The 72,089-nt window shown below is 42.6% G+C and overlaps 4 protein-coding genes and 2 long non-coding RNA genes across 7 annotated transcripts; 5 read left to right on the forward strand and 1 right to left on the reverse strand.

Moving 5' to 3' along the window:
* Nucleotides 1-6,562: 6,562 nt before the first annotated feature.
* On the forward strand, nt 6,563-9,197 carry LOC134189250 (uncharacterized). The gene is made up of 5 exons (XM_062657489.1): nt 6,563-7,720; nt 7,781-7,857; nt 8,211-8,361; nt 8,414-8,593; nt 8,908-9,197. Exons 1-5 carry the CDS (start codon nt 6,715-6,717, stop codon nt 9,195-9,197), a joined length of 1,704 nt encoding a protein of 567 aa, XP_062513473.1. The 5' UTR covers nt 6,563-6,714.
* A 20,010-nt stretch (nt 9,198-29,207) lies between these two features.
* LOC134189251 (uncharacterized) lies at nt 29,208-30,378 on the forward strand. Its single transcript, XM_062657490.1, has 3 exons — nt 29,208-29,225; nt 29,321-30,104; nt 30,302-30,378. The coding sequence occupies exons 1-3, from the start codon at nt 29,208-29,210 to the stop codon at nt 30,376-30,378; spliced, it is 879 nt and encodes a 292-aa protein (XP_062513474.1).
* A 232-nt stretch (nt 30,379-30,610) lies between these two features.
* On the forward strand, nt 30,611-30,987 carry LOC134188669 (uncharacterized). The gene is made up of 3 exons (XR_009971371.1): nt 30,611-30,671; nt 30,745-30,837; nt 30,896-30,987. It is a non-coding gene; the product is annotated as an uncharacterized LOC134188669 (long non-coding RNA).
* A 22-nt stretch (nt 30,988-31,009) lies between these two features.
* On the forward strand, nt 31,010-41,371 carry LOC134189253 (uncharacterized). The gene is made up of 9 exons (XM_062657491.1): nt 31,010-31,015; nt 31,073-31,156; nt 31,234-31,299; nt 31,361-31,550; nt 31,618-31,677; nt 39,868-40,049; nt 40,120-40,260; nt 40,327-41,320; nt 41,367-41,371. Exons 1-9 carry the CDS (start codon nt 31,010-31,012, stop codon nt 41,369-41,371), a joined length of 1,728 nt encoding a protein of 575 aa, XP_062513475.1.
* Nucleotides 41,372-41,465: 94 nt separating this feature from the next.
* LOC134189263 (nephrocystin-3-like) lies at nt 41,466-49,157 on the forward strand. Its single transcript, XM_062657500.1, has 11 exons — nt 41,466-41,596; nt 41,664-41,792; nt 46,778-46,900; nt 47,050-47,175; nt 47,258-47,383; nt 47,839-47,964; nt 48,027-48,152; nt 48,231-48,356; nt 48,431-48,553; nt 48,628-48,753; nt 48,821-49,157. The coding sequence occupies exons 1-11, from the start codon at nt 41,485-41,487 to the stop codon at nt 48,859-48,861; spliced, it is 1,284 nt and encodes a 427-aa protein (XP_062513484.1). The 5' UTR covers nt 41,466-41,484; the 3' UTR covers nt 48,862-49,157.
* An 8,503-nt stretch (nt 49,158-57,660) lies between these two features.
* On the reverse strand, nt 57,661-60,278 carry LOC134188959 (uncharacterized). Of its 2 annotated transcripts, XR_009971415.1 has the most exons (7): nt 60,097-60,278; nt 59,051-59,513; nt 58,861-58,975; nt 58,666-58,771; nt 58,330-58,599; nt 58,190-58,275; nt 57,661-58,125 (listed from the first exon to the last, which is right to left on the reverse strand). It is a non-coding gene; the product is annotated as an uncharacterized LOC134188959 (long non-coding RNA). The 2 variants fall into 2 exon arrangements; XR_009971414.1 differs by having other exon boundaries at nt 58,861-59,513.
* Between the last annotated feature and the right edge of the window lie 11,811 nt (nt 60,279-72,089).

Below are 72,089 nucleotides of genomic sequence, written 5' to 3' on the forward strand. Positions count from 1 at the left end.
TTTTTAGCAATCTGCGACTTGGAGAGTTTCAAGTCAATGTTCTGTCGCTGGGCCTTTACCTTTGTGATCTTGTTGTATTGAGTCTGGGTTATATTCAAGACATCGCCTCCCGATAACTGGGAGTGAGATAATCGTAGGGTGTAGCCCGTGTGTATGTGAAGGACATTTCATAATGCTTCCTTCTGACTAGTCGTCAGAGTGTGCCCAAACTTGACGTAATTCTTGTCGATATCTATGTTACATTAAACAATCAACGTCATATTACCACTCACCCCTCCAATGTCATATATCGATCACTCAATACCATGCAGTAGACGTGATACGGCGAATCATCGTTTGTCAGGTTTCTAAAAGTGCTCGCCACCTGCCATCGTATTTCGAGGTAAGCCCTACGTGCTTGGACGCGTCAACGTGTATGATTGGGTAGAGTTTTACAAAGTCTTCTGCAGACACTTGGCTTTCCGAATCCGTGCCCTAATATTTTTTGACCGCTTCCTGGAAGAACGTGTACGCCCTCGAGTAATTTCTAGAGGCTTTGGTGAAGTTTGATCTCGGTGTCTGGGTACTGCCTGCTATTGACGCGGACGCTCAACCATGTCAGCTTGGCGTTGCTCTGTTGTTGCTGATTACCATCCCGCTCAACAGACGAAAACACAACAAAGACATGTCGAGGAAGTTGCTCGCTGGCAACGCTGGTGACTCTCCAGATGGGGCTCAATTCAGCGTCTCAAAACTTATTTCTTTACACTCTAACTTGCTCAAAGTAGAGAGTACGCTGCGCACCTGCCACCAGCTGAGCCTCCAAATGCGTGTGCACAGAGAGCGACGGTCGAACCTCAGCATCCATACGGACAGATGCTCAATGTTGAGTTTATCCGCGGCAGCTCTATGGATATAGTTGTCGGGCCAACTTTTGTCTATGATGTAGGCGTGCTTCACTTCTAACATAACCGTGTCGATATCGTGATGGGAGCCCAACATTCAAAGGTAGGAGCATGGCGTCCGATTTTGCACCGCTCGTAGTCTCTTGTCTACTGCGGAATCCCATGTTGTACTTGGGATTTCTGAGTGTATTGGCAAAGTCTAACGCTTGAATTTCTCTAGTGGGCCTCCCAATCATATATAAATTGAACATGCTCTATTCTAGTGAACCTATTTATTAGTTACCAGGTCTATTAGAAGACATCTGTAAAGATATGTATAATATACATGTAATAAAGATATACACTGCACATTTAGCGCCAGAGTCTTGGTATCTAAATCTGCGCCTCGAACGTGGGACCCAGGCCATCACTTCAGCAGCTACACCTTTGTGTATACAGTTCGTGCAAATATTGCATGTAGATTCACTCAGCACACGCGGGTCCAGAATGGCGACTGGAGGCATGCACGGCCCAGCAGTAGAGATTACATTGCCAAACGTAAACCTCGGAAATTGCTGCTGCCAGACATTCCATTGCAAAACGACTCCGGATATTCAAGTGTAGTCAGTGATGAATAGAGCAAAGTGTAGGTGGTTGGGTATAGGAGTAATGTATGTAATTGTTGTATAGCTAATACAAGGAGACAGTTAGGTAGAGCTTTAGTAACGAACCATATAGTTTCTAAACATTTCAATTTATATTATACATAGAAAACAAGAGGACCTCTTATTGACATGGGTCAGTTCGTTGTCATTTCCCCCACCCCATAAGTACGCGCCTGAGTTTGACTGGCGCGTGGTTATTCGTTGTGCCATCTCTATGTTTTTGGCTTCGGGGATGCTTTGAGCAAGCTCAGCTTTGGGATGGCGAGAGAATCTGTCGAGCCCGATGTTCTCAGCTGCTTTCGCATGTCTTTGATCGTTCTTAAACCAACGGGTTTGAAACTACCTCGCTGAATCATAGTACACTTTTGCGGCTATCTACTAGAGATTATATGTCTCTAACAGGGCGCAACTTTCCAACACGTGGCACACAATTTTGTGGCTATAGAGACGATATTTGTCTAATAGGGCGCAACTGTTCCCTGAAGAGTACACCACACAATTTCTGTGGCTACATATAATACAGATTTTATTTTTTTGATATGGACAGCACACGATTCTGTGGCTATATACTGTAGATCACATTTATAAGAAAGGCGCATGATCCTGTGCCGGTGAGAGTGCTTCCATGCTGAGGGGAGCACACCTCGACATAGAGGCCAACGTTTACATTGTACGGTTAAAAGAGAGGGATGGTGTTTTAGGGTCGCTGCAATACAAAGATATTGTTCACAGGTGGTACCATTCTAATCCCAGGCCCACTACTATTACACATTGTGTTTCCATGGAATTTAGCTGTGCTGTTGCCTTCCCAATCCCAAAACTGTGACGTTAACTTAATGATGTACTTGTGTGTTATATTGACGTGAAGGTGGCCAACGAACGACACAATACTGTGTTTTTCCATAACTGTCATGCCCAATAGTTGTACATGGAGACCCTTGAGAACGTATATTCGATCAGTGCGTGTGATCAGTGCAGTGCTATCAGGGAATCACCATCCCGTTGTGACTCTGTTAGCTCTGATCTGATGACTACACATCCTAGTTTAGCTTATCGGCTAGAAACCTACATCTCAACTCATTCCAGAATGCTGCCAAACGGAGAATGGTCTTTCGCTTGATAGTGATGCTGCTGTAAACCTTGTACTTCGTCGAGAGTTTCTTGAGGAGTTGCAGAAAGTCAGGCAAATTCCTGTCTGTGAGAGACAACGCCTTCCAAGGATCTTTGTGAACAGTGGAACCCTGAAACTTATTGGTGATGTTAACACGATCATCAGTTCGTTGAAGGATGAACCAGATATGAGTGAAATCATTTACCTGGTATACTCTGCTGCTTTGCTAGTGCCCAAAAGGCGGGGCTTAAAGACGACGAAGTCAACCAATTCTCAAACACCGACATGGAGACGAAGGCTGGATATGGAGATTTTCACACTTTGACGTGCGATCTCACTGTTGCTGGAGGTTAGAAAGGGTACATCGGGCATTCGTATGTTACATGAACTCCGACCTCTCCGGTATCGGTTCGGCATTTCCTGTTTGGAGAGTTGTGAGGTCTCCATCAATCGATTGAAAATGGAAGTTAAGTCCAAGGTCGAGCGGACCAGGAGGCTGGAGAAGAATCATAAGAGACTTCACCAGAACGGTTTGTTTCAACGAGATGCTGGACGGGTTTACAGAGAGCTGGGTAAGACTATCCAGGTCACTTCCCCGCCATCCGAGTCTGAGGTCGAGCAATATTGGGGTGGTATCTGATTGGATGCGGCCATAATCTTTAGAGGCGAAAACGTCATGACGCTTTGATAGATGTCGTTGATAACAAAAATGTGAGAGATCTGAGATGCTGTTTGGGAGTGTTTCAGTAGGCGGAGAGACGTTATTCACCCGGATTTCCTATCTGGTCCGGTAGTGGCGGATTTAGAGGGGGCGTTGGGGGCACGCGACCTCCTTCAGAAGCGTCTTCACTAACTCTAGCTATTAAAGTACAATATTTTTGTCTGCAATCTCAGGGTATATATATATATATATATATATATATATATATATATACATAGCATTTGCAGCGATACTAAAATAGCAGAACGTCGAGTCGTAGTTTTCTTATTGAAGTCCAGGGAATAACCACATCCTGGATAAATATGTTGCTAGTAAGTACAGTAACTGTAACTGTAGTAGCTGGACACACACACACACACACACACACACACACACACACACACACACACACACACACACACACACACACATTATTTTTTTTCGACATATATTTACGGACAGGTGATTAATTAAGGTGGCTCAGTACAGTCTGTCACCTTATTCTAGAACAACGTAATTGAAATATGATATGTAAAATAGGCTCTTGCAGGATCCCTGTTTACGCAGGACCCTAACTCGTTATTTTACGTATACAAGGGACCAAAAATTATGTGAGGTAAGAATCTAGACTTTTGTTGTAGGTATCACATCCTTTCAGTATTGCCTTGCTAAGTTTCTCTGATTTCGAGATTTGAAATTTTGATTTCGTATACATCCATTCTTTCAAACCAGTATGAGAGGCACCAGTGCGTACCAAAACATCTGAACAGTGCTCTTTTAATGCCCTTCTCATAACTGCTCCCTATATACAGCAGTGCAGGTTTTCCAGTAATTTTAATTAATTGGATGGCATGCTGTGGAGAAACAGCAAATGAGCATCACATCACGTCTGGGATTTTCACTCTTAATCGTGCATTTCTTTAAGAAGAAGAAAGGTCATTTTCTTGTCTCAGACAAGTGCATACCTGACTTCATACCAGTATGATTTGTCATAGAGTAGGCAACTTAAGGTTGTGGTACTTCATGGATTTGGTATTCCGTGGGGAACTCCAACGGAAATACAACCTGATTTCAAAATGTTGGTTTTATCATGACACTTCGTGCTGCGCTACTTTCAGGCTAGCCGTCGATTTGGTAGCGGAGAAAACGCGTTTTATGTACAGAGCATGTGCCAGATTGTTACGTCATTGACGCTAAGCTCCGCCTACACCAAATGAATTTCCTCCGTAGCTCAGTCATCTTGCCAGTAAACTAGACGAAAACTTAAGCCCGTTTCACAGTACGACGCTAGCACGAGCGTCCTGCGAGCGTCCTGGACGCTGACGATGAGCGAGCGTCAGCGTCACACTGTGAACATGTCAGCGTCTTTGACGCTCGCAAGACGCTAGGTGAGCGTCCCCGACGCTGGAATAGAGAAAAGTTCTAATCGAGCGCCCCAGCCGGAAGTGATCCAGCGTCCGATAACATCACGTGCTCATTTTCAACCAATCGAAAGTCAGTCAGAGCAACTGAATGCATCCCAGATATTCTATTCGTTTCAAATGGCATCGATCATTGATTCTTCGCTGGAAGTTTTCATTTAGTGTGTGCATCACAGTGTGGTATTTCCCATGCGTTTGGCAAGTTCAGTCAACAAACTGCAAGAACCTAAGGATGAAATAGTATGCTTAGAACTACGACGCAGCAGCAACAAAAGCAAATGTCGTCGTCCGTGTTTGTCGCGAGTACTTTGTACACGCTTGGTTACTTTGCAGCGCCAGATCACTGTCGCAGTGTGTTTTTTGTGCGGTGGACGCTCGTCAGACGCAATACTGTGAATGGTACAGCGCCAGCGTCTTCGCTGACGCTCGTGTGAGCGTCCTTATCAGCGTCCAGGACGCTCGCAGAAGAGGTCTATGTAACGAAATTAGAATGCTAGAGGCCGCTTTCTCCCAGCAGACTTGACCCTCTCCTCTCACAGAAGATGAGGCTGGCGCATTAAAACTCAACGGTAATTAGCGTTAGCCTTTGCTCTATTGATCTACGAGGAGAAACACGCAGTAGGTTCAAGTATGTCAAGGAAGCGTAGACATTCTCTTCGACAAACCTGCGTAGGTGGACACGCTCCTTCCTTTTGTTCTCTAGTAAGTCCTACGTCTACTTCAAATTTAGGTAGCAGTCCAGTGTGCTCAGTTATGGCGATCAGCATGGCTTCTAGATCATGCCTCATGAGCCGCGATAGAGGATTTAGTATCCAGGAATGACGAAGGGTCGGTATATTGCCAAGGTCACGAGTCTACACTGTGCAGGGTGTAAACAACTTACGTACTACAGTACTAGCTACACCGTGTACATCATTGCGCTCGGGTGAAAGTGTAAGGCTCAATCAAAGCCATTCTGCACTTGTAACACTTCGGGTTATAATAAGTGCAGCCAATTAGCAGACCTTTGGCACACCAACAATGGGTGACGTAACAATCCCGCGCATTATGACAGAAAAGCCGAGATGTCGTAAACCTCCATTTTACGGTCAAACTGTCGTCAAACTGAGAATCGCAGAGTAAAGTTCAGGTAATAGTTGTATGCGTTTGTTACTTTTTACAAAAGAATTGCAAAACAAACGAATTCATCGTTCTTCAAGAAGCCAAGCGAAGGTTCCATGGGACCATGCATGTGTGTACTGTACCGTTGCGCACGACCAACATGTCATCCGCGATCTTCAAGAGAGCAATACGTTTTAGCTGTAAGTAGGACTGATGATGAACGATTGGCGTCGTCTTACAAGAAAGATTCGTAGAAACGCTAGCGCTGCTTTCTTCTGGATCTGGTCACTGCATGTTTTGAATTGGAATTCATTCGATTTACTGAACTTATAAATTATGTTGCAGTATCTGCTGGAAGCAGAAAGGCATGAATGACAAGCCTTTCTTTAACAAGAGACTACTAGACAAACATTGCCACGCTTATCCTAGCATAGGATAGATTTGTATTTGTAGTTACGTTGCTTTTGATGTACAAAAGTTTTCAGAGTTTGGATGTGTGCATAGCATTTCTTGATAGAATAAAATATCCCGGCTGAAATTGGCGGTGTTCTTACCTCTGCAGCTTTGCCTGCTGAATGCATACGTGGTGCATGTAATGTAGAGATCTCATCTTGCTTCTAGCTGTCTTGCCCTACGTACATGACGTCTATCTAGTATAGCAAGAGGCTAATATTAAAAGCTGCAGTACTCATCACATGTTTGTGTTACAGAAAAACTTCACATTTCTGATCTTCCACATCCAGTGTGGGTCGGTGGCACATTGGAATTGCTACACATTGGTAGCGGTGATGGCTTGTCATTTTGCCAGACTATTGGCAGTGAAGGGGGACAACTGACTGCTGGCAGTGTCAACATGACTGTTCCACCGGGTGCTGTTCAATCACCGACACTATTCTCAATTCATTCGTTTATTCATAATAAGTATATGCCACCTGTGTCTGCTAGTGGTGACCAAGTAGTCAGTCCAGTTGTTTTTCTTGGTCCTCATGATGTGTCATTTAGTAAACCAATCAATGTGCGTATCAACAGCATAGCTGATGTGACTTCACCAGGCTGGTTGTTAACATTGATGAGAAGTGAATCGTCTCTTGATGAGACAAAGCAAAGATGGCACAGTGTGGTAGAGTATTCTACTGATACTCAGGAATTGAAGTCACATATCCCATTTGATGCTAACAGTTGGTCATTTGAAGTGAGCAAGTTAAGTTGGTGGATGTGGATCGCTCGTTTCATCAAGAACCCAACTATTCCATTCAGAAGAAAGATGGGATGTGTAGTTCTGGGTCGAAGTCTTAGTCATTCTTCTTGCAAATGGGCACTGTCAGTCCATATGTTCAATTCCTATGAAGAAATCGGGCAAGAAATTATTAAGAGCCATCGAGCACATGAAACACTGCCTGCTGTTAAGCTCTGTCCTGTAACAGAATTCATAGTTCGCAAGGAAGGGCATGTGGTCATCACACCTCAACATGGTTCAGAGTGGTCGTTGTGTCGTAGGGATGTACAACTGCAGTGTCCTACCGAATATCTGTGGAGAAAAGCATTTAATCATGATCACTGCTTCACATTTGTGATCGAAGCAAATGATTCTCGTCCTGATAGTCTAGAAGTTCCTGTTCGAGTTGAATACATCAGACAAGGGCAAGTGGAGTCTGATGAAACACTACAAGCAGTTTACAAACTACTCCACACAACTAGAGCTATTGATCTCTCAAGAACTAGTGTGCCTTCCAACTTTCCCTCTCTATCGCTTTCTGATGAGGAACGAGAGTCTTTCTATTTTTGTGGTACAAACGGTTTACATTCTTCTCGATTGGTATCTTCGCCAATGGCAGCAAGGGATGGTGCTTTATCACAAAGTTTGTTCTTGCAGACTTCGTTGTTGGTAGTTGTCACAGCAGTGTTTGTGTCACATTTAGGATCAATAGTCAAACAACCTGCTGATGTGCATACTGTCCGACAATGTGTTGTCAGTCCCAGCTATAGCAGAGCTCGAGTGAGTCTGTTCATTCAATTAATACATTACTTATTGTTAATGCAGTGTTGGGAGGTCATTTTATTATCTCAGTATTAATTACATTAGTAGCGGTGTGCTAATTTTAATGTCTTATTGTGGGAATTTGCCACATGGTTGGACCCAGCCTGCATCATTGACAATGAAATATTTTCAGCAGCAAGATCATCCAACGTATTGCTGAGATTCTACGTTCAGCGATCAGTTTGACAGTCAAAATAATTGCACAGCTTTTTGCTTTGTGTGTTGATCCTAGCACCACTTTACTCATATGATACACTTGAGCATGGAATTAATTCCTTGGTTGATGTCATAGATTGTATTGTTATTTTTAGGAGCACGCGCCTTTGGTGGTTCGTCTTCCTGTTGGAAGTGAGGTTCCTTCAACTGTTTGTACGTTCCGGTATATACGTCCTACAGGTCAGACAGTGACAGAAACTCCTGGAGAAAGGGTCGATAGTCAGACAGTACAAACCATCACTCCTGGTCAGTTACGGAGGTTTTCAGCAATGTCGTATGTTGATGGTTGTGTGTATAGCTTGGCCACATGCCGATAGAGTAGAGATGGCTATGCTGTCATCTGATGGTCAAAGTCGCCTGGCATATCTTGTACATGACTTTGTTGACATGCCTGCAGCGGATCCAGAATCGCCACACACTTCTATGAAACGTGACGACGATAGTACTGTGGCAGTAGCAAGTCAAGGACCAAACAAGGGTATGAATGATTTATAACAAGAACTTGGTTCAACTCATGTGGGCATTCACTGTCACACCAAATCCTTTATCTTCTGCTTACATGTACACGTGGTCCACTACATGGCATAGTTACATGGCGAAACACGTGCAAGCAAAAGTGGGCCTGGCCTGGGGAAGAGGCTAGTGTTCTAGTACCTGAAATGTAATTGTAATGTGCACTTGTGCATCACTCGAATTAAGCATCATAACCTTAGGGTTGTTCGGTGTATGCATGTGGATGACTGTAACTGTGATGTCATCGGTTGGTCTCGGTTATGATTTGTTTACTTGCAGAACGTGGCGAATTGGATATGCAGTCAATTGTATCAGACGTGCAGCTACTTGAGGTAAATGCAGTCAGAATTTCAGATGTCAGATTCTCACAGATCAATGACAATGTAGTAAACGAATCATGGATTGTGTGTTGCAGGTTGGTAAGGCTGTCGGAAGACATTGGCACGAGATTAGCATTCTCCTGGGAGTGGACATGGAAGAATTGTCTGACTGTCAAGATCCCGGACAGCGTTACTCTCGAAACAAGAATTGTATTGTACACATCTTCTCACTCTGGAAGAAACGAGTGAGCAAACCAACAACTGGAATCCTCTTGGAAGCGTGCAGACAAGCAGGCGTTGGTGGAGCGGCAGAGAGAGCGTTGAAGGGCGCACAAAGTAAAAGTCAACTTGGATATAAATAGTAATAGAAATCTAATTTCTTGTTATGTAACATTTTCTACACGCTCGATATTGTATACAAATATTTAAGCTACGAGCGTAAAAGAAGAACATCACAATAAGTGGTGGACTGCTTCGCGAGAAGCTCACTCTAAACGGGTTGAATTGACTTCCGGTGTGTCTGTCGGTATGTTTGTACCTCTCTTTTTTTTTTTTGAGACACGGGTTGAGTGCACCAGCACGTCAAAATCACCCGGGGACCGAACCCGGCCATTCCGTCAGCCACAAGAATTTCTTCTTGTGACTCCTGTCTGAGTCGTATTTGGACAGGTCTCATGTATGATAATCATTAGTGTTGCATGAGAAGTAAAAACTGACTAAGTGAATGCGATCTATGGTGCCCCGGCCCGACTCACGCCGAGGTGCGAGGTGTACATGTTAAGTCCATCACGACCGTTTTTATGAAATGTGGACATACACACAGATTGACTACACGGTTATAAATGACTGACTGAGTGACTGACTAGATCAAATGTTTTTTTTCTGTTTTATATTGGTATACCCAACAGAGGAGACAGGCGGATGTCAAGGCCGCCGTCGCCATCCTCAAAACACAAAGCGCACGGCCTATCCGGTGGTCTCCATTGGCGAGAAAAGAAATCAATTCTCGGCGGACGGTGAAGGCGGGCTTCGTGCCACTCCTCCACGATCCGACGCCTGATGGCCGACGCCGTTACACTCAATATGCTATTAGAATTTAAAGAATTACGATGTTGCCAATAGGATGCGATGAAGGTCCAGACGATAAACGATGCGGGTGATGATAGCGATAGACCACACAAAAACGGAGCAGTCAAAAGAGTCACATCGGACGGAACGTCCGACAGGAAGCAAGTGAGAATACGTCGTAAAGAAGGCTGGAGAGACCTCGCCGACGGACAACGAGCGAAAATATGCTCGAGATCAGCCCGTCCGTCGCCACACGAGTTACAAGAGGTGTCGTGAGAAGGTCGGAAGAGTGTCAGACGGTCTGGAGTCGGAAGGACGCGATGGAGAAATTTGAAAGCAATATCGTTGGAATATGAGTTGTCCAGTCTTGCATCCTGAAGAGCGGAGCAAGCTGTCGACCAGCCCTCCGACCAAGAAGGGAGCGTCCACTTATCCTCGGCCAGTGGTGTGACATCTCTGCATTTTGCCATCTAAACGTATATTCTCTTAGAGGAAAGAGGAATCGGCGTCTTAGGTGGAAAGGAAATCGATAACAATGACGGAGTGGCTTCGGTGTCGGGCAATGTAAACCAGACGGCTGGTATGGCAGTGTGCAGTTTACGCACAAAGCCTTTAAGAAAGTATGGTCCGACTTGATATCGTTGCTGTAATCGTGCGATCTCTTTCTACCTATTGTTCTCTCGTAGATCACCGACAATGCACAGTCCCGCTGTCGCCATGGAACGCGAATAGAACGGTCTGCCGCTCGGATCGGTGATGTTTGGGTTGCCGAACAGAGACTGTGAAGTCACTTCCGACAACGTAGACGGGCTCGTTCTGTCGGCACCGTTGAAGCGTCGATAGGTTTTAAGCAAGGACAAGTAGAAAAGTGGTATGGCCGAGGAAACGGGAGATCGGTTTTCTGACAAGAGGCCACGATGGTCGGTAATAGGACTGGCTGCTCGATCTAGCCAAAATCGCGCGAAGTACTTCCAACTGTCGTCGCCGGTACTCGTCAATCTAGAGATCCACTGTAATTGTATAGCAGCGACTTTGTCGTGGATTACGATTCCGGCCAACCCTCCGTTGCGCCTTGTCCGACAACAGACTCGTCGGCTTACGAGTTCGGCGTGATCTTTCCAGATAAATTTCCACATAGCCGTGTTGATCTCGTCGATCATTCGTGGTGGTGCCGGGACTACCTGAGCCACGTACCACAATTTGGACGCCGCCAGAGTACGTGCCACATACGAACGTCCGGCGAGGGAAAGATCGCGTGGTTTCCAAAAGTGTAGTACAGCCCGCATCTTGTCGATTGCTCCTTGCCAGTTCGTTTCGTTTAGGGAACGAGCGGCACCGACGTGTATGCCTAAAAGTTTGAGGCTGTCTGTCGTCCACGACAGAGACATGGGCCGGTCTGTGCGCTCCCTCCAAGGACCCACAAACAGACCGCGGGACTTGGAGATATTTAGTCGTGCCCCACTGCCGTCTTGATACAAAGATAAACACTCTTGAAGGATACGGAAGTCGCGGTCAGAAGTCGTGACTACGGTAGTGTCGTCTGCGTACTGTGCCACTTTCAATACTCTGTGGCTCTGCGGCAATTGCAAGCCTGTGATGGCAGTACTTCTGATAGTAGAAGATAGCGTCTCCGCGACTAACACATACAGAATGGGTGATAAGGGGCAGCCCTGACGCACTCCTCGTGTCGGGTGGATCTTTCGTGAAATCCAGCCATTGACAATGACACGACTCGACACGTCTCGATACAGTGTCGAAATGTATGAACGAAAGATCTCGCCAATATTCATGGCTGCCATCACTTTGTCGAGAAAGGACCATTCGACTCTGTCGAAGGCCTTCTCCTGATCGAGGCTGACGAGTCCGGCTCCCCTGTCTGTCGCCTCGCAGTAGTCGACCGTGTCTTGTAAGACGCGACAGCTGTCTCTGATCGATCTCTCCGGTACGCAACACGTCTGGTCTTCGTGGACGATTGTCTGTAGAACGCTCGTCAGGCGAGACGCTAATAGTTTCGTTAAGATTTTATAATCGACCGATAGCTGTGATATCGGGCGCCAGTTCTTGAGGTCCCGCCTTTCTCCTTTTTTGTGTAACAGTCTGATCACGCCTGTCCGCTGACTCGTGCCGAGTCTACCGTTACTTAGAGCGGCATGATACACATCGAGAAGATCTGACTCGATCAGACTCCAGAAGCGACGGTAGAATTCCACAGGGATGCCGTCGACGCCAGGAGATTTATTGCTCGCCATTGAAGCCAGCGCCACACGCATCTCTTGCACAGTAATAGGTCTATCTAAGTATGCGCTGTCTTCCTGGGTCAGTCTTCGATCGAGGCTTGCGGTCAGTCGATCGGCTGATTGTTGGCAGATAGAGGAGGCAGAATACAAACGTTCATAAAAGGAAGCCGCTGCTTCTAACATGCCCTCCGTCTCGCTGTAAGTGTTTCCTTCGTGATGCAGCTCTGTCATGCTATTTTTCGTCTGTCGTTGCCGTTCTAAACGGGCATAGAAACGTGTCGACTGTTCTCCTCGTTCGGTCCATTGTAGACGAGAGCGCACCTTGGCACCAGCGGCATCCAAGCGGTCCAGAGCGCGCAACTCGTTTTCGGTTCGACGCAGACGATCACGTGTGTCTATATTACGATCCTCTCGTTCGGCCGACAGGCGGTTGTGACACTCGAAGAGTGTAGCTTGGAGATGTCTCCTTCGGCTTTGCCTACTTCTCGCACGTTCTTCACAGTGAGCGCGAGTAAGGTCACGCAAGTAACACTTACCCACCTCCCACCAATCGACGATCGAAGGAAACCGTTCTTTTTCAAATTGCCACTCAGTCCAAAAGCTCTCGACTTTGTCTACAAATTCGCCGTCTGTTAATACGTCTACGTTCATGTGGAAGTAGCCAGGACCTCGGTTCGTATTGGTTTCCAGAGGTATGGAAGCGCACACCGCTAAGTGGTCCGACCACTGCCATGGGTCCATGCGGACCTCGCTGACGTTGACACAATCGTCGCTGCAAAATATTAAGTCCAATCGACACATCTGTGTAAACCGATCGTTATGTCGTTTCCACGTGAAATCTCTACCGTTTGGATACCTAGAACGATAGACATCTTTATAGTTAAAGCTCTTGATCAACGAGCTTAAACGACGGGCACCGGGATTGGGTCTGTCACGCGAGGCATTGAATTTGTCTAAGCGTGGATCAATGACAGCGTTGAAATCTCCCAGGATCCAATGGTTCGACTGTCCCACGAGAGGTTCTACTCGAGACCTAAGAAATTGTACTATGTCGACACTCGCACAGGGGCTGTATACACACGTAATGTGGTAGACACTTCCCTCTATTCTGACCGATGCCGATATCAGTCGTCCGTCTTTATCTCTGCCAGTACAGGAAAGTTCGGTGTGAGCGCGCTTGGAGAATAGGATAGCAACACCATTTTGCTGCGATGTTCTCAGATTGCATAAGATATCATAAGAAGGAAAATCTTTACTATATTCTTGAGCTTCCTCATCTGTAGCCCAATGAGTCTCTTGAACACCAACAATATCAACGTGGAGAAAACAGAGAAAGCGATTTAGAGCAAAACGCTTGGACGGGTTACGAAGACCATTGACATTTAAGGTAGCAATAGTTAAGACCGACATGAGGACACATAAGACGAGGGGAAGGAGGAAAAGATGACTAGACGGAAAGAGTGGGACAGAAGGGAACAATTATTGGGTGTCGGGAAGTGTAGCGATCGACTCGGGAGCATCGCTACTCTTTCTGAAGTACGGGGAATCACTTCGCAGCTTTCTCATAACCATCGTACCGTCGCGCATGCGATAAGGCATCATCGGTTCTCCCTCGTGAATGATTACATTCGGTTCTTTCGATCGTGATTTGCTCCGCATCGACCTGCCTGGCGACGAAGAAAGGCTTCTCGCATATCTCTGTGTCTGTTTCCTGCGTTTACTTCTTTTGGGAGGTGGTTCGACAAAGACAGGGTTGTCCTTATCGCCTGTGTCGAAGTAACTGTGATCTCGGTTAGCCGATAAGGTTGCCTCCGCCCTGTCGGCTGTTCCGGAGGTCTGAAGACTAGTCGTAGCGACGGAGTGGGAAGAGTCAGCGGAAGGGTTTGTAACTTTGTCATTTACGTGAGGATCGGGCGCACAGTGCGAAGTTTCGTCGGGAGTGCTATCGTCAGCCAGACTTGGTGCTTGTGCAGGGAGCCTGCCTTCTTCATCGTTCTGGGAAGTCAACTCTTCCCCTACCACTTCCTCGGACCCCAGAAGAAGGTCCGAGTTGTCCACTGTAACAGAAGACGAGGGCGCGCCTAGAGAAGCGTCGCGTTGTCCGTCGCCGTCTAGGATGGAGTTGTCTACTTCTAGATATGGCAGTTCGGGTATGCCAGCACACGATCTACCGTCGTACGTCCAGGGCGAGTCGGCTCTCTCGCGCAAGGGATAGGGTTCCGAGGCATTTGTGTCGGCATCCATCTCTGCCTGGTGGTCGTGTGAACGAGTGTCCGGTTCGAGACAGTCTCTGACTAAATGTGATGCACTCTTGCAGCGATAGCAGTGCCTCACCATTTTTCCGCACACTCTCACTACCAGATGGTAGTGACCGATCGTGATTAGACTAGGAAAGTCGTCGGCTGAACAATCCTTAAACTTAAATAATCGGACACCCGTTTCGATGGTCGGGTGTTTCTTACTGGTTAGCCTTCTCGTCGATATAACTGTGCCCTTCCTGCACAGTATGGAAGTCACGTGACTATCATCCATTTCAAATGGCATCAACAACGTTACTGCTGTGTACTGAGTCTTTGGTTTCTGTACGCATTCGCAGGCGAAATGCCTTGCTTTGACGTCTACACCGTGTGTCAGGAGGGTCTCTTTTGCTGTTTGGTTCTTCAGTGTGACTTGGTAGTGATGCCGTTGCACTCTGGCAATGCAGCTTACTTCGTCGACGCGTACGTGTTGCAACACCGCCTCTTCTACTTTGTCATATGACACTGCGAGGCTTTCGTCTATTCGAATCCTCAGTGACATGTCGCGTACAATGTGCGCCGCTATGTTGACTTTGACGAACACGAGCGCAGTCACTCGTACGGCAGAGAAACTCTGCGCACAAGATACAAAACGACGAACAGACACGCAACAGACCTGAAACGGTTGGTTGGCTGTCTGTCTGCACGACGTTTCCTCGTAGACTGAGACTTCTTGATCACGTGTCACTCGGTCAGACAAAGACAATGAATGAAAATTGGCGTCAAATGACGCGTTATTTCTATCAAACAGTAGCTAAAGACGTCAGCTACTGAAATGTGAACGACAGCTGGAGCGAAAAACTCTCCAAAGCAAGAAAAGACAACAAAATAGGGAGCTCACAGAATACGTGCACACCCTATCTATCTATCTATCTATCTATCTATCTATCTATGTTTGTTTGTAAGCGTGTGTTACGGGGGAGTTTGTCAGCCAATCAGCAGTCGTTTTGGGACGCTAAACGTAGGTGACGTAATACTAGCTTGTCAGCCTGAATCACTCTCGGGAATTTGTTAAGCCAATCAGCAGTCTTTTGAGACACCAACAATGGATGACGTAACAATCCCGCGCATTATGACAGAAAAGCCGAGATGTCGTAAACCTCCATTGTACGGTCAAACTGTCGTCAAACCGAGAAGCGCAGAGTAAAGATCAGGTAATAGTTGTATTCGTTTGTTACTTTTTACAAGAGAATCGCAAAACAAACGAATTCATCGTTCTACAAGAAGCCAAGCGAAGGTCCCATGAGACGATGCATGTGTCCGTTGCGCACGACCAACATGTCATCCGCGATCTTCAAGAGAGCAATATGTTTTACTGTAAGTAGGTCTGATGATGAACGATCGACGGCGTCTTGCAAGAAAGATTCGTAGGAAACGCTAACGCTGCTTTCTTCTGGATCTGGTCACTGCATTTCGCTTCACAATATTTTCTAGGCAGCTAGGAGACGTACATCGAGCTCTAGCTACAACGAAATAGCGGAACGAAAGATGGCGACGATTCAATAAAAGTATGACAATGATGTCCATCTCAATAGTTAATTAATTTATTAGCGTCAAGTGACGCAAGATCGCTATACATGCAGAATTGAGACATAATGTGGATAACAAGCCCGCTCTGTGCAAGAGTTGCGCAGGTGTTATGCATGTGCTGAATTCGAAGTAGTGTGGGACGTTGATGGTATTTAGTTAATTATCTTTAATTACATTGATGAGCCTATGTGTTTCAAAGAATTACCGTATATCTTCTATCAACAATTAAGTTGATGATTAATTAATGATAATGACAATAAATAAACAAAAATTAATAAAATTTACATTGATATTTACAATAAATATACACACACACGCACACACACACACACGCACACACACATTAACACACACACACACACACACACACACACACACACATTAACACACACACACGCACACACACACACACACACGCATACACACACATTAACACACACACACACACACACACACACACACACACACACACACATTAACACACACACACACACACACACACACACACACACACACACACACACACACACACACACACACACACACACACACATGGACGGACACACACACACACACACACACACACACACACACACACACATGGACGGACACACACACACACACACACACACACACACACACACACACACACACACGGCCACACATGGACACACACACACACACACACACACACACACACACACATTAACACACACACACACACACACACACACACACACACACACACACACACACACACACACACACACATTAACACACACACACACACACACACACACACACACACACACACACACACACACACACACACACACACACACACACACACACAAACGCTCGTAGCTGTGAAGCGACGGTGTAAACACAGCTTTATTTACTAGTTAAGCTACGAGCGTAAAAGAAGGACACCACATGAATGTGGTGGACTGCTTCGCGAGAAGCTCACTCTAAACGGGCTGAATTGACTTCCGGTCTGTCTGTCGGTATGTCGCTATCTATCTATCTATCTATGTTTGTTTGTAAGCGTGTGTCACGCTCGGGGAGTTTGTCGAGCCAATCAGCAATCGTTTTGGGACGCGAAACGTAGACGACGTAATACTAGCTTGTCAGTGTGAATCACTCTCGGGAATTTGTTGAGCCAATCAGCAGACGTTTGGCACATCAACAATGGGTGACGTAACAATCCCGCGCATTATGACAGAAAAGCCGAGATGTCGTAAACCTCCATTTTTCGGTCAAACTGTCGTCAAACCGAGAAGCGCAGAGTAAAGTTTAGGTAATAGTTGTATGCGTTTGTTACTTTTCACAAAAGAATCGAAAAACAAACGAATTTATCGTTTTACAAGAAGCCAAGCGAAGGTCCCATGGGATCATGCATCTAGCTAGGCACTGTTGCATACGCACCACCAACATGTCATCCGCGATCTTCAAGAGAGCAATATGTTCTAAGTAGGACTGATGATGAACGGTCGACGTCGTCTTGCAAGAAAGATTCGTGAGAAACGTTGTGTACGCTGCTTTCTTCTGGATCCGGTCGCTAGATGCTAGACATGCATGTCGCTTCACAGTATTTTCTATGCAGCTAGGCGACGTATACCGATCTCTAGCTACAACGAAACAGCGGAATGAAAGATGGCGACGATTCAATAAAAGTATGATAATGATGTCCATCTCAATAGTTAATTAATTTATTAACTTCCAGTGATGCAAGAGCGCTATGCATGCAGAATTGAGACATAACGTGGATAACAAGCCCGCGCCGTGCAAGAGTTGCGTAGCTGTGTGAATTCGAAGTAGTGTGGGACATTGATGGTATTTAGTTAATTATCTTTAATCACATTGGTAAACCCATGTGTTTTCAAAGAACTACCGTTTGCATTCTACCAACAATTAAAGCGACACTGTCAAGATTTGAGCGCACAAGTGCGCATGCTTGTGCGCTCTAGGCGTGTCACACTTCGCGCGCAAACCTACATCGGGACTCCTAGGACAGCGTAATGGCGTTTCGTGACGATAGAACGCGTATTAGTGCATCAGACACGTCTGCTGACGAAGGAGCAGTGGTTATTCCGGTACGCAGACAATGGGACTTTTCGCATCTAGTATAGATGTCTTGCGACAGTTTAATGGTCTTCATAACACATGTTGTGCACTTGCGGCGACGTCCTGCCCCTTGACGTGCACCTCCATGGCTTCTCTTCTGAGATACCGAAGTCATATCGGTGACAACTTCCGGGAATCTTGTCCATCACGTGCGGCTTGCAAAGGGCCTGTTTTCGCCGTAGAAGTAACCGTTCGAAGTCGAAAACAAACGCTATACTTGCTCTATATTTACAAAACTTATACGACGTATCAAATCCATGCGCAATGACCTAGTCAAGTACGACGATATCGGCTGTCAGGCACTCAAAGCACGACAAAAGTCGATCTATTGCCAAAACGTGGCAGATAACGCAATATAACTACAGGTAAAATCGCACTTGCCAACGATTCCTCGTTTTGAAGAACTTGAAAAATTTCTACCTAAATTCAAGTTTGCGGGGGCGTTTAGACGCTAGGTATCCGAGGATAAAATCTTGACAGTGTCGCTTTAAGCTAATGATTAATTAATGATAATGACAATAAATAATAAAATTTAATAAAATTTACATTGATATTTACAATAAATACACACATACGGACAGACACACACACACACACACACACACACACACACACACACACACACACACACACACACACAACGTCACTTCTGTCACTTGTGATGACTTTGAAGTATCTATAATGTGAGACATTGATTTAGCTAATTATCTTTAATCACATCGACGCATCTCTGTGTTTTCAAAGAATTATACATTCTAGCAACAAGATAATGATTAATTAATGATAATGACAATAAATAAACTAAAATTTAATAAAATTTGCATTAATATTCACAATATATACACACACACATGCACGCACGTGCACACACACACAGACACACACACAGACACACACACACACACACACACACACACACACACACACACAGACACACACACACACACACACACACACACACACACACACACACACACACACACGTTCGTAGCTGTGAAGCGACGGTGTAAACACAGCTTCATTTACTAGTTTGAATGATTTCCTACATGTTCCTAGTTAAGCTACGAGCGTAAAAGAAGGACACCACAATAAGTGGTGGACTGCTTCGCGAGAAGCTCACTCTAAACGGGCTGTATTGACTTCCGGTCTGTCTGTCTGTATGTTTGTACCTATGTTTGCACCTATGTTTGTAACTATCTATCTATGTTTGTTTGTAAGCGTGTGTCACGCTCGGGGAGTTTGTCGAGCCAATCAGCAATCGTTTTGGGACGGGAAACGTAGCAGTCTACCAAACAACCATAGAATTTAAGTTCGCGATATGTCCCGGATAATCTGACCATCTGTAGGGCGTATCGCTAGCTTGTATGACGACATCGAATCATCGGCTCACAGTCTAGTAAGTCTTAGAGCTCAGCACATCTTACAACGCATCGATGACAACTGATCTATTCTCTGTTTTTTTTTGCGTGCCTTTCAATCTTAGAGAGATTTAGATACGTCTGCAAGAAGACGAGCAAAACGGCCACTTATGACGTTCGTCGGCCGGTAGCTTCAACTATTTGTATTTCGCCCAACCTAGAGAGCGGAGCGAATCCAACCTACTTGGTTCTCAGATGTGCCTGCACCATTGCTTTCTTCAAAACTTCTTGTCAAGGTGGAATCTTCTCCTGTTTGGAGGTGCAAGACCAGGTCAAAGTGACGATGATTATGGCTGTTTTCGGTCGTTTTGACTCGCGGTGTAATCGTACAAGGTCAGTGTTATTGGCATTTGTTGTAAAGCATGTGGAAGACTGTCCTTAGCACGTGCACTTTGATGAGGAATCGGTTGCGTTGGAACTTGCTGGGTATGAGTTTTCTTGGGCTAATGTTACGTAGTTTGTCGTGAGCGGTCAAAGTAAGCGACATTCTTTTGTTCTCTACATTTTGCCCAACTGATTTTCCTCCCTTTATCTGCATGAACGCAGAGTAGAAGAGTTGCTTCATTCGCGCGTGTGCTTTCCTAAGCCGTCAGGTCTCGCTGGCACCATGCAAACTACCGCCTCATCAACGCTATTAGCTGAACTCACGACAGATGACACTCAGATTTGGGCGTGACTTGTTGTATCGGGGCGGTGCTACTTCGCGCCATTTAGATATCTGCAGTTGCTTTCACAAATTAGCGAGCAATCGTTCCCCTCAAGCTGACGAGTATCCCACGGCAGCTGTTCAGTGTTGTTGCAGCAAGAATCAGACTGGGTCCGGCTTTTGACATTGGTAAGCTTCAGGCCTTTCTACGTGTAGCTTACTGGTAATATTTGCTTGCTTCGCAGTGTCTCTGCATTCTGGCAGTCCTTTGTAAGCAGTGCGGTTGTCGAGCCCTCGGCTTTGATTTGTATTCTTCTTAGTTAATTAACTTAACCGCGTACATACAGACATTGACCTTGAGTGTGCGGTTGATATTCCATCATGAGTGGGCAAAGTGGGAGCGGATTTACGCCTCCCGCAAAAAAAGGTAGAAAGTCAGCCGTAGGAGACACACATGTATGCGGTTCATGCGAGGTGTGGGTGCAGCTAGGTAGCTCTGCTACGTACAGAGAACGTCACAGTGGGACTGAAATGCGACACCCTGGCAATGAGCGTAATGCATCATCTTTTTCTTCCTACTTGTCCCGTGGAAGCAGTAGAGCATTCGATTTGCGACCAGACAGTTGCCTCTGTAAAGCCTGCCTTGCTGATTGTTTAAGAAGACGTCCTGGAGAAATCCCTAGATGGCAGAAACAACTTGAGTTTCATTGTGCTGTGTGTCACCAACAGAGTAGTGAAACTTGTACTTGCGGAGAAGTGAAGAATTGGTCTGGCGTCTCAGACGTTCCACAGTGCCCTCAACTGGTTTGGAAGAGGTTTTTTTGGCTTAGAGCAAGACATGCACTTAGCCAGGCCCATTTCTGAAGAACACTTCCAAATGATGAAAACTTATCTAGGATGTCAGCAGTGCAAAATATGTGATCCAGGTGATTGGGACAAAAATTAGGAGATGTTGGGAGAACGAGCAGAAGTGGTGTCACTTCTTTTTACTCATTTTGAAGGATTTCCACAGCTATGTAGCAGAGACTGTGTATGTGGAAACTGTGCTGCCTTGTGTCTGTCTGATCGTCAAATAGATATTGCCGGGAATCTTCTTTCAAATTTTGATGATAGCAAAACTATGGCCAAAGTCACCTTGTCAGATCTCCATACCCTTGAAATCGATAGTTATTTAATGTACAAAGATATCATATATTCCTTTGAAGAGGCCATGAGAGAGGCCAATACCTGCTTAGACAGTCACTCTTTGAAAAAAAGTCTTGTGCTTTCGAAGATACTTTGAAAAACACCTGGACAGCATAGATAAGTACCGAATTCATGTTGGTTCTAGAAAACATGGCTACATGGTATATGACGAAACATTTTTTCAACCAAAGGGTGCTACAGCTGTACAGAAAGATCATTGAGACTAGGTCAACATCATTTACAGCCCAGAACTTTCGTAATTTGATTAAGGAACAGTGCAGCATGCTACCTGTTTCAGGAAGGTTCGATTATCGCTCGTTGTTTCCAGCTGAAGGCAAATCTCTTTGTCATTCTTTAGACCAGTTTATTCATCCTGAGTTAAAACAATTTTTGGAAAGTTGTGCCAGAATTTCAGACACCACTGAGGTTAAAAAGCAATTGAAGTTGCGTGTGGTCATTGCATTACTTTGCAACTTGCTAGATAGAAGGTCTTGTTTTCTTCAAACTCTGCTAGGATTGTCTGCTTTTGCTAATGGCCTTAGAGACAGAGGTTTTCAGATTTTGGGTATGTTTGGGATTCTGCCATCCATTCAGCACATCAGAAATCATGGCAAACATTGGGCTGCAGAACGAAAGTTGATTAATGAGTTAGATGTGATGCAGTTTTGGAGAGTGACTGTTGACAACTTGGAATTCAAGATGGCTTTTGCAAAGAAGATTTTTGGTGGTGCATACCAAAAGCGAATGCTGCATCTCCTGACTGGCCAAGTTTCACATCATTCTCCACCTGCAGAACCCTGTCCAACTGCTTGCCCATTAGCTAGCTGTGAGGTATCTCGACTGCCTGAAAGCTTGCAAGAATTAGATTTCTTAGACTTGACCATTTCTGAACGAGCACATTATTGTAAGTTTGCATCAACCGTGCTTTCTGTCATTGGTTCTGCAGATCGTTTGTTTTGCAAACCATCAGAGTGCTCCCAGTCACTTCTCCAGGTCTTATGGACTAGGTTAGAGTCATTCACACCTGCTGAGTCTGATGTGATCAAATATGCAACAGTTAGAGAGGCATACTCAGGTAGACCAGAAGATGTTGCATCATACCTTATTGAACTGAAGAAAGATCTTTGTATAGGTCAGGAAGGCTTTCCATCTTATGTTGTCGTTGGGGGGGGGGGGGACCAGCAGCTCTATGCTATCATGAAGAATCTAAAACGTAAGGATCTTGACACTTTTGAATGGCTTTTTCCTGTACCTGGTGATTGGCATTTTATCAAAACAGTGTCAGAAGTTCTAAAAAGTGTTATGGAATGGAGGGTTTCACGATATAGCAGCAAATTGTGGCATGAAGAAGGAGGTCTCAAAGTGGAAGGATATACATTGAATTCTCATAGGATTACTATAAGCCCTAATGAGAGCAATTTTAAAACATTGTCATGATACGGGCCTTTTTGACTTTTCTGAAGAGTTTCAGGACTGGGGAAAATTTGAGATCTGTGTGCAGGAATTGTGCAAAGGGAAAAATAAAGTTAGCCAGTTCTGGTGTAATTTGCTTTACTTCCTAATGGTGTACTTTGCCTACTATATGGCAATTAGATCAGGGAACTGGGTTCTTCACAATGCCTGCATAAAACAGTCCTGTGACCTGCTCTTTGCATATGCCCGTGATAAATACGAGGTCTTGGCTGTCCAAACACTCAGTGATGTACTGACATGCCCTACTGCCATCATCCAGCAATTTGAGCAAGGACACTGGACAGCGTCAAAACTAGGAGTGCCATTTCATAATCAAGCGCTAGATGAATTGCATGAGACCGAAATTAATTGTGGCTTAAAGCAAGTTGTGTCTAGACCTCCCTACTTTCAGGTAGTTGAACTTAGCAATTTCCTAGCCTATCTGGAAAATGTGGTGTCTTGTTTTTGCTCTGATGTTGGCAAAACTCGGAAGTCAAAAATAGTGCACGACACTCACTTACCCACTATTGTGACAGACTTGGTTGAAAAATCACTTGATTTGAAATGTCTTGATGCTGTTGAGTTGCATAATGTGTTTGCCCATTGTCCCAAGTCACTTGACAAACCAACTAGAAGTGACCTGCTAGACATAAGAAATGCTGGTAGGAGACGGTTGGTTTCTTATGTAAGGCAATATGCTTTATGTCCTCCTACAGAAGTTCCAGGAAAATGCAATAGACAAAAACTCCGGACGTTTACCACCCGTACATCGATTTCAAGAGAGAAAGCTAAAGTGCAGAAAGCTACTCGTTTGCTAGAAAATGCATATGCACATGTGATCCGCAGTGGAGTTGCCCTTGCCCAGACCTGTCTATTACCACTCGCAATAGCAATGGGCAAGGGTGAAATTCGCCAACGACCCAAAAGTTCAATCAGGCTAGCGTTTGTCAGGGATCCTGTTTTGGCACCAATCTTTGCTACTACATGCTCTCTTTTGACAGCCAATCAAACTGCATTTGACTTTGTTATTGATTTCCTTTGGGTTCTTCATCAGCCCCTTCCATCTCAAGGGGTATCCCTGCTTGAATTTTGTCAATACATGTGGCATCAAATTGTTGTGAAAATGGAATTTTTGGGAGGGGCTGGTAGGATTACTATTGTCATTGACAAGCCAAAATTTCTGCCTCCCCCTAGGCAATTGCTTCATTCAGTGAGGCAAAAGAAATTTGGTGTCGAAAGCAAGTCATCTTATCAGGTTCCGTCACCGTCTGAGGAAATGCCTCTTGGCAAAGAGTATGCCTGTGCCTTGGCAACACCAGATTTCAAAGCAGGCCTGATAGAGTTTGCTGCTGAGACATTCATGCAGTTAGCTAAGGAAGAGCTTCATGTTGGACAGTCTGTTTTGATTGACTCTCCGTCTTTTGAGCAACCATTGTTGGTGTCACCTGGGGGTAGGTGTGAGAAATTACCCAAAACCAGAAAGGGGAAGGGGATCAAGGTGTTTGGTACCACTCTTGTAAGAGCTCCTTTTCTGCAGTAATAGTGTTTGCTCATGATACGGACATCTGGATGGATGGACTGGCATTAGATGAGCTGGGATATTTTTCTGACAAGTTGGTATATGTTGAGCTAAGACCAAATTCAGAATTTGTTACCATAAGTGGAATATCAAGTGTTATGAAATCTCACCCTAATTTGCCAAATCTGTCACACCCTGTTGCATGTCTTCTCGCGGTGTACACTCTCAGTGGTACTGACTACGTAAGCTCATTTTTTGGAGTGTCACATCATGGTGCTGTAAAACGGTTTTTGAACAATATTTCTTTTATTTGTTCTGACCAAGAGTTAGTTCTATTTGAAATGAGGGAAGATGGCTATTTCGAATTCTGTTCCTTGTCATTGCCTGCGTGTATTAAGTTTATAATGTGTTTGTACTAAGTCTGTCTTTTCCAGTCAGTCTGCATACAGCTTAGCTCTGGCTCTCAAAGATGTTCCTATCCCTCATGAGCTTGCAGTAGTTTTGCAGTGGTTAGGATATGCTGTATCAGAGAACATGACCGTATCAACAGTCCGGCAGTGGGTTGATTTATTGGGACGCCTGAAATTTCATGATAGTAGTGGAGGTCAGAATCATGAAGCCAATATGATCCCATCCTTGCCCGCATTGCACCAGCATGTACTGCGTGCAGAGTATGCCATCCGGTTGGTATATGAGAGTCGAGAGGAGACTTCATCCTTCCTTTCGTATACTGGCTTTGGCTGGTTGATAGATGAAGGTGGTTCTATTTCTGTTTTGTAGGATACCAGGTATGATCAGATTTTAATAAATGTTTCCTACAAACGCACCTGTCAGACAGGTTGCAGTGGGAGCACAGGAGGATGCAGAAGTTGTTTCCAGCAATGTAGGCCTTGTACCACTAGATGCAGATGCAGAGGCCACTGTAGAAATCCTCACAACAGACATGGCGTGTGCCCTAAATGCAAAGAAACTGTAAGAGAGGATGACTTGCAGTTAGGTTGGTCTGATGTTGCTGTCATTTCGTTCGATTCAATACCCACACCCTCTGATATCGATGCTTGTGCATCACTACCACTTCAGGTTCATGCCCATGCTGATGATACAGATAGCAACAGCTCAGACACTGATTTAGATTTGGAATGGGATAATGGACTGTCAGAAACTGCATTAAGCCTACATGGGCAAACCCTTCGTCTGCCCGAGCATTTTCCCTCCTATGGGGACATGGACCAGAGTGAACTTCAGGCAGACATTTCTGATGTCAGTGACGATGAAGAGGACTGAGGAACTATGAAGGTATTGTGAAAACTGCTTTGCTGTTGTGTGTTATAAATTCTCTGAATAATATATAATGTACTCGATATAAATGGCACTTTGGTTGTTTCAAGTATGTATTACCACCCATGTAGTAGTTTACGTTATTGTAAATTATAGTTCAAAACGTCTGAAAAGGTAATTTGGCTCATCCCTATTGGCAGTGTCTTCAGATCTCTCTGTGTGTGTATGTAGGTGGAGTTACACTGGTCAAGAAGTGCCTCTTTCTGTTCTCATTAGGTGCTCACTGGTAGCCTAATTGCCAAGTCGACGTCTGTGTCAGACCAATATCTCTATACTCACTTGGCCATCTGCATGCTGTAATTGCAACGGCGTATCGTACTAGTTTGTTGCAATAGCAGTTTGCGTATACTGTATTAGAAATTTCTAGCACAGTAAATGACAGACTACTATGCCTTACCGTCGACATCCATATTTGTACTGTACTTGTGTGATTAGTATCTCTGCAAGCAGTTGGTATATCGTATTTGCACTTACGCGTTGCGGTACATCTGTAAGGACATCTCGTGTATAGGTCTATTTGAGTTTGCAGGATAGTCACAACAACCGGACCTCTGGGGGCCCATGTACCGGTCAGATAGTGGAGGCTTCTGTTCGACTGGAGCTACAATGTAGGGCAAAGCTCTGCCGTCATAGAAATACGTGTGCGTGGTTGAACCTCTAGCTCGTCTTGTTATCCGGGTCTACTGCATGCGTATACGGGACCTGTTCGAACATAAATTCTGTGGTTGTTTGGTAGACTGGTAGGTGACGTAATACTAGCTTGTCAGCGTGAATCACTCTCGGGAATTGGCAAAGCCAATCAGCAGACCTTTGGCACATCAACAATGGGTGACGTAACAATCCCGAGCATTATGGCAGAAAAGCCGAGGGGTCGAAGATGGGGCAGTTGTCGTCGAGGACGCGGATGGCGGGACCGTGCAACGAGGCGATTTGCCGTTCCAACTCGTTTTCTGGACGGACGCGGACAACAACAGGCACGTTCGCTTGAGAAGCGTCGCCGGACATTCTAGGCGGTGCGATCAGTTCAAAAGTGTCGCGCGGAATTTCTATTGGTTGGTGTCGGAACGTTGATTCTCGTATACGAAATCGTTGCGCGCGCTCTGGTGTGGAAGTTCGAGGCTACGCAACTTGTGGCTTCAGAGTCTGGGATCATCGCAGCCTTTTCTTGTCCTTGTGGCCCCTTGGCCGCTAGCTAGCTCCGGATTCTGTCATCACCATCTTGGTCATCTTTGGAATTGTTGTTATCATTTCTTCTGACTTGCGTGCCTTGTGCCTGATGACTGCAGCTGGCGAGAGTGGAAGAGGCGGGGTAGGCCAATCTTGTAGCGTGTCAAGCAGAAGCGCCATGTTTCCTAGTTGTTTAACAGTGTGTTGTGTTGACAACCACATTAATTAACTATTCGTTTGATGGAAAACCATGGCATTCTAGTAATTTGTAGGCTGAAGCCATTTTGAAAAGTGACAGGTGTGAAGCACTGCACATGCCCACCACACTTTCCCGGCCATGGCGGACGTTCTTGCTCTGGAAGTAAAAAGTAAAACATGGGGATTGGTTTTGCGGTGTGATTAATCAAGCCGTCCAAACTTGAGGACCATGCTACGCCAGTGTGTAGAGTCTAGCTTCATATTTGTAGTGTGCAAGTCTCATGTTTCTTACTATTGTGAGACTCTAGTTACTTGCTTTGCAGTGATATATAATAGTTGGATGTCTAAAATATATGTCAACAACGTCTTCCTGGGGGAGAAACGTTTTGAGTAGTTCCACTGGTCTTAGGACATTCTAAGGCCAAACTGGTCAGAAGGAAGGTCCTAGTTTGATGAGCTGTCAAAACGAGCAATGGATGAGTTTGAAAAACCAAAAAGTTCATTCAAGAGCCAATGGTGGGAAGGACTAGCAGTATAATTGCAAAGTGCATTTCGAAAGTAATATACAGATAGGTTGACGGTTTGATCAGACAATGTGATGAGTACAGTACTATAGTGTAGTTGTTTGGGACCGAATGGCCTAGACTATTTTTGCTTCAGTTGTTTGTAATAGACCTAGGCAAGGAGACTAGAAAATATTACTAGTGAACTTTTGGAGTTGTAGCTACTTTATGTAGAAATTTTTGTAACAAATATAGTAGATATGAATGATAAACAGACAAACACACACACAGACCAACACTCGATTGATGTGCATTTTCTAGCTTCGTAGTGTCTGTGTTTTTGCCTGTCGTGGAACTGCACCAATATCTGGTGTGATATGACAAATCCATGGTTGACCAGATGGACCAGGTCCACCTGCAATCACATCATCCATGCAGATCTATTCTTACTAACAAGTTTATTTGAATTGCTACATTTGCCAAGAGCGTTTCTGCTTTTCTGGAAACTCTTATCGTTAGAAGTGTCCAGCAACTTTAATTTTTAGCTTTATGCACAATCAGTTTTGATTTTAGATTTTGTGCACCCCGTGCTATACGTGGGTTGCTATGCAAACGGCAGATGTAGAATTAAAAGTCTCAGCCGCTAACATGTATGTTTTAATAGTTAAAAAATTAATTATTGCATGCGTAAGTGCATGGATGCCTTTGCAGATATGAATAATTATCACCTAATTATTTCTTGTAGTTAGTAATGGCTGAAGTTTCGGGGGGGAGTGGGACACTTGCGTTACCAGGATTTCTCGTAGCTGCGTCAGACTCAATGCTCTCTGTCTGAAATCAAAGCATGCTAACTTGCCATAGAATGTGATGATTTAGTCAAGTAGCAAGCTTTTTGTCTCCTAGTTGCTACCATTAGTATGCGTAACTCACGTGACTATGCGAGCTCTCTTGCTCACGCGAGACTAAAATTTGAGATCGCACTTGTCTTGTGAGGTTTCGCTGACAGCGTTTGGTATACGTGGTCAAGGTAATGTCTGCTCGAGCTCTACGTCTCACTTGAATTGCAAACGTTTCCATTTCGTAGCTACGCGTGTGATCACCCAACATGTCGTCCGAGTCAAAGACCGACTGGGAACGATTTGTTACGCCCAAATTGCCGGAACTTGTGAAAAAGCTAAAACCATCGTCACTGCTGGAAGAATTACGTGCTAACGACCTCATATCTGCTGAAGATTGCAATACTTTGCGACATGGCTGTTCGACGGAGGAGGAGCGCTCTCGAAAATTGTTATATGATATGTTGCCTTACAAGGGAGACGATGTTGTCGATCGCTTTCGACAAATCCTCCTGAAAGTTCAAGGACAAGCACATATTGCCAAAGAAGTTTTGCAGGTGAATATCGTGCCCAAGTCTTCTACTGAAGAAGTAGAGAAAACGCTAAAGCAGAAAGGTACTAAAGAATTTGAAGCACCCAAACTCACTAGTACATTGTCAGAGACGGCGGGGTCTCACTGGGACCAGCTGAAGCCTCGTCATCCGGACCTCATCAAGGAGCTGCGCCCTAGTCTGTTCTTGGATGAACTTCGGGCAGACGGTTTACTTACACGAGAAGAATCTCTACAGCTACAGCAAGAGTCATTGAGTGAAGCTGCTCGATCAGACATTCTTGTAAGTACAATTCTTCCACAGAAGGGAAAAGGATCATTTGAAGCATTTTGTAAAATTTTGAATAATGAGGAGAAACAAAAGCATGTTGTTAGTAAAATTTTGAAAGTTTCAAGTGAGGCCTTGCTGTCGGTTCATATCAGTGAGTCTCCAATCATTACCAAACAGACTGTTGAATCTGAAGATCATGGCAAGATTAGCTCATCCAGAAAACAAAGTCGTGTGGAACCAACACCAGACATGGAATCTCTTTCAACCAAGTCTAAAAATCTGCGTGTTGATGAGACGATTCGAAGTGCAACGTTTACATTTAGAAAGGAAGACGAGGAGCGTATCAAGCCTTGGGAAAATCTTCTTATAGCTATGTGTCAGCAATGTTTTAAAATGTTAGAAGATGACGTCATATTTTTATATTGCCTTCCATCAGTTGGTCAAAAGGTTACATTCTATGGTGACGTAGATTACAAGCTTGCTGTATTTCAGCTGGATGATGTTGCCCCAAGTTTGATTTCGAAGCACAAAAGTCGGCTAATTTCACACATTGCTGGTTTTCTCAAAGTGAAGAAAAATCTCATTCATTACCTAGAAGTACTTGATGGTTCAGCTCTTGTTCTCTTTCGTATTGAAATGAGTGCCTACGTGAGACTTCTAGCTGCTCCAGCAATGGAAGCACAATGTATTGCATTTTATCAGACATTGAAACAAACGTTTCCGAAGTTAGTTGCTGTCAAGTTCAAGTTAGGTGGTTTGCCTACTATACCACTGACAAATGCAGGAATCAAGATTCAAGGTGTTATGTCTAAGGAAGGTAGGAAAGTTTGGTGTGTGTGTGTGTGTGTGTGTGTGTGTGTGTGTGTGTGTGTGTGTGTGTGTGTGTGTGTGTGTGTGTACGTGCGTTCTTGCGTGTCTCTCTCTCTCTCTCTCAGAAACGGTAGCGTACATATAGGCTAAAGTGAAATAACTACAGGTAATCAAACTACGATAACTCTAGGTTCTAATTACAAGAAAAGGAACAGAAAAATTTACGTAAAGTCTACGCCAAACTGGCCAACAGTAACTGTATTACAAGCGTTTGGCCTTGATGGCTTCTGTCTTCCGATGATGGTATTGACCTTGTTGGACAGGATCCTTGCATTACCTCTGTGTGTGTGTGTGTGTGTGTGTGTGTGTGTGTGTGTGTGTGTGTGTGTGTGTGTGTGTGTGTGTGTGTGTGTGTGTGTGTGTGTGTGTGTGTGTGTGTGTGTGTGTGTGTGTGTCTACATTGCAAGTTTATTACTACAGTTAAAACGGTTTGTGACTGCTGTGTTTAGGGAGCTCAATTAGAATATGGATGCTGAACAAGAGGATGTTGTTGTCATTGTCAACTATTGCTTCAGTATATATTCTTGTTCTGATTTGTTTGCAAAATATATTTAAAATATTAAGTTTTGTTTGTATTACTTGTACAGCAATCTAGATGTATTGAGAAACAGGTGGATTGCTTGTTTCCAACTGTTGATGCTTTAAGTGATGATCTTCGTCCAAAGAAGTTTGAGAATGAGGTGATCAGTGCTGTGTGTCGTTGTGAATATTTAGAATGATGTAGATCTGTTTGTATAGCTACAAGTTCTAACGTTTCGTAGAGAGTTCTTGGAAGAGACGAACAAACAGAACATTGTAGTGATGGATGCTCTTGGAAACAACAGACCTGACACTGCATGGCAGGTTATAGCAATGAATGTTGTTTATATATTAACCAACGAGTTGAAATACTCATCTCATTGTATGAACATGTAGGAAATATCAGAACGTGACGGTTCGGTTACTGCTTGCTTTACTAGAATGAAAGTGAGAGAGACGACTGTTGCAAGTGATGTATATGTATGTTTTAGTATACACTTCAGCAGTGGTATAAGTCATTTGTAGTGTACGTAATATCCTTTATGCGTTTTTGTTAGCACAAGCTTGATGAGATTAGAGGTATTAGAAAGGACATAGAGTTGAGATTATCACAGAGACCACAAGTACAACGTCTTTCCTGACACTTTTTTGTTACTTGCTATGTAATGGAATTGTTTTGTTTAGTTGCAAGAGTTAACTGCTTACAGTTACTCATTACAAGAAAGATTGGAAGCAATAACAACTAGTCTGACTCTTCTCAAGAAACAGAAAGAACTGAAACAAATTGCTACCTATTCTGAAGAGAAAATCAAGGAAAAAATAGGAATGAAAGAAGAAGCAAATTCTGCTGCAGAGCATACAGCTAGTGACCTTGGTAAGGATAGAAGTGACTGCAAACTCCAATGTTGTTTTGACTGCTGACATTATAATGAATTTTATAGAAATATTGAAACAGAAAGAGGTTACTCAGGTCTCTGATGTTAGTCAAAGATACAAAACAGGTTAGTTATTGGTTGGTACGTTTATATGCAATTGCAAAAATACTGTCTTATTAAACATAAATTTTATTGCCAGCCTATAATTTATACATAGCAGTTTGACGCAGTGTCCACAGTAGACCAGAATGGATCGTGATCTAATTGGTTTAGCGAGCGTCCACACTGCACTTTGAAAATGATACCTTCACCACCTTTTTGTATTACGTGACTAATGACCAATGTGTATGTGTGGGTTCTTTGCTTGTGGAAAGCTTTGATACAGTGACGTATGGTGAGAGAGAACGAAGATAAACGAGGAGGGTTAGATGTTCCGACTACACTGACTCGTAGTGTACGTGAAGATAATTAACACTCACTATTTTTAATTGGATTTAACGATTGTGATCGAAACCACATCCTGATGATTGGATTTATTACTATTGGAACTTGATCAGATCGCGATCCAGTTACAAGTGTGGACAGGGCTGTAATATTTGCAACAGGTTAGTTTAAGCAACAAGTAGGTTAATAGTAAATTGATTTTTAATTTTTTACAAAGCTTATTAAAGAATTTAATGAGGTATCCACTCGATATCACATCTGTGTATGTTGTATTATTGAACATTGTGGTTCATTTTGCTAGGTATGTAAGTAACTATTCCCTGCATAAGCACTTCTCCCTAGGTCCGCTTATACCAGTTAGCTGATCTCCCAGTTTTTCTCCCTGGAAAATTAATTAAGGTATCGACACAAATTTTCATGATAAAATTTGGTTATTGGGCTGAGAAAACACAAACTCATGGATAATTCGTTCTCCGTGTATGTAACCAAACAACACGTCTTATCTATAAACACAGACACTTTAAAAACGTCTTGCTTTTATCAACATTGTTGGTAATAAAGGGCACTCTTCATGCACGTGCGTACTGTCCGAGATCATCCAGGAATGGACATTGTAAATTTGGTGAAGATTTGTTGTTCAGTTCACACACACACACACACACACACACACACACACACACACACACACACACACACACGCACACACACACACACACACACACACACACACACACACAAACACACACACACACACACACACACACACACACACACACACACACACAACACTCACACACACGCATGCAAACACACACACACACACACACACACACACACACACACACACACACACACACACACACACACACACACACACACTCAACAGCTTTATCATTGGTATAGATAGATACATAGATACTTGATCACCCACTATCGTTTGTCTGTCTGTAATAATGTGCCAACCAACCCCACACCAATCACGGATTATTGCAAAACGCAGCAAGCAGGCCGAGTTCGACTGTCCGAGACGAACAGTTTAGTCAGATTTTCCCTAGATTGCTTGCGACGAACTGAAACGAAACTATGGTGGCTTAGAGTAAGATGAAACATTGTTTTCCCTGAGGTGCTGTAATGTATTTAGCTTAACACTCAACTTGACATTTAATTTTTATTATTACTAACTAGTAGTTGCCCATACAGGCAGGTTTGTTTTCTAATGAAAGCTCATTTACACAACACATTCTGCTATTTCATTGAATGGAATGCATTGTACTAGATGCAAACAAACACACTGCCGATAGGGCAGGTTCTGCTAGTCTAATATACTTACCGCTACACCACATCTGCCTTTCTAAGTGACAATTATCGGTGTTCTGTCTCTCTGCGGATTTACCCTATAACTATTTCTTTGATTCTTTCTACAACTTTTATTTTTAGCTAGAGTTCTAACTGCTGCGTTTAAACAAGAGAGGCTCTTATAGATAAGGGATATCTATTCTTGCTTATAATAGAAGTGTTTACACAACACAGTAGGATTGACACATTTTTTATTAAAAGAACAACACTTACCATACTGGTACGCATTTCACTGTTTGAGCCGACATGTGGTGAGACAGTAGCAGAGTAGTCTAAAGAAACGAAGAAGTACAATTTTTCTTCAAACTTTGAGCAATAGATCAATCTTGCTAGATTTGTTGGAATTTATTGAAATGTGTCATTTATTCGAGAGTAGGATTTATTTGATGAAATGCAATATTGGATTTGGAAGAATCCTTATTTTTCCTGACCTTTTTGATGAGTCGTTTGTTCGTGTTTGTGTTCTCGACGGCATATCTGCTTTTCTTTCTTCTTTGTCATTCCCCAGGTTTAATGGCTCTACTTCCTTTAGTATGGGTGTAGTCTGCTGGTGTTTCTTGCTCTTTCTTGTTACCGGTCAATGCCAGCTGATCTTCTTTCTGTCCTCTCATAGTCCTCAGTTTGTTAAGGTGTCTCGATCATGATTATTTTCTCTGGATTGTTGACCAGGGGCATAGCGTGATGTCTAGAAATCACAGTCCTCAGTTTGTTAAGGTGTCTCGATCATGATTATTTTCTCTGGATTGTTGACCAGGGGCATAGCGTGATGTCTAGAAATGGGGGGCTAAACTTCACAATGCTACAGGCCACGCCTATTTTTACAGACACGCCCATTTTCTTTTAATTCACTGATACGGTAGAATCAGTGGCAGATCCGGACTGGAAAAAGGGTGGTGTATATACTATGTACAGCTTTGGTCTTCACACATATTTACAGTCCACAATTTTATGACCACGCCTACAGATGATGGGGTTATAGGCCGGTGTAGCTCATGCCACGCTACGCTCCTGTGTTGAAAATATAGGATACAGTGGAGCCTCGCTATAGAAAACCTCCATATAACGAAACTAGTCTTTGTCCCGAACTCGTTTGTATGAGTTTCTCCATCTTGGGACCCTCAATGTAATGAACTTGCCTTTAGCGAAAACCTTGTTATGGCGTGGCTTCTTTTTATACACAAAACGTAGATAATTACATTATAACCTTGATATAATATAGTAGGTGGTGTGACTGTGCTCATTTCTGCAAAGCTGTTGGCTACGGCTACAAAGTGCAGTTGCCGCTGATGGTGCAGATCATAGAACTTGCTTACATCATTGGACACGATGAATTTAATTAATTTCTCGCAGTCAGATGTCGATTAGGCAGTTGGTCACAGCATGCCAGGCATGTCCTCTTGTACAGTATCATGTCAAGCAGAAATCTTTATCTGTGGAGAAACAGCTTGAAATCATCAGAGAGGTAGAGAAAAAGGACAGCAACAAATTTACTTGGCTGCTCGTTACAAAATTACTCCATCAACTCTTGCGACAATTTTTAGGAAACGGGATCCCATGTGATCCCTTCCTCCTTTGTAATAAATAATATTTGTTGCGTTGTATAGCCTTGCTTTCCTTCACCTTGCACAATGGATAACCCAAATTATTTCACTTATAACGAACGCTTGCTACAACAAGAGCTATCCGAGTGTCCCCTGCGATTCGTTATATCAAGGTTCCACTGTAGAGGCACTGCTTTACCAATGACTCTTTTTCTCTTATTCTTGTTGTTCGAGATAAAAATAGGGTCACCAGTTAGCAGTGGAATCAGTTCTTTGACTTTGTGGCATTTATCAAAGTCGGCTTTCTGCCTCTTGATTAGGCAGTTGTTTACTTGTTTCAGTGAAGTCCAAGACGGCTTACATGGCACTAAGCGTTGAGAGTTGGAATTGTAGTTTGCATCTGCCTTTTCATCCAATAGGGCTATATTCATTGGCTAGAGGCGTTGTACAAGAGACCAGTAATGCTCCGTAAGGAACTGGTGACTTTTTGATTAATTACGTTCTTTGCTGTTTTAAATCTCCTTTTTGCCTCACCGTTGCCCTGGAGATATCTAGTACTTGATGTTTTGTTGCTGAATTTGTATGATTAGGAAATGTCATGATAGCAAGATAGTAGAATTAAAGTCTATTATTAGAAGCTACCAAACTCTGGTATTCTGTGTCTTGCAACTTCAACTTCAACTTGCAATCAGTTTTCTTCCTCAAATTAGCAGCTCTTCCTGTACAGTAGCTTGCTTTGCATGGACCAATTATTGTCGAAAATTAGCTTTGATCTGGTTCTTGTCAAGCTACCCATGAGTGCAATATCATACAAAATTTAAGTGGTACTAAGCATTATGTACAACAAGATTCAAGAACATTAACAGTGTTTTTAGTAGGAATGGCTACACAAATCAGCAAAAGCAAATGGTTCAATACTGTACCAAATTGAGAGTTCCAGGACTAACTCACACTGTTTTATAATTTTGTACAATGGTGACTTAGTCATGGCACCTTCAATTTGTACAGTATTGAACTATCCACACTTGTTTGTTTGCTTTTGCTGATTTGTATAGTCATTCTTACTGAAGCATATTTTACAATGTTTTTGTATTGTTCATTCGCATGTACTGTACTAGGTGCTTGCAGCTTACAGGGTACGTGCCTCAGAATGAACCCAAACTACAGATAATGGGCATTTTCTTCATCTGAGTGAAACCACTGTGGTAGACGTTGCTCCTAACACTTCCCAATAATGTATGATGGGTGCACTTGATACTCACAGGGGCACTCTGCTGGTGTGCTCGATCTGCTATACCGCTAGATCTATAATTGCACAAGCTGTGACTTGAAGGTAAACTTTAAAATCACGATCAGTAATTAAATTGGAACGTCCTGCGTGACTCCGCCTAGACTAATGGACAAGCTTTAACAACCGTAAGTCGAGATTACACGAGCGTTACCAGTGAACGCATGCTAGACATTCCAAAGTTGTTACATGGTTGTTTACATCGAGTTGGTATTTCCGTCGAATGGGTCTTTTGCTACTTCTGATAAGACGACTACGATGCCCCTCGCTACGCCTAGGGTTAATGATGTAGACATCGCACCAGGTGGTGTACTCATTAGAGTACTAGCTAGGAGCTGCACCAAAGTAGAAAGTCCTGCTTGACCTCAATTTGTGTGTACTTAGTCTATTCGAACTATCAGCAACGCGGTACAGTGTAGTGTTGGTATGTAGGGTTGAGTCTGTGTTCAGATTTTCTGTAAGAGCAGGTATTGGTATCAACCATTTATGCTACTAAGCTGATTTCTATACCAAACCTCGGGGCTTGCAACGCAGCAGGTCCATTGTGTATTCTCTCCTCTCGAGGGACCGATCCCCACGTTAAGTTTGTTGATTACAGTAACCCTACATCTTCCACTTCAGTCAAACACAAGCCCACACCAGTCTTGTGTAGACTGTATGTGTCGTAGCTAAACTAGACGAAAACTACAGCCCGTTTCACAGTACGACGCTATCACGAGCGTCCTGGACGCTGACGATGAGCGAGCATCAGCGCCACACTGTGAACATGTCAGCGTCCTTGACGCTCGCAAGACGCTAGGTGAGCGTCACCGACGCTGGAATAGAGAAAAGTTCTAATCGAGCGTCCTAGCCGGAAGTGACCCAGCGTCCGATGACATCACGTGCTCATTTTCAACCAATCGAAAGTCAGTCAGAGCAACTAGACGTATCCGGGATATTCTTTTCGTTCAAATGGCATCGATCATTGATTCTTCGCTGGAAGTTTTCATTTAGTGTGTGCATCACTGTGTGGTATTCCCCATGCGTTTGGCAAGTTCAGTCAACAAACTACAAGTACCTAGGGATGAAATAGAATGCTTAGGACTACGACGCAACAGCAACAAAGCAAAATGTCGTCGTCCGTGTTTTTCGCGACTACCTTATACACACTTGGTTACTTTGCAGCGTCAGACCACTGTCGCAGTGTGTTTTTTGTGCGATGGACGCTCGTCAGACGCAATACTGTGAATGGTACAGCGCCAGCGTCTTCGCAGAAGAGGTCTATGTAACGAAATTAGAATGCTAGGGGCCATTTTCTCCCAGCAGACTTGACCCTCTGCTCTCACAGAAGATGAGGCTGGCGCAATAAAACTCAACGGTAATTAGCGTTAGCCTTCGCTCTACTGATCTACGAGGAGAAACACGCAGTAGGTTCAAGTATGTCAAGGAAGCGTAGACAATCTCTTCGAGAAACCTGCGTAGGCGGTCACGCTCCTTCCTTTTGTTCTCTAGTAAGTTCTACATCCACTTCAAATTTAGGTAGCAGTCCACTGTGTTCAGCTATGGCGATCAGCATGGCTTCTAGATCATGCCTCATGAGCCGCGATAGAGAATTTAGTATCCAGGAATGACGAAGGGGCGGTATATTGCGAAGGTCACGAGTCTACACTGTGCAGGGTGTAAACAACTTACGTACTACAGTACTAGCTACATCGTGTACATCATTGCGCTCAGGTGGAAGTGTAAGGCTCAATCAAAGCCATTCTGCACTTGTAACACTTCGGCCAGCCGTTGTTTGAAAGGGGGTTTGTCCGCTAGCTAAGATCTCTCCAAGAGAACCTCATATTTGAACCTTCTGAAGGTTTCTTTTCGTAGATTAATAGACCAAATGCTAACGCTAATTACCTTTGAGTTTCATTGCGCTAACATCGTCCTCTGTGAGAGGAAAGGGTCAAGTCTTCTGTGAGAAAAAACCGCGCCTAGCATCCTACTTTCGTTGCAACGAGCTCTTGTAAGGCCTTAAAACACTCGATCCCTCTATAGTTCCTATTCCCGTTTAGTTTTCGTGTAGTTTTCTTGCAAGATAACTGAGCTACGGGCGAAATTTATTTGGTGTAGGCCGAGCTTAGTGCCAATAACGTACAACCTGGCGATATCCCGCGTTTTCTCCGCTACCAAAGCGACTGTTAGCCTGAAATAGCGCAGCATGAAGTTTAACGTAAAGCCTACATTTTGAGATCAGGTTGTATTCCCTTTAATGTACAGAGAATATGCAAGTATACATTTAGGAGTAAACACTCTAGGAGAATGTGCAGCCCTTCTGTATTGTATGATGACAGTAACTATTAATTAAATGTATTAAAGCAAACGGAAAAGCGGTTTTTATTCAGTTTAAATTTATGGTATAGGTGCAAATACAATACAACATACAGGTTGGTGTTTGAAAGTTGTGATGAAAGGGAGAGTGGCCGGTCCACCTGCCCTCTACCAGCTCTTGCCAGTCTCCTTTGCAATACCAGTACATCTTGCCTTTGCTGCAAATACCTTTCAAGACGTGTTGAGTTGATCCAATTTTTGACGAATTGTTTCAGACATATTCACAAATCTTTAATTTGAACAACATACTCAATTTCCGTTAATTCTCTTGATATTCTACCTTGTCCAAAGCGCGAACTTGTCGTGACTGGAATTTTTTTTTCTCTATTGCAAAAGGCTGGTTCACAATATGCACCGGAGAGCAATCCGTTCCGTTCCGTCAAACCACATCAAAGGCGCCGCTGGAGACGGACGGCGGACGGATTGCTTGATTCTATTTTGTCCGATCCGTCGGAAGTTGAGGTACCGCAACAGGAAATGACTAGGTACTGGTACCCAATCAGCAAAATGCGAAACGTAATCATGCGGCACGGGAATGTTAATTATCAGAACGGGACGTACACGTATTGTGAACACGATGGAGAGCTGTCCGTCATGATCCGTCACGCTCCGTCACGTCTCCATCGCATCTTGTTAATCCTAGTTGATATCGTTATTGCTTTCCTAATCGTAATCGTGATCATATTTATTCCACACCCTGATCATTCAAAACAACCTATTTGCTGTACCAAAGAAACTCAAGCACAAGCACATGCAAAGCTCTAACCCAATCACAACTCACACTAACTGTACAAAACTAAATACAACCTACTATATGTAAATAGTGAGAATCATATGATCACACATCATGAGCACCTATCATGGCAAAAAGCTGTGACCGTCACACCCCAATTAATTATGACAACAGTCATGAAAGCTGAAAGCTGTTGGTTGGCAGTCTAGCTACTACTATATGGCTTGAGATTGCATGCTTTAAGACAGTATCTATAAACTTCAAGCGGTAAAATACATCACTTAATTTGTTAATTTGGAATACAGTTAAATATAGTACGACACAGAATCTGTGTCTACCACTGATGTGTACAATAGTACAATTGATCTATATTTCTTCTATTTTGCAAAGTTGTATTAATGACAAAGGCATGTTTAAATACATTGCTGTTTATTATTGTGATTGTGCAAAGTCTCTTGATAGGTGCTGCGGATGCATACACGTATATACTAACGATTATTAGTAATAAATTGATTAGCAAAAACAATATGTATTAGATATATAGATGATAGAAAATTGACAATAGACTACACAGAGAGTATTTACTTTCTCTGTTGCAGAAGTCAAATTTCCCCGTGAACTGGAAGCTTTGAATATTCCAATTTTTTGTGGACGACAGAGAGAACTGAACGAAATAGAAGCAAAGTTGTGGGGAGAGAAAGAGAAACGTTCAATCATGAGACGAATAAGAGCAAAGCTGTTGGCAGATACAGACAAAAGTTCAACCATGAGACAAATATTGGTAAAATGTTATGCCTTAATTAGTCTTTGATGAATTTAAATATGGTATAAATTATTTTTATTTTTGATAGTTTGTGTCAGGTAAGGGAGGAGTAGGAAAGACACGTCTCATAGCAAAATACGCTAAACAATGCAGAAGTTCTTACAAAGGTGGAATATATCTTTTTAACGCACAATCCATTCTGTCTTTCCATCAATCGCTCAAGATTAACGTGAGCCAGTTAATTCAAGTATGTAAACTATAAATATATTAATTGAAATTGTAACTAATTAACTAGATTGCTAACGTGACATACGAGAGATCAGCAGAATGGGATTTACTATCGGAGTACAACTTTTTCCTGCGACAGCTAGATAAAACTGGAAATGTTTTATTCGTGTACGACAGCTGCGACAAACTGGAAGTTATTGAAACTCTTTTACCGACACAAGCTAAACAGATTCATGTCATCGTGACGACGAGAACACGTGGCGGTCACGTGCTTCTAGATGCCAATCGTGACAGAGTCGTTCACGTCGATGTACTAGAACCGAATGACGCCGTCAAAGCTTTCGTGGAATGGAAAGGAAACGGAGAAAGAGTGCGTAGCGTCGACGACGATGTCAAAGAGAAGTCCGGATATGAAATTCTAGTTAATCTTCCACAGATTGGTCGCCTGCCGTTGGCTATTCGTCACGCTGGACTATATCTAAGGGAGAAGAAGATTAGTTGTGACGAATTCGGAGAATTGCTTGATAACAGAAAAGAAAAACTGAGAACGATAGGAAACGATGTCAAGGAAATTTTAAAATATTGCGGCTTGCAACATGTTGCCAACGCACTCGAAGAGGAAGGGATTGCGAATGTTGGAGACTTTGTCCGAGATGACTTATCCCGACTGCAAACGTCATTTCGCATAAGACCACATGAACTAGAACAGCTCGGACGAATTAAAGAGAGACTGAAGACAGCGACGGTTATGACGTGGGACATGCAGATTGAAGAGATAATGAAGAATTCAGACGCAACGATCAGCACAATACTTGAAATAGCTTCTCTGATAGACGGGAAAATGATTAGCAAACGTTTGCTGTTTAATATCGCTTTTAGTGAAGATGACTATGACTCAGGTAATGAGAGAAAGATGAATGATTTCATTTCTCTGTTGTCAAACGTTTCTCTTTTAACCGATGAAGTCGATTGCGGCATGCACGGTCTGGTGCAACAGAATGTCGTAGAAGCAATGATGAGAGAAGGAACATTTGCTCGTCGACTGCGCTTACTTTGCAAATGTTTTGTCGACATGCTGCCTCATTCATGGAACGGAGTTGTAAAAAGACTAAACGAGAAGAAAATGTTGGATCTGGTCGATCACGTTTACATGCTTTCTTCTCATATTTTGCAATCCGAGCAACTGGACGAGGAGTGTTGGCGACTATTGCAAATATCCTGCTGGATGGCAGATGCTTATGGGCATTTTAAGAAAGCGGAACATCTGTGTGAAGGAAGACTTGCTTTAGTCAAACGGATTGATTCACAACAAATGGACAAAGACAAGCTGTTAATTTGTGAGTTGCAATATCTAAAGTGTTGTTGGGATGGTAAGTGTGAATATGTTCTGTTTGGATCTTGTAGCATTAATAGATGTAGGCAAAGTTCGCATCAAATTGTCCAATCCACAGGAAGCCGAAAGGCCGCTGAAGGAAGCGTTGGAGATGAGTAGAGAATGTGGTGGTCAAATAGAACCAAGTATTCATTATTATGGTGCGTGCTTTATGTTTGTATGATTGTAACGTTTTCAAGTTGGAAACATAAACAACCCAAACTAATTTATAAGTTAACGCTTTTAGGACATGAAGATAAGGCCACACCGAAAATATACTTTCACGTAACCCTACCGCACGTCGTATGGAGGTTGCCTCGGATTTTTTCAAATATATTTTTACGTCGCGTGTCTTCGAACATGTCAATGCATGTTCGTCTATCTTATTCCTGTCGCACACAGTGCGAATAGGTACGAGGCTATAGCTATTGTAGACACAACACGGGCCATGCCTGCATAGTAATTTCTGTCAGGTTCTGTATATCTTTCGTTTCATCGGATAGTGTGTCGAGTTGTCGTCGTTTGTGCTGAAAGACATTATTCGTCAGACCGATATCTGTGCAGACAGCATCACATCCAGGAATTCGCTATGATATAGTACCGGTTGACGATGGTGGACTTCATTTGGAGTCTAGTGCTGGTAGACGCCCAATGAGCTATCATGTATTTTTTACCTTGGAGGCTGCTACGGCATTGAGAATTTGTCAGCAATTAAGTACCGAGTGAAAGTGCATGCATCTAAACGACGTGCTGATCCGGAAGGCGTCGTAGCAGCGTCTTCCCAACCACCTACACCTGCATTGGTTCTGGCAGTACAGCCACCGGCATCCGTCTGGTTGCAGACGCCGTATTAATCATGACTGCTGGCCTCGTATTCCCGGTTCGTGTCTGTGACAAAAATAAACCGGCAATGGGGATCGCACACTGCCATTAGAACAACCCAGTGTCCTCCCTTATAGTTTTAATACAATTATCCCGAAGAAGCGGTAGCTTGTCTAGAGATGTGCTTACCATCGATAGCTCAAATAAAGTTAAGAAAATTCCACTCTCACTTACTTGAAGGTACTTTTATATTCAGACTGAAGAGCTTGCCACAGTGCAACACAAGCTTCTTAATAATGTGACATACAGTCGCACGACCAACTCGAAAGCTGAACGAAAATGTTACTAGGGAGTTGCCGGTTAGAAGATAACGTAAAGTCAAAGCCAATCTGCAAAATAGAAGGAATAACTTCTAATTGCTATTTTACTATGACAGACCAAACGACAGAAAGACAGCAGAAAGACATACACAAAGATAGACCAACAAACAGACAGAAAACAGAATGAGAGACGAAATGACCAACAGACTGACAAAGAGACAGATTGAACAACAGACAGATGATCAATAATGAAAGAAACGTGTATATATTGATACCTTTCTCTTGGTGAGATCTCTGGCCGATGGACGCTCTGATATGATTTCCTATTTATTAAAGGAGCACTTTACCGCTCCGCGCATTTCTGATTCCGCCCTCGGCGCTAAACGTTTCTGGTCACACATCCAGTTGGAAGTTTGGCGCTATCTCAGAGCAAACTTAATAGGAGAGCATTATGCTAAGGATAGCAAACAGTAACGTAGGAAGTCGTTTTCCAAATAACGTCCAATAAGTGTAGATTTAGTTTTACCCTTTTTCGTAAACTTTGATATTTGCTTAGACGAAAGTAAAACGTGCTCTAGCTCACCTTCAGTCGACGGTGAAAAGCACACATACGGCGATGGTTCGGTTGTAGAATGAAGGCACTTTGTGTCACGTGGTTATGTGCCGTGACGCACGTTTCCGTGTGATTTTCGCATCACGCAAGTCCTTTGTACTGTAGTATGGCCTCCATTCGTAAAATAACACAGAGAAAAGTGCGAAAGACCGAGCGATTGCAAGTCGTTTTAGAAGATCATGTGGAGCGCAGCGTACGAACGACTGAGTCGCTTATGAACTGTAACTTGTTCTCTTTCACTGTCAGAGTCGCCTGAAGCGTCTCTTGTGTGCTCTGGTAGTTGGGCTCGGAAGCAAGACCAAAACAATGCGCCACGCAGCACAACAAGCATCCGGTCCGCAGCCCAATGCCTTAACATAGGTTAACGTGTACTGCGCGTGCATCAATTGCTGAAGTGTTTTTTAACTTATAGCAAGAGCCACCTTTGCTACCAGAACATCCAAGTTTTTTAATTCCTTGTTTATTGGACATCCGCAAGTAGCGGAAATGGTTTTCTGCATCTTTCATCCTCATTTCCGAGAGCAGATTGTGATGCTCTTCCTGGGGTCTGTTGAAAACGGGGATCGGAACGCGAAGTGAGGGCCCGTATATGTATGTGTATCCCGGACATTGGAAGTACCCGTATAATTTCTGCGCGTAATACTTACGTTCTGCCCACGTCACTTGGCTCCCGACGGCGAACGATCAACCATCAATATCTAACAGATACATATATATCAGGAGTTTAATATACTAGAAGCAAACAGAAACAGACACATAGGAGCACCGTGATCAAAGCATCCAACAACGTCTAACTAGTTATGCAAGTTATGATTAAGTCACAAAGTGACAATACTACAGACCAAATTCATGCCTGAGACGGACCCCAAAGAGGGAATATGACAAGACAAAGATTACTATACCTCCACGTCAGAACTACGGGAGCCTTTCCCGAGACCAAACGCACTAATCGAAATCTGCACAGACACCTGAATAAGAGAGACGGAAAGCAGAATTGATGGCTAATCGCAAGTGACACGTGTCTTCGAAAGCCATGTGGCGCTGGCAGAACGTAGGGATGTACGCGCACAAATTATATGGGTAGTACCAATATCCGGGATATACATACCTACACTGGCCGTCATTTCACATTCCGTTTCGTGTTCCGTTTCACGTTTTCAACAGACCCCTCTCCCTGTTCTATGCGCTCGCATCTTAGAAAAATGAGTCCTATCCATGTTCGGCGTCGTCGTCTTTTCCTGGCTTTCCGTGCCCTTCTAATACGGCAAGGGGCAGCAGAAGCAAACCCATCTCTCCGATTCATGGTACAAGAGCATGTGCTATGAGGAATTCAGTCGATAGACTCTTTTTTAACAAATTGAAAAGACTTTTTAACAAAGTAGCCGTTAAAATGACTTGTTTACACCAACTGAATTCCTCATAGCATGTTAAAGAGTTTTTAAAGAAAATACGTGTTAAAAGACTCTTTTTACCACCGAATGAAATGTTCATAGCTTTTGTTAAATAAAGTATCCGTGTTAAATTCAGTCTGGTGTTAAAAGAACAATCCAGAATAATTTCCTCGATCACTTGATTAGGTGTAAACTTTTTCTAACACGCGTGCCAAACACTCAGACTGTTTTCTTTAATGTACACTGTTAAATTCGGTCAATTAGTTCGCATTAGACGGTAGACAAAATGGCAGCTTCCAACGTTGATTACGCGTTTTGTACAGTAATTGAAACCGGTGATAAATAAGTTACTAAAAAATAATTTAGTTCCTGCTAGAGAATGCGTTTGAAACGCTATACTATAAATCTTTCTAGTGCATTCGTTGCAGAGTTCGAATTCGTCTCTATAGCTCTAGTGCAAGTCCGGTTGACACGCGCACATCGAGTTTCCCTGGTCTTTTCGCAATACCAACACAAAGCAGGAGCGTACTACGCTGATGTCTAGCTACTGAAGTAGATTGTGTACTTGCCAAGCCATATATAGCTGGTTCACGAATGAATCTCGTAAACCTAAAACAGGTCATGCACCTTACCATATGATGCAATGAGAGGGATGTCTGTTGGTTATCTACAGTTCAACGAAGAAGCGTTTAACTTAACAGTATACATTGTTAAAAACAGTCGGGGCGAATGGTAAATGTACGCGTGTTGAAAATGTCTAGACCTAAACAAGTGATTGATGACACTATTATACATTTTTCTTTCAACGCCAGACTGAATTTAACAGTATTGTTAACGTCCGACTGAATTTAAGGACTGAATTTAAGACCGTTAGATGTGTGTAGTGATAAATTCAGTCGGTGTTAAATGAAGTTTGTCGTGCTAAAGGAGCACTTCACCGGTCCGCGCATCTCTGACTCCGCCCTTGGCGCTAAACGTTTCTGGTCACACATCAAGTTGGCAAAGTTTGGTGCTATCTCAGAGCAAACGTGATATCTGAGCATTATGCTAAGGTTAGTAAACAAACGTACGAGGCGGTTTTCCAAATAACGTCTAATAATTGTAGGTTTCTTTTTACCGCTTTGTGTAAACTTTGATATTTGCTTAGGCAAAAGTAAAACGTGCTTTCGCGTCATTGACTCACCCTAAAGCAAAGGCTAAAGCACCCATACGGCGATGTAGACTGACGGAATGTTGTGTCACGTGATTATGTGCAGTGATGCACGTTTCCGTGTGTTTTTCGCATCACTCAAGCCCTTTTGTACTGTAGTATGGCCTCCATTCGTAAAAAGAAATATGGAGGAAAGTGCGAAAGACCGAGCGATCGCAAGTCCTTCAAGAAGCTCATGTGGAGTTTACAACGTACGAACGACTGAGTCGCTTATGAACTGTAGCTTGTTTTCTTTCACTGTCAGAGTCGCCTGAAACGTATATACTCGCCACTTGTGTGCTCTAGTAGTTGGCCTCGGAAAGCAAGACCAAAACAATGCGCCGCGAAACACGGCAAGCGTTCGGTCCGCAGCCCTAGTTCGTAACGTACGTTAACGTACGCTGCGCGTGCGTCAATCGGTAAGCTTATGTTGATGGCTTGTCACTGACACTCGTCAAATGGTATTGTAAATGGTGCAGTGGTAGCGTCAATTTTTTGACACCGATCGAAAGCCCTTGTCAGCGTTCTCGCTCCCTACCGTCCCCATCTAGCGTTGCCAGCGTCATATTGTAAACCGGGCTTCAGGAATGGTGCAGTACACTTACCATACATCGTGCGGTCCATTGCTCGTGCGTTGTGGATGATCGACGGTTACCATGTAATACTTTTAATTTATGTATAAATTGTAAAAAATTAATGTAAATTTAAATTAAAAAGTCAAACGAAGATTTTTTCTGTACATCCTAAATATTGTATGTAAAATTGTTGATTAAGAAAAATCGTATCTATTCGTTGATATCGATTTTTACAGCTTTGTCTTTCATGGCTGATTGCTACAGAGATTTGCGTCAGTTTGAAACAAGTGAGCAGCTCTATTTGGAATTACTCGAATATGTAGAACAACAAGAATTGGGTCAAGGAAACGTCTATAGAGGTACAGTCGGCGTTTATGTCTATCAATCGTGATAATAATTGCAAAATAATTTTTTTTATCTACCCATTGTAAGATTGTTTATAATGAGTTGTTGTTGTGCATCTCATATTTTTATTTCTCTTGTTGTTCAATGTATTTGCATTGTTCAGTTCTGAACAATCTGGCATGGACATACCAGGTATGGGGCAATGTATCTGCGGCAATAGAGAACTATGAAAAGAGTTTGAGTTTGATGAGAAAACAGTCAAATGTCAATCCGTTGGATCTCTCTGCAGGTGCTTTTAGTAACTACAAGAGATTGTGTATTGTTACTGTCGTTTAATATTACGATAATTAATTAATCAATTTGTTTTCAAGTTATCACGAATCTTGCATCTCGCTATGAACAGAATGGACAACTTGAGCGAGCTGTCTCCTATTACGAAAAAGCGTTGGCAATCATCAGAAAGGAATTACCGCCTTCTCATCCGTCTTTAGCTCGGGGTAAGGTTTGCCTAACTTACACCACAAAACACGTTGAGTTATAAAACAATTCATCATTTACACTTATCAGCTGCAATGCATTTTGTTGGCCTAGAGTAGTACAGTAGGGAAAGTGCATTCTCTTATGGGATAGAATCGACCAATTGAGTTAGTTGTGTTATATTGCATGTTGATGCTAAGTATCGCACCAATTTATTATACAGTAGCAGATGTAGGGTTTGACAGACGAGCGGCATACACTTGAAGTGTGGGCGTGTCTTGTGAAGCTTAATTGTACCGTAGACCATCAGTATGCTATAAGCTGTACTTAATAAGCAGCTACAGTAAAGTTACATGGAAACGACCTCGACCATTAGACTTTACGCTATCGATTGACTCGGATATTTTACTAATTTAAACTCAAGAAAAAGGCTCCAAACGATGTGTTTTTATTATTTCATGTGTTGTCGTTGCAGTAATGAGTAGTCTGTCTTCTTGCTACCTTCAGCAAGACCGGATGGACCGTGCGATGCCGTTGGCCAATGAAGCCTTACAACGGGCATCATCATCGCTGCCCATCAACCATGCCGAGTTGGGCGATTGTACGAACGACAAGCACATTCTCTAGTTCTTACAATAGTCTAGTCAATTACATCATGTATAGATTTGCAAGAAGCTGCTTTATGCCATCGCGATTCACGATCGTATGATGAAGCTATTCGATTGTATGAAAGAGCTGCATATGTTTACAGTCATCATCTGCCCGTACAAGCAACATCTTTGTCTACTGGTACGTCCTAGTTATTTCTCTTTGCACTTTTTGCTGTTTATGACGTCAATGAAGAGAGAGTAATCTTCTATCCTTTAGTGAAACATAACCTCTCCGTCGTGTATAATGATATTGGACAGAAAGACAAAGCGGTGGAACTCATGACAGAAAGTCTTAACATCAAGATACAAACTTTACCAGAGAAACATCCGGATATTGCTAAATGTTAGTATTTGTTACTGTTGGTTGCGTTGTGTGTTGGGTGTTGTTGATGTGATGTGATGATGTGTATTTTGTAGCTCTCGTGACTCTTGGCGGCATTCTGCGTTCCAAGGGAGATTTCGATGAGGCCGTTGTGCATATCGAGTCAGGTCTGTCTATTCTACGAGAAAAATTACCGACTAGTCCGTTCATAGCCGATGGTAGGAATGGATTGCATTGATGTGCTACTTGTATTTGTATCTCAATCAGACAATCATCATCGTGTTGACTGCAGGTCTGTATCATCTTGCATTCATTGAAATGAAACGAAACCAATTGGTAGAGGCACATAGCCACGCCACTGGATGTTTACGCTTACGCCAACAGATTTTCCGAAACAAACACACAATGATAGTTGAAGGTATGAGATTTGATGGACACCATGATATAGTCTGTGTTTTCAGCATATTTGTGTGCGTTTGCTACAGCGCAAGATTTGGTTGACGAAATCGACAAGAAGCAACAATGAGCAGTCAACACCAACAGTATGACAGCTACTAATCAACACCACATGCATGTGGCAGTGACGTTTTATGTAGTAGAGGATTTCTATTCTAGTTGTTAGTTATAGATGGTTAGTCACGGCCAGTGTGACATGTTGTCGTTGCTATGGTTGTGTATCAATTGCTTTTAACGTTTTCGCCACATTTTTTATTGTTATTACTGCGATCTATCTTTGTCTTATTTGTATTATGACTAGAATATTGTAATATCAATAATGATCTATTTTAAAGTGTAAAGTTATCATTAAAACAGCAAGTACACAACCTGTTTGTATATACTATTCGTGCAAAACTGTTGTAGCTGCTTGCGTACCTCAGCTATGACCCAACGTTGCCTTGAATAGTTTTCGGTTGCTCCTCAACGAGCACGTGGCTATAATGAGAATAAGATAACGTTTCGTCCTGTTAGTTTGAAAAGTTGGCTGGTTATAAAGTGGTAGCGCACATTAGTGACTTCCAATCTCACTGTCGCGCCTGATCTGGAGTAGATCGAGAATAGCATTTACTTGAAATGTAATGTCATACGACTACATGGAATTTCTACTCAATACCGTAAATAATAATACAAAATTACTGTTAATTATTGACTTCTGCCTCATCACTTAGAAATGTAAGAGCATAGTCACCATGATGTGTCCCCGTGTTATCATTTCCTTGCACGTGCATCCCTGCTTAGTAGGATTGAATCATAAAGTATTTTCTCTATTTCATATCGAAGTAATTGGATACATAGAAATTTGTTATTAAAATAATAGTAATAGAAATAGTCCTATTCAGCAATCCATTGCATGTCCCCTAGACAGTGGCGTATACATCTATAATTTCAGGGGGAAATGTTAAAATAGGAGGAGAGACAAGCTACAAGATTATATTAAGGAAATGTAAGAAATGAAAAAATTTCGAACTAGTAACTACACATATAATACTTTCAAAATTATTAAAACCATTAATTTAAAAATTTGACACACTGCACGCAAGTTTTGTGTGAATGCGACTTGATGCCCGGGTGTTACGATCAACGTTACCAAACGAAAGTAAGTACTAAAATACACACGGAAAATTGTGTGAATCCTTACATTTAAATCTATAAGCACACCGTAAATGTAGGTGACCTGTGTCATATTGGTCCTAACAGAACTGAAGAGATTTATGTTCTGCATGTATTTGCCCTTTTAGATAGAATATTTTCAAGACAATGAATTTACTGCGATATTATGGAATTCTCGCCAAGATTCGATACTGTTGGTATAAGTCGAGTTTCGAATATATTGTGTGTTGCATAGGTACCCTGGAGCATGGAAATCACGTGTGCAAAGGTACCCGAGTACGAGGCAACCAACAGCTCGCTGCACAGCAAGATGACGGTGACCACTATATTGACTTTCTTGCAAAATGTATAGCATCATGCAGGCTTCGAACTTAAGTGGGACCAGAGGCGTATTTCAAAGACTTTCAATTGTGCATAAAAATTCTTCCGAACTCAGGGTAAGCATATGTTATCTGAAGGTTCGTGACATCATAAGGAACTTTACTGCGAGTCCGGTTGTTCTTGTCAGGTTTCTTTTTGCATGAGCACATCACGCATTGAATAAGCATTAATGTGTATGGGCGTTTGACACTTCATGGACAAACCGTAGATAAACGTACTGTAACAGATAGAGAACTAGCTTTACGAAGAGATTTGTAGTCATGATGACCGCAGGTTCTAACGCACGTTACACGAGGAGGTATGTCTGACGTATACATGGAATGCGTTTTCCTAGTGTGAAATTAGTCAATGCGCATTGAATGCTTATCCAATTCACATCTGTTGCAAAGCGGATTGAATGCGGCTTGATGCGCTTTGAGTGTGAAATGGCCTTTAGAATTATTTAGTCAGTGATCAGCTAGAAGAACTCAAAAGCTCAAACAGTCTGCAGTGGCTCATAGTCGTTTGAGTGGACCTACCATAATGTATGTTTACTACTCTTGCTAACTTTCTTCAAGAAATCTTAAAAAATTTAGTTTTGCTACATCTTGAAGGAAAAGGTTTTAATTAATTTCATGGAATGAAGCGACAAATTAAATTATGAAAAATTTGAGTCTTTGCTATTTATTGATTAAATCATGTAAAAATTTGATGCAAATAAAATTAATTCGTAATCTAGCATGTTGCTGACACTATAGCCTAGTTTACAGATATTCTATCTAGCCAACTCCTTTCATTTAGTGTCGGAGGGACTAGCCATCTAGACTAATCGTTGACATCCCCACTAATAATGCCACGAGACACGCACCTAGGACTCTACCATTCCACCTTCCCCGAGGTTCAAACGCCAGTAAATAAATTTGTGTATACGCCTTGTAGAGCGAGCTATATTTCTCTTCGCAACAAGTCAACGAGCCATACCCGAATGCACGCTTGATTTGAATGATCCTAATGTGTGCAGCCTTATAAATTTGTCTAGGTTTACATCATGCTATTAGAAGCGTTTGTAATCTCTAGACGAGTCGGGTAACGCGTCACACTAAAAACGCCCTCAAACGGCTGACATACCAGCAACGACTCGTCCCATCGATCCAATCGCTCACTAGAGACTCACAACTTCGTTTGCTCACGAACCCCGCAAGACCGAGATCAGTCAATCAAACAATGAACTCCCTCATCATTCTACTCATGGTCTCCATCGCCATCACATGCGGCCACGCACTCTCGATGCATTCCTTCTACCTCATAGAAGACGTCGATTCGTCATACGCCTACGGCGCATTGGGCATCAGCCTACTCTACTGCACTTGGGAAGGTATGTATAAAGCTAAACTGACCGACTGTCGGATGGGGTGGTGTTGCCAATTTCGACTTGAGCAACACCGGAGTCAACCCCAACGACGACTACGAGTTGAGGATTCCCTTCAAGACTAGATATATCAGCACACCGCCCATCTGCTCGTTCTCGTTCGAAGGCGAGAAGTTCGCATTCGACACCTACCTGACGTGCATTGCCACGCAAAGCAACAGAGTGAGCGTCTACCTCTTCAATTCATACGGAGACAAACATAGCTGGAGGCACGTGAAGACGAAAATTTCCGTCATCTGCTACGGTCCGACTGGCTCGTCTACACTTCAAGGAAGGAAGACAATATTGAAGCAATTGCTATCGCGTAGAAATAAAGAAAAACGTCCGCTGCGCGCAGTGTAAAGAGAGCTTGAGCAAAGACTGGACTCCTTCAAGAGACATGAGTAGCTATAGAAGCTAGTAACATGGTTTGTGCACGGTGTGTGTGTGTGTGTGTGTGTGTGTGTGTGTGTGTGTGTGTGTGTGTGTGTGTGTGTGTCCATTTGTGTGTTCTTACTGTTACGCATGAGGCGACAATATAAAGTCTTTCAAAAATATAGTCTCAGTTCACTGTCTACTCTTCAAGTAGCTTGTGATAGTCTCCAGACCATTTCCCAATATCGTTGCACAACACATTATCTGTTTTCGTCTCGTTTCTACTCTAACACAATATCAACCAATACAAACATTGCATACAAAATTACAACCCCTTATTTTTGCATAATTTTATATTAAATTAAAAAATTAATAAAATATATTATTTGTATACAAAACTCCTACTTTGCTTACTGGCTGCTATGATTGAAAAGTAAAACATAGCATAGCTTATTGCCAGCTTGTGTACACAAATTGTGGCACACAAATATACAATAGAAGACACGAATACATCTAGTTCTACATACAAACGGTCACAACACATATACGTGTCAGTATTCGAGCATTCTATTTCATCAACGTTCCACCCTCATTGCCGGACAGTCAAACTCGCAGTATCACTCGCCGTTATTCATTTCCTCTTAGTCCACTCTTTCTGCAAACCAATTAGCGTGTACGAACGAGTACGAAAAAATGTGCACCGTCTTTCTTCTCTTGCTGACGATGTTGCTACAATGTCAATCCTTGTTACCAAGTCAGTGGGTCATCTTCGATCCGGCAAGAGATGCTGACAAACTCTTGTCGGTTAATACTATTCGGGTCACCTGGGACGGACCAAGCAACAAGGCTACTCCGATCAGGGGTACAGCTTTTGGCGGGGAAGCCAACTTCGACATTGATGGCGTTTCCGGTTCCAAGTTCCAGTTGACTCTGCCCTTCAAACGGTCTTATGAAAAATTGCCACCAGTCTGCACTTTCGAGTACGACGGACCGACCGGATCAAGCGAACCCATGGTAGCCATTCCGCGTACCGTCGGCAAGCCTCAAGAACTTGCTATCAGCGCGTTCGAGCCGGGAGGAAATCTGGTCGACTGGACGGCGATCAAGACGAGTTTCAATGCCATGTGTATCGAGACGATGGAGACGTTTACTGGTGTGCGCAAGAACGAGGCTCGCGTTCCGCTCTAGTGTAAGGATGTCGTCGGGACTGACAACGGGACAGTTAGAATGCAAAGACAATAGACAGAGTTAGTAATTGTTTCAAGCTGTAGAATCAAGAGCATGATGTAGGCTGTCTGTAGGTTTAAACTGTTTGCAATAGAGTTACATCATTCCGCTGTACTGTTTTGAGTGAGTGCATGTGGGGTTGAATGCTGTCACAATTTTTTGTTGTTCCTTTGCTAGCGTCAGTGTGTCCTTTTACAAATCCGACTTTTGGCTTTGCCATTGTAACTTTTAATTTCCAAAACTCTGCATTGGATTAGCAAAGTCGAGAAAGTGTGAAAGAAATTTCGACTGGAAGTTAATATTGTCGGTGTGAAAAAGAATTAGAATAATTTCAATTGTTTGCATTTACACCCATCATCAGTTAGACCGTTGAGGTAAGGCTCTAGTCTTTTGTTACAGTTGCAGTCGTGTTAGTAGATCAGATATTGTAAACATGTCGAAGCAGAGCACAAAGTTAAGTTGTATTGTCAAGAGATATTATATTCTATTTTGTTAGTTGCACTAAACGACTGCGTCCAAAAGGGTGTGTCGCATTTATGTCTGCTTGGACGTTAAAGTTGGTGCATTAGCAGGCAGAATTACATTGCATATTTGATCACGTTTTGCCACCAGAACATCTGGTTGTTGACTATACAATTTCAAATTTGAATGTTAATTAATAAAGTGTTAGAACCCGCCATGTCTCATGCGGCTACAATTCAATTTCGAGTACTTCTTGTCATATAAGTGCACATTTATTTTAGATATGCCAGTGCTTCATTAAGTTCTAGCTAGAGATAACCTGAACAAGCGATCATAGCCGTGCACTACTTTTGTAGGATAGGAATTAGAGGTGTGGTACAAAACACCAAGTATTATGTAAAGCAGTGATCTGTTATTAATTAAATCAGTAATAGCATAGATTCTGTAGCATGTGGGTAGTGAGAGCACAAACGGTGTGTTCCGTTCCTCTCTATTTCTTGCTCACGTTTCTGACACGCAAAACATTTCTCAGCGGTGGTTGTGTACAATAAGCTGTAGTATACCGTTCGGTTGTGAGTTTGGCGGTTCTCACACGGTCACCAGATCACATTTACTAAACTCAATATTTGATTAGATGTATACCCCTCAATTAAAGATTGGTTCGAAAGAGACTGTGAACTATCTGATCAATGTTCTGAAGAACTAGGCAATTAGTCTACAGACTCGCAAATTGATAGTTTCTCTTCCGACAGGGAGAGCCTATGTACGACGGCTGCCCTCTTAATAAGTCAGAGCACTTGACTGCCGTACTTGCTTTCATCACGCACCGTAGCTGCAATCAGCGAATGACAACAGACCTCTTACACTTAATCACAATGCCCTACAAACAACTATTGTGATAAAACCTGGGATGGTCTTTCTGTTTGATCTTCGAACTGATCACACCTTGCACGACGTTTGTAGTGAGTTTGGGTCACTTTGTTTCCTTAAGACTGTTCTTTCGTTTCTTGCCCAACAGTACATTGTACAGAGTAGTAAATTATTTGCTCATCAATATTTATGTATCTCAATTAGCAATGTCGTTGTAAGGGTTGAAGGGAGGTAGTTTGTCTTTTGTGTTACTGCATTTAGCCGTGTGTGTGTGTGTGTGTGTGTGTGTGTGTGTGTGTGTGTGTGTGTGTGTGTGTGTGTGTGTGTGTGTGTGTGTGTGTGTGTGTGTGTGTGTGTGTGTGTGTGTGTGTGTGTGTGTGTGTATCTGTGTTAGTATGCCCCAGTGGGAAATTTATTACTGTGGTAATGTGATGAAAATCTATATTATTATTATTTATCATATATAGGACTGGGTGGTTTGGGACAGCAAGCTTGATTACAAAGGAGAGCAGTCTTCCATCGGTGACATAAGTTATGGAGCCTGTTACAAGGAAACACAAAAGGCTCTACTACAGTGACTCTACTTTTTAATACTGATGTGGGGTGTACTACTGTACAAGTCCTTTTTAATCAACGTGGCCTGTTTTGGCCGTAATTAATGAGTTGCCACCATCCATACGGTAGTGTACTATCGAATTTTGGCGTTTTATCAGACAAACTACTGTAGTAATTACTTTTTCGTTCTAGAGATTCCATCGCAAAAATTGCATTTTTTTAGTGGGCTGTTGCAAGGCAAACCGCCTATGACATCGCTTGTAATGCTATCGCTGTTTGTAGAAGGAGTGAACAACTTAAGCCGCAAAGGTTAGACAACAGCATACCTATGAGCTAGGGCACGCTGAAAAATGTTTCTAATTAATCGCTATATATATATAAAAAATAATTAGGCTTTGACTGCAAGCCTTTCGGACATGCTCACCATGTTCATTGCACAGCCTAAGCCACTGCGCGTGTCGCAGACTTACCTGCAAAAGCTGACGTTTTATATATGTCTCATCAGTGGCAATTACAGCTGTCTACCTTGCGACAAAAAGGTGTGCATATGCATGTTTCGAGCAAGTCCATGTCTCGGAACTAAGAAGCTCCAGCAGAAACGAAAGAGTCCTCTAGACGCGAAACGCACGAGAAGCAGTGCGATTGCAACAATAGGTATGGTCTTAGCTAGCTAGTCATATAGTTAGATTCCATGCATACAGTTATTTTCTTTCATGTAATTTTACGAGTACATATTAGACTGCAGGAGTAAAGACGGCTTCACCAATGCTACTTTGTGCCATTTTGAGCCAGTGAGAGGCACTAGCTGTCATCGACTACATGCACGGTGTTCTGTTGGAAGTCACAAAAACGCTGTCGCACCGTTGGATTGATAAAGAGCACAAAGGAGAAAGATTCTATATTGCAGATAAGGTGGCAAGTCTTTCTATTTGTTGTGCACATGTGACGATTGGCATAAATTTAGAAAGTTATCTTTCGTTTCTAGAGAGAGCTGATAGACCAATGCCTTTGTAACATTAAGCCTGCGAAGTCTGGATTTACGTGTACTGACACGCGAGTCTACCAGATTCCTAATCTCCGTTATAGTGCCAAAATTGATTACTAGACTACTGTACAGTACCTGGTCAATGATGGAATGCCATTTCTAACCTACATCCTATTCTCCTTTATCTCAATCTGTTTCCAGCTTCAGATAATAAATTGAATTAACAAACTAAATCTTATATGCAAACATTATTAAATAACTTACTGTCTAGTTCTGCAGTCCCATAATTAATTCATAATTAAAGTGCCAGATAATTAAAATTATTACTTAGCTACAAGGTACGGTGTACTAGAAATAAATAGGATTTACACAGCTAATTAATTATAGTTACAGTTTGAACAACAAAAGGGCTCTTTTACGTCAGTAGTACATTTTCCATGCCAAGATGGTGACACTTTCTGCAAACATTCCCATCATCAGCTGTTGGTCAGTCGCAGATTTCCTATTGACATGGAGAGATGAGGGCTAGGTTTAACCGACGACCTTCATTCAATGCAACAACCAAAGTGTTAGCTTGCTTCTTTTTTTGTTTGATGAGATTCTGAAATATTTGGCAGCTGGTCATTACCTTAGTACAGCAAACACCATATACAAAAATAATTCTAGAAGGACAATAACCCATATTAGAGGAACAGTCAGTTTTCTCCCGGTACCATTCAGTGGCTGTGCATTTGTTCTTGTGTGAACTATTTGTTCCTTTGACAGCTTTCTAGGCTTTTCCTCTTGCTTCTTTGCATGTTTGCTCTTTTTTGCTTTTTCTGTAATCTTATTCGCCAAGTTATCCTCACTGGTCAAGACGTACTTTAGTTTCTGGTGTATACATTTGCAGCCTTGTGAACAATCTCTGCAATATGCGTGGAAGGTGAAAGTGGGTTGCTTAGTATACTGCATAGAAAGTCTCAATTCATCCCGACAGACCGTTCCAACAGAAAATTGAACACCTGTTACCATGCCATAGAGTATCTGTATTTTATGGGTTGTTTCGGTGTGCTAAGGCAGTGTATATTGAGATACTACATTGTGTGGGTTGAGTAGGCTGTCTCAACCTGACGATATCCTAGCTGTTCTCCTGTCACATCATCATGCCTAACATAATTTATCACTGTTTACCAGATGCTATACAGTACTTTAATATGCAACATTAATTAACGGACAAGACAATCAACACAGTGGAACATACTGAAAGAATAAGATTGAAATCTCCTTGTGTACCTACTATAGTCACCTCCATCTTAAATACAAATGCACAAATGGACACTCACAGCATCACTGGCGTATATTTGTGTATCACAGGATCACTGGCAGTGTATTTATGACACCTAACTGACAACTGATTACAGCAGACAATCAAAGTCTGTCTACACAGTTTGCATACTGTACATGTACATGCAGAGTTGTACCTACAAGGATACCTATTGTATTTCCACTGCTAACAACAAATTGTATTCATTGGCATGCCCACATAAAGTTTTCAGATAGTGCTAGTACAATAGCAAAATTAGTAATTGAAACTACAATTAATTCAACTAGAAGGCTCTGTTGCTATTTGCAGTCTTTCCCGTGTGGACTGAGGCAATCCAGGTGACTGACTAATGGTGACAATTCGACCTTAGTATTTCTCAGTCTCAAAATGACCTGATCTCGCGCTTCTTCAAGCTTTCTGCACCCACACAGTATCCGTCTAGCCTCAAGTTCCCGTACATTATACAATGTCCACACTTTGATCGAACTGTTCATAACAAGCTCCTACCAACTTGAATAAACTCATCGAATCACTAGAATATTTAGTCTTGTCATTCCATGGTCGCAGAATTAACACCAGACTGGTTTAGTGAAGGTCTCCGAGATAGGTCACGTGAGCCAGTATCCTGCCGGCAAGTCTGAGAAAAGAAAGGAAAGCAAGAGAGTGAAAATAAGATGGAGAAAGAAAAAAGAAACGTGTACCTCTCAAACGAGCCAACCGGTGGTCAGATAACGTTAGTCTTTTTCCCGAATGGAAGAAGTTGTCCGAGATTAGACCGAGCGTCCGACTATAGACGAAAACACTCTGAGAGATTTCTTAGAACAATGGTATAGTTACCGACATTCTCAGCCACAAAGTTGGTCAACACTGGAGTTAGCAATACAGCAACAGAACAAATGCAGATCGCAGAAGGCGTACAGATGTCCGAGATAAGACGATGTCCGAGATCTGATCCAAGTCTCTACACAGGAACCCAGCCATCTGGTTGGGTGTGACCATATAACGGCAGTTCCTTATTATCGATTTGTGTCTGCGACCATGTCCTGCAAGCTCTTCATTTTACCTGAGCATTCTCCTTTCCATTCGCCTTCATTCTTTGTATATTCCTCTCCTATGCATAAAGGCATTCAAGATACACACATACACACACAGATATCCTAACTGTGGCTTAATTCACCTTTCTCTGTCCCTTTGCAATCACATCTCTTTGTGCTGGTTCAATGTCAGTAAGATCAAAACAAACAGAAGTAATAGACTTAAGTGAACAAAACTCAGTTTCAATCCTAACAAACATTCAAGAAGAATAATATCCAACCAGACTGATACTGTAGTGTGATAATTAATGCAAAAATATACTATAGCACTGACTGACCTTTGAAGAAATGATTTGTTAATTGCAGAATTTTTTCGTTAATATCAGCCACACATGGCACACCTGCAGGAACCGTTTGCAATTGCTGCTGCAGCTTTATCTTTAACTCTTTGTTCTGTTACATGACAATATCACAAATACACAAAGTTGATGTTAAATCTCGTGTTGGTGAAGACTCATTTGACTGCACCTCAGCCTGGAGACCTTCAATGATGCTTCGGTATTTGGTAACATGGAGATCAACGTTTACGGTATTAGCAAACGACAAAAATAACAAAACACACAGAATTAATTAAAAAACTCGTCAACAAATCATAATGGATGCAATGTGATTACAAAGTAGTTTCACAGCAACTTTTAGTACTCATTTAGTAAGAAGTCTCATAAACCTTGTTTTATTCCTCAAATAATTTTCAAATGTGACACACAGAGATTGAGTGGCATCACCATCACTCCACAAATTCCCAGCCACCCCAAGTGCACACAACCAAGTTGTTGATGTTCATGCAACAAAGTATAAGAATTTATAAAAATTATCTTGTATTTATCTTTTATCTTTTCGTAGTCATGTGTTGCTACTTTTGACTTAACACTCTTTGCACGTTCAGCATACTTCAGAGTATTGTATGTCTTCATAACACATTCTTGATGAGCTGCAAACAAATACAGAATAAAATACTTACTAAATTACTAAATTAAAATAATACATTTTATTGATCTCAAATATTATGGTTAGCAATCAATCATTAATGTACCGTTTATAAGTTACCAAAATAAAATATAACTTTTCCTTTTAAATAAATCCAATCCACATCAAGAGGTATCAATCGCATTCAAATCGCAATCAGTTAAAGTCAATTAGAAATAGTGAGCATTTCCTTCACGTACGCTACAAGTGTATTTGGAACATGTACCCCTACTCATTCATCTTCGTTCTCGCTCACTTTACGTCGCTGTAAGTTTTATCTTATCAACACTTTCCATAAGCAAAGAACCCACATGTACACATCAGTCATTAGTCAAGTGATACCGAAAAAGAGGCGGAGATATCGTTTTCAAAGTGCAGTGTGGATGCTCGCTAACCCGATCAGATTGCGATCCATTCGGTGTGGACACGGCTCTACTTTCCCGATTCGTTGTTTGGTACTAAGTGTGCAATAATGTGGATGCATTTTGATACAAACACACACACACACACACACACACACACACACACACACACACACACACACACACCTTCTTTCCTTTCTTTTTCGCTAATCAATAATGAGTTCACGACTTCCATTCAGCAGTTGTTTACAATTCGTCTTTGATGAGCACGTTCATGTGCAGAGTCCAATTCTGGAACAACATACTCGATGAGAGATATTAAAAACGTCCTTTGTACCAGTAGTTAAGTTTTGTGGTGTATAGTTGTGTCGCATTAGTCTCCTTTCTTCAATTTTGTCAAATCTACCTTTCTTGTAACGATCTAAACTAATCTCATATTTTTCTGCCACATTGAACGGTCACATGCTATCATTTTCCAATTTTTGTGATAAATATCGACATTCTGTAAATTGTGTCTTAAAGTGTCTTTGAACCTCAACTTCTGATCACCAGCTTTCTTAGTACATCTAACAACTGACAGTATAGCAGTTTTGTTTTGGTAAACGTCTCTCATCCATTCTCGCGACATGACCTACCCACTTTAGTTGCTGTTGAGTCAACATGTATTCAATTCCTGCTATTTCAGCTCTTTGCAGAACTTATACGTTTGTCACACTTTCCACCCAATGAATTTTCATTACACACAAACACACACACACACACACACACACACACACACACACACACACACACACACACACTTGATTTAACTACAGCTGCTAGTGTCTGGCCACTTATGTCTCTGTATGTCCTTGGGCTACTGGAAACGTCTTCCACATGTGCAAGAGGGGGGAAGTCTACTGACGTCTTTTTCTGAACAGTGTTTGCCAAGATGACAGTTATGCCGGTGAAATCCTGGCTTGGATTTGAAGCACCGTCCACATTGACTACAATGGCAGCCACGGAAAGTCCTATCAGGCTCCGGCTTCCGACTTGAGGTACAATGATTGATGATAGAGTCGATGATGATGACAACATACCCACCCCAAAACTTGACAATTGTCAAGCCATCCAAGTCATTCGACGTTGACTTTAAGGTCAGTTGTGGAGATAGCTCATCATGTCTCTAGAGACAGGGTCTCCATGCATTACGTGGAGGCTTAGGGCCAGCGCTACAATCCACCTGAAGCTTGGCCAGAGTCATGCAGGTGCACTGACAATGGCGCAGCTCTGTGATTAGAGACCAAGGCCCACAAGTACTGTGCCCGACTGCTGCAGGATGTTACTGCCAAGCCAGAGGTCATGTCCACCTCAGTCACTGACCAGGTACTCATTTATACTCCTGAGTTGAGAGAATCAATTGTGTGTAAGCTTCTTCCTTAAGAAAATTATGCCATAGCTCGCCATCACTGTGACTTAAACCTGCAACCCCGCAAGATGCGGGTTGTTTTCATTCTTGAAATGCACTCTCTAACCAATTGAGCTACACACTCACACACACACACACACACACACACACACACACACACACACACACACACAAGCACACAACTAAAAATCTTCTGTAAAATCGACTTAAAGGTCATTCACAAATTCACACGCATGCGCAGACACACCCAAGCAAACTTGAAATTGTGCTTTTATCTACACATTTACCATTTATTAGTTTGAGATAGCTTGGTGGTGAACGAAAAAGCGATTTCTCAATCTTTCTGTTGTTGCGTTGTTGCACGTGAACTGAAAAGAGGTCTGGAACTTCGAGGCCAGTAGCTATCGTGCACAATAGATGTGCGATCTACGTTGTCGGCGGTGACCGGCACCTCTCCGTAGCTACTTTCAAGCTCCGAGTTTCGGATGCAATCACGATAGTGCAATAATGCTTTGGTTTTCACCCATTTCTGCGTCACGTGCAACAAGAAAACGATCGAGAAAGCACTTTGTCATTAAAAAGCAAGGTATTTCAAGATGGTAAATGGTAAATGTGTGGATAAAGAACTGCCATGTCTGACAAGAACGCGATTCGCATTTCTCTTTGTACTAGGAATAAAGACTGTATGTCAGAACGTGGTGCACCCTAAGATGTTCGCTTCCTCTGCTTCATTAGGACACAACTTGAAATCGTGGCACGTTTTCAAGTTTGCGTGTGTGTGTCTGTGCTAGCGTGGTGAATCGTAAGTGGGCACCATTAATGGAAATTTCCACACCTTAACACAAATGACTCACAAAGTCATTTCTAATCCGATAAGATTACTACGACACCACCAGAGTACTTCCTAGAGTGAGTTTCCATCATTCAACGTATTATAGTTTTAAATATTAAGGTCTATTGTCCTGTAAAGAAAATCACCGAAATCAATCATCATAAAAAGAAACCAATATAAACAGAACCCAGCCTACTGGAGCCGTCTCTCACAAACACATGGCCTATCAGGATGGGGCCACAACACGTTAAAAGGGCACAGGCGGTAACGTAACGCTGTCGAATCAGACAAGCAACACATTCAAAATGCCTGTCTCATCTCAAGTTGGCCACCATGACTGTGCAGCAGTTTCCTCCAAGTGAGTCTTTCAACAATATCCTTAACTTGCTGTCTCTGTACGGCACATGAATAGCTTTTCTGAATCCAGTCTTCTGTTCGACTAACGCATTGATGCAGTTGCCCAGAGCGAGAACAGATCGATTAATGTTGGCACCCTCTTAGACGGAATCCACGATTTGTTGTCATGGTAGCACGTTCTGACCCAGCCAGATCAATGAGAGACAACTGGCTACACTGAACTGCATGAACAATCCTGATGTACAATGCTTTTGTCGAACAATCACCTGGAACATCAAGAAGCAATATTTTAAGCAAACACGCAATACAAAAATATTTTTGAATAAACTATAGTAATTGTTGTGTACATATTGCGTCACCGTGCATGCTCACTGTCAAACCTAAGCCTTATATTCAATAGACTTGTTCTACTAATATGAGGTTGCAATGATTTTCTTCATACAGGACTCAGGACTTCACCATGCAATTAAACATCTGACTTACAAGAACTGCACACGATTGTCTATCATAACAGTTCGGCTGGAGGGTCCAGCTAGTTTGACCCTTTAAAAAATTGACCAGCAGAAGACATTTCCTATTCAGACAAATCATCGACTCTTCATCCTCCAATTAAAGTGCTGCACATGTTCGTGCATCCATGATTGAGATGACTGTCGCTATTGCCTCCCTGCTATTAAATGTAAATTTCACTCTTACACGTAATAAATTAAGTGGATTTCAATAATGATGATTGAGCTTATCAGGCGTCAACATGTGCTACCCAAGGTTACAACAGATCGACTGTTCACCACTTATCCTCTCATTCTGTATGTCTCGTTACCTACTCTCTGTTCGTGTTGACTTTGCGCTTTGAAAACCTGTAACAACTTCTGCGCAATAGGGCAGACAGTGACGATCTTGGTATCGTTTGAAACCGCAAATTCCTGGATTTTCTATAGTTAGGGTAACGATCACGTACTGTATGTATTACACAGGCGGTTTAATAATAAGGTTTTGCATATCAAGAGTTGTTAAAGTTCTCAACTCATTAAGAAGGTATGATGATCGATGGGGTACAGGATCATGCAAGGTCTTAGTTGGATGAGCTGTCAAAACGAGCAATGGATGAGTTTGAAAAACCAAAATGTTGATTCAGAAACCAATATTGAGAATACTAGCAGTGTAATTGCAAAGTGCTATTTGAAAGTAATATACAGGCAGGTTCATGGCTCGATCAGATGAGTAAATTACTATAGTGTAGTTGTTTGGGGCCAAATGGCCTAGACTATTTTTGCTTCAGTTGTTTGTAATGAACTTAGCCAAGGAGACTAGACAATATTACTAGTAAACGTTTGGAGTTATAGCTACTCTGCTTTAAAATTCTTGTAAAAAATATACTGTATAAATGAATGATAGACAGACAGACAGAGCAACACTAGATTGATGTATATGTTCGAGGTATAATATATAATTGTTTTTTTTGTAATGTGGATAGTCGTACGTACGTGTGTGTACCAGCTGCGATAGTGTCTGTGTTTCCCCTGTCGTCGGACTGCACCAATATCTGGTGTGATATGAACAATCCATCATGAACGAGATGGATCAGCGTCCACCCGCAATCCCATCCATGCAGATCTGTTCTTACTAACAATTCTATTTGAATTGCTATATTTGCCAAAAGCGTTTCTGCTTTGCCAGGAAAATCTCATCTTAGGATTGTCCAGCAACTTTAATTTTTTGCTTCATGCACAATCAGCTTTGATTATCTTGTGCACCGTGTAGCAGTAGTAATACGGGGTAGACATACGGCGACTAGAGGGGAAGCTAACATCACTCTTAAATAGATCTACTAGACGTTACATGGTATCAGGAGTGGGGTCATGACCGAGCAACTACGTCCACCACCGCATCTTGATTCTGAGTCCCGTCAGGTGGGCCCCGTTTGGACAGCCTGGAGAAAGCGATTCATGGTCTATTTGACAGCGAGCCACAACGACGAAGCGTCAGAAGAAAAAGAGAAGCCGCTTTTACTTTATGCCTTGGGTCCCGAGGCGATCGACTTTAGCGAGACATTCCTTTTTACGAAGGATGACGGGGAAAAGAAGGATCCAACGTTCGACGAGTTGGTGGCGAGATTCGACGCGCTTTTCTTGCCAAGGGGGGAATGTCACTTTCGAACGTCATCAGTTCTTCACGCGCAATCAAGAGCCCTGCGAGTCGGTTGATCGCTATATTACGGCACTTCGGAAGTTGGCCCAGACATGCGATTTCGGTGAGATACGAGATTCGTTGGTGCGTGATCGTTTCATTTGTGGACTCTCGACGGTGGCGGTGAAGGAGAAATTGCTTGGAATGCAGAACATTACATTGGAAACTGCTATCGATAAATGAAAAGCTGCAGGACTCGTCAATGATCAACTTCGAGTTATCGATGCACCGGCAGACGAACAAGTGGCAGATGTCAAAGCATCAGAAAAAACACCAGTGGTACACGGCTCAGCTTCCGCCGGAGAAGCGGCAAAAGCAAATGCGTCACGTGGCAGATGCACCCGTTGCGGTTACAATCATGGGAGCAGACGCTGCCCCGCAATGGGTAAGACGTGCCGCATCAGTAAAGTTGTCGCCCACTTTGGAGTGATGTGCCGCAGCACACCCGCCGACGCACAGGTCCAGCCTGTGTACACAGAAGATACTCAAGAGGAGATGGCACATACCGACGACATTATACATGCTGTTGGTCCCTTGATCAGAGAGGATGAGGGGGAAGCCAAGACGAGATCCGTCGAGCAGACATTTTATATCGGAACAATTGAGGGTGACGGCGCTGCTTGGATGACAGAAGTGTTGACAAATGGAAGCCCTATACGTTATAAATTTGATACCGGCGCTCAAGCGAATATTCTCCTGTATGTAGTGTACATGCAAATGACAAGCCGTCCGAAATTACACAAGGCAACAACGCGTCTTTTTGCTTATGGAGCGGTATCGCCGATATCAGTAGCAGGGCAATGTGTGTGCGAGGTGTCGGTACAGGGTGGGATCTCTCGGAAGTTGAGATTCTATGTGTTGGCGGACGACGTCAAGGCGGCGCCGTTGCTGGAGCTCACGGCTTGCGATAGGCTGGATTTTATTCGCCGAGGAGGAGCAGGGATGGCAGATGTTGGAAGTGTGTCAACGTTTTCTGATGACCCGGTTGTGGGCCAACATTTGGATCTATTTGAAGGTGCAGGCAAAATGTTAGGGGCACAATATAGCATCAAGTTACGAGAGAACGCACTACAGTGGCTTTAGGAGCGGGGCGTCGAGAGGCATACTCCCAATATCGAAAGTTTGAAGAGGAGTTGAAACGAATGCAGCGACTGGACGTAATTGAGGTAAGCGAACCCTCGGAATGGTACAGTCCAATGGTTGTCGTACCTAAAAGAGATGCAACAGTGAGGATATGTGTCGACTATGGGAAAGTGAATCAGTTTGTACAGCGAGAGCACTATCATTTACCAACAGCAAAGGAGATCTTTGCCAAAATGAAAGGTGCTAAGTACTTCTCTACTCTCGACGCGGCGGCTGGATTTTGGCAAATTCCTCTGGATCCTACTAGTTCACCACTGACGACGTTTATCACCCCTTTCGGACGCTTTCGTTTTAAACGGATTCCATTCGGACTATCATCAGAACCGGAAGTATTCCACCAAACAATGCATCACATTTTGTCGGGTCTTGAAGGAGTCGATTGCTTCATTGACGATGTGATTATTTGGGGATCCACCAGAGAGGAGCATGATCAGCGGGTACGCCGTGTCCTGGAACGATTGAGAGATACAGGAGTCAAGTTGCAGGCGGCCAAGTGCAAGTTTCGTCTTCAGGAAGTGACATATTACGGTCATATCTTGTCAACGGAAGAGATCAAAGTGAGTCCACGGAAGGTGCAAGCAATTACACAAATGCAGTGTCCGGAAAACAAAGATGACCTTCGTCGATTTCTGGGCTTATTCGCGTATGTTGCAAAATTTTTGAAGAACAAAGCACAACTCACAGCCCCGTTACGTGAGCTATTGAAAGATGACGTGCCTTGGTGTTGGAATGCAGTTCACGAAGAAGCGTTGCCGCAGCTGAAGAAGATGATTACGACCGCACCGGTGTTAGCCTATTATTCGCCGCACGTAAGAACAGTGGTGTCAGCGGATGCATCCTTACTTGGAATTGGCGTGGTACTCTTTCAGGTACAAAAGGATGGACGTCGGGTACCAGTTACGTATATCTCCAGGTCATTGTCAGCCGATGAACAACGCGTTTCTCAGATACGGAAAGAAGCATTGGCAATGGCATGGGCTTGTGAAAAGTTGCACTGCTATGTCTTTGGCACAGAACAGCCATTTCTTATTGAGACGAATCATCGTCCCTTGGAATCGATAATGAATCGATATAGTATTGACGAATGTCCACCGAGATTGATGTGGTTGAAACTTCGCATGATGAGGTACTGTTTCCGAGTGTAATATGTCCTGGGCAAGAAGTTGGCGGTAGCAGATGCCTTGTCGAGAGCTCCGGTTAAAGAAGCAGACAACGAAATTGCTAGTCTAGTAGAGGAGCATGTGCAGATATTTGAAGAAGCATTACAAGGGTCGGATAAGCAAATTCAGAGAATGAGAGATGAAACGGGCAAGGATCCCCAGTTGGCAGCTCTTTCAGAGTCTATCAGGATTCCTCGTAGCTGCATCGGACGCATTGCTCTTTGTCTGAAATCAAAGCATGCTAACTTGTCGTAGAATGTGATGATTTAGTCAAGTAGCAAGCTTCTTGTCTTCTAGATTCTAGACTCACCATCAGTATGTGTAAGGTAAATCACGTGACTATGCGAGCCTCTCCACATGGGCGTGAGATCACGCGAGACTAAAATTTTCAATCGCACTGGTCTTGTGAGGTTTCGCTGACATCGTTTGGTGTACGTCAACTTGAGACGAGGTAATGTCTGCTCGAGCTCTACGTCTCACTTGAATTGCAACGTTTCCTTTTCGTAGCTACGCGTGTGATCACCCAACATGTCGTCCAAGTCAAAGACTGACTGGCAACTATACGTTACGCCCAAATTGCCGCAACTTGTGAAAAAGCTAAAACCGTCGTCACTGCTAGAAGAATTACTTGCTGGTGACCTCATAACTGCTGAAGATTGCAATACTTTGCAACTTGGCTGTTCGACGGAGGAGCGCCCTCGAAAATTGTTATATAATATGTTACCTTACAAGGGAGACGAAAATTTCTATCGCTTTCGTGAAATCCTCCTGAGAGTTGATGAGCAGGCACATTGTGACATATCGCAAAAGAAGTTTTGCAGGTGAAAATCGTGCCCAAGTCTTCTACTGAAGAAGTATAGAAAATGCCACAACAGAAAGATGTTATTGAATCAACAGTTGTAGTACCCGTTAGTACACTGTCAGAGGCGGGGTCTCATTGGGACCAGCTGAAGCCTCGTCATCCGGACATCATCAAGCAACTGCGCCCTAGTCTGTTCTTGAATGAACTTCGGGCAGACGGTTTACTTACACGAGAAGAATGTTTGCAGCTACAGCAAGAGTCAATGAGTGAAGCTGATCGATCAGACATGCTTGTAAGTACAATGCTTCCTCAGAAGGGAAAAGGATCATTTGAAGCATTTTGTAAAATTTTGAATAATGAGGAGAAACAAAAGCATGTTGTTAGCAAAATTTTGAAAGTTCCCAGTGAGGCCTTGCTGTCTGTCTATATCAATGAGTCTCCAATCAATATCAAAAAGACCATTGAATCTGATCATGACAAGATTAGCTCATCTAGAAAATGAAGTCGTGTGGAAACAACACCAGACATGAAATCTCTTTCAACCAAGTCTAAACATCTGCGTGTTGATGAGAAGATTCGAAGTGCAACGTTTCTATCTAGAAAGGAAGACGAGGAACGTATCGAGCCTTGGGATGATGTTATTGTATCTATGTGTCAGCGATTTTTAACATGTTAGAAAATGACGTCATATTTTTGTATTGCCTTCCATCAGTTGGTCAAAAGGTTACAATCTATGATAATGTAGATTACAAGCTTGCTGTATTTCAGCTGGATCATGTCGCCCCAAGTTTGGTTTCGAAGCACAAGAGTCGGCTAATTTCACACATTGTTGGTTTTCTCGAAGTGAAAAAAGGTCTTGTTCATTACCTAGAAGTACTTGATGGTTTAGCTCTTGTTCTCTTTCGTATTGAAATGAGTGCCTACGTGAGACTGCTATCTGGTCCAGCAATGGAAGCACAATGTATTGCGTTTTATCAGACATTGAAACAAACATTTCCGAAGTCAGTTGCTGTCAAGTTCACGTTAGGTGGTTTGCCTACTATACAGCTGACAAATGTAGGAATCAAGATTCAAGGTGTTATGTCTATGCAAGATAGGAAAGTCTGGTGTGTATGTATGTGTGTGTGTGTGTGTGTGTGTGTGTGTGTGTGTGTGTGTGTGTGTGTGTGTGTGTGTGTGTGTGTGTGTGTGTGTGAGTGTGTGTGTGTGAGTGTGTGTGTGTGTGTGTGTGTGTGTGTGTGTGTGCGTGATTGTGTGCGTGTGTGTGTGTGTGTGTGTGTGTGTGTGTGTGTGTGTGTGTGTGTGTGTCTGTGTGCGCGCGTGTGAGTGTGTGTGTGTGTGTGTGTGTGTGTGTGTGCGCGCGTGTGAGTGTGTGTGTGTGTGTGTGTGTGTGTGTGTGTGTGTGTGTGTGTGTGTGTGTGTGTGTGTTTGTGTGAGCATTGAAGCTAGATTTCTGCTGTCTGTCGATGTTTACTGTTTTGAGTCGTACCTCCTTAAAGAAAATGGCCTAACACTAACACAATTATATATTTATTAATGAAGTAATATATTTCTACATTTTAGTCTTATGTAGTATGTTACTGATTTGTTCTAGTTGAAAGTTTTATTATACGTGTCTACATTGCAAGTTTATTAACAGTTAAAACGGTTTGTGACTGCTGCGTTTAGAGAGCTCAATGAGAATGTGGATGCTGAACAAGAAGACATTGTTGTCATTGTCAACGATTGCTTCAGTATATATTCTTGTTCTAATTTGTTTGCAATATTTATAATATTAAGTTTTGTTTGTATTACTTGTGCAGCAATCTAGATGTATTGAGAAACAGGTGGATTGCTTGTTTCCAACTGTTGATGCGTTAAGTGATGATCTTCGTCCAAAGAAGTTTGAGAACGAGGTGATCATGACTGTGTGTCGTTGTGAATATTTAGAATGATGTAGATCTGTTTGTATAGTTACAAGTTCTAACATTTCGTAGAAAGTTGTTGGAAGAGACGAACAAACAGAACATGTAGTGTTGGATGCTTTTGGAAATAACAGACCTGACACTGCACGGCAGGTTAAAGCAATGAATGTTGTTTATATATTAACCAACGCGTTGAAATACTCATATCATTGTATAAACATGTAGGAAATATCAGAACGTGACGGTTCGGTCACTGCTTGCTTTACTAGAATGAAAGTGAGAGAGACGACTGTCGCAAATGATGTAGATGTATGTTTTAGTATACACTTCAGCAGTGGTATAAGTCATTTCTAGTGACTGTAATATTATGCGCTTTGTTAGCACAAGCTTGATGAGATTAGAAGTATTAGAAAGGATATAGAGTTGAAATTATCACAGAGACCACAAGCACAACGTCTTTGCTGTCACTTTTTTATTGCTTGCTATGTATTGGAATTGTTTTGTTTAGTTGCAAGAGCTAACTGCTTACAGCTGCTCATTACAAGAAAAAAGATTGGAACCAATCTGACTCTTCTCATGAAACAAAAAAACTGAAACAAATTGCTAACTACTCTGAAGAGAAAATCAAGGAAAAAGTAAGAACGAAAGAAGAAGCAAATTCCGCCGCAGAGCATACAGCTAGTGACCTTGGTAAGGACAGAAGTGACTGCAAACTTCAATGTTGTTTTGACTGCTGACATTGAAATGAATGTTTTAGAAAAATTGAAACAGAAAGAAGTGACTCAGGTCTCTGATGTCAGTCAAAGATACGAAACAGGTTAGTTATTGGTCGGTACATTTATAGGCATTGCAAAAATACTGTATTATTAAACATGAATTTTATTGCCAACCTATAATTTATACATAGCAGTCTGAAGCCGTGTCCACAGTAGACCAGAATGGATTGTGATCTTATTGGTTAAGCGAGCGTCCACATTGCACTTTGAAAACGACATCTCCACCACCTTTTTTGGTATCACGTGACTAATGACCAATGTGTATGTGTGGGTTCTTTGCTTGTAGAAAGCTTTGATACAGTGACGTATAGTGAGAGAGAACGAAGATAAATGAAGAGGATTAGATGTTCTGACTACCCCTACTATTTCTAATTGGATTTAACAGATCGTGATCAAAACCACATCCTGATGATTGAATTTATTACTATCATGACTCGATCAGATCGCGATCCAGTTACAAGTGTAGACAGGGCTGTACTATTTGCAGCAGGTTTGTTTAGCAACAAGTAGATTAATGGTAAATTGATTCTTGAATTTTAACAAAAGCTTATTTTAGAATTTAATGAGGTGAGTCTAATAGAACCGATGCAACGTGTAACGTAGTAACGTGACAAACAATCCCACACCGGTCACGAATTGTTGCGAAACACAGCAAGCAGGCCGAATTCGACTTTCTGAGACGAACGGCCTATTCCGATTTTTCCTAGATTGCTTCAGATGGACCGAAGTGATACTTTCGCGGCTTAGACTGACATGAAACACCGTTTTACTTGAGGTGCTGTAATGTATTTAGCTTAACACTCAACCTGACATTTAATTATTATTATTACTAACTGGTAGTTGCCCAATCAGGTAGGTTTGTTTTGTAGTGAAAGCTCATTTACACAACTCATTCTGCTATGTCATTGAATGGAATGCATTATGCTAGATGCGACAAACACACTGCCGATACGGCAGATTCTTCTATTCTAGTGTACTTACTACTAGACCACATCTGCCTTTCTAAATTATAATTATCGGTGTTCTGTCCTTCTACGGATTTGCCGTGTAAATATTCCTTTGATTCTTTCTGTAGCATTTATTTTTAGCTAGAGTTCTAACTGCTGCGTTTAAACAAGGAAGGCTCTTATTGGTAAGGGATATTCATATTCTTGCTTATAATAGAAGTGTTTACACAACACAGTAGTATTGACACATTTTTAATTAAAAGAGCAACACTTACCATACTGGTACGCATTTCACTCTTTGAGACGACATGTGGTTAGACAGTAGCAGAGTAGTCTAAAGAAACGAAGAAGTACAATTTCTTTTCTTCAAACTTTGAGCAATAGATCAATCATGCTAGATTTATTGGAATTTATTGAAATGCGCCATTTACTCGAGAGTGGGATTTATTTGATGAAATGCAATATTTGTTTTGAAAGAATGCTTATTCTTCCCGACCTTTTGTGCTGAGTCATTTGTTCTTGTTTGTGTTCGCGACGACATATCTGCTTTTCTTTCTTTTTTGTCATTCCCTCCCTTTCATTCCCTTTCTTATGGGTGTAGTCTGCTGGTTTTTCTTGCTCTTTCTTTTTGTTACCAGACAATGCAAGCTGATCTGCTTTCTG

This window comes from Corticium candelabrum, chromosome 13 (genome assembly GCF_963422355.1).
Source record: "Corticium candelabrum chromosome 13, ooCorCand1.1, whole genome shotgun sequence".
NCBI lineage: Eukaryota > Metazoa > Porifera > Homoscleromorpha > Homosclerophorida > Plakinidae > Corticium > Corticium candelabrum.

Excerpts from the sequence above, each read along its gene's own strand:
- LOC134189253 (XM_062657491.1), top strand. Across the intron at positions 31,551-31,617 it reads GCATACAGCTAGTGACCTTG|AAATATTGAAACAGAAAGAG; the intron begins GTAAGGATAGAA and ends TGAATTTTATAG. Across the intron at positions 40,050-40,119 it reads CAACCATGAGACAAATATTG|TTTGTGTCAGGTAAGGGAGG; the intron begins GTAAAATGTTAT and ends TATTTTTGATAG.
- LOC134189251 (XM_062657490.1), top strand. Across the intron at positions 30,105-30,301 it reads AGGTGTTATGTCTAAGGAAG|AAAAGGAACAGAAAAATTTA; the intron begins GTAGGAAAGTTT and ends TCTAATTACAAG.
- LOC134189250 (XM_062657489.1), top strand. The coding sequence starts at position 6,715 with ATGACTGTTCCACCGGGTGCTGTTCAATCACCGACACTATTCTCAATT. Across the intron at positions 7,858-8,210 it reads CCAGCTATAGCAGAGCTCGA|GAGCACGCGCCTTTGGTGGT; the intron begins GTGAGTCTGTTC and ends TGTTATTTTTAG. Across the intron at positions 8,362-8,413 it reads AGTACAAACCATCACTCCTG|CTTGGCCACATGCCGATAGA; the intron begins GTCAGTTACGGA and ends TTGTGTGTATAG.
- LOC134189263 (XM_062657500.1), top strand. The coding sequence starts at position 41,485 with ATGGCAGATGCTTATGGGCATTTTAAGAAAGCGGAACATCTGTGTGAA. Across the intron at positions 47,384-47,838 it reads TCATCCGTCTTTAGCTCGGG|TAATGAGTAGTCTGTCTTCT; the intron begins GTAAGGTTTGCC and ends TTGTCGTTGCAG. Across the intron at positions 48,153-48,230 it reads AGCAACATCTTTGTCTACTG|TGAAACATAACCTCTCCGTC; the intron begins GTACGTCCTAGT and ends TCTATCCTTTAG.